General features: G+C 59.2%; 3 protein-coding genes across 4 annotated transcripts in view; 2 read left to right on the forward strand and 1 right to left on the reverse strand.

Annotated features, from left to right (window-relative positions):
* The first annotated feature begins 3,640 nt into the window (after nt 1-3,640).
* ADCK5 (aarF domain containing kinase 5) lies at nt 3,641-57,781 on the forward strand. Its single transcript, XM_085215041.1, is given in 17 exon segments — nt 3,641-3,737; nt 8,576-8,625; nt 15,961-16,083; nt 20,294-20,368; nt 23,615-23,810; nt 27,280-27,328; nt 27,331-27,402; nt 27,405-27,418; nt 30,409-30,522; nt 33,514-33,645; nt 37,645-37,728; nt 42,456-42,537; nt 47,679-47,757; nt 47,857-47,948; nt 50,696-50,948; nt 54,265-54,363; nt 54,474-57,781. Coding segments are annotated over 17 exon segments (1,638 nt in total). The 5' UTR covers nt 3,641-3,719; the 3' UTR covers nt 54,580-57,781.
* LOC146542038 (uncharacterized) lies at nt 31,938-32,836 on the forward strand. The gene is made up of 2 exons (XM_085215055.1): nt 31,938-32,196; nt 32,308-32,836. The coding sequence occupies exons 1-2, from the start codon at nt 32,012-32,014 to the stop codon at nt 32,834-32,836; spliced, it is 714 nt and encodes a 237-aa protein (XP_085071181.1). The 5' UTR covers nt 31,938-32,011.
* Nucleotides 57,782-59,784: 2,003 nt separating the features above from the next.
* Nucleotides 59,785-72,089, reverse strand: part of CPSF1 (cleavage and polyadenylation specific factor 1) — a 58,286-nt gene continuing 45,981 nt past the window's right edge. For both annotated transcript variants that reach the window (XM_085215050.1, XM_085215048.1), the window contains exons 11-12: nt 67,930-68,068; nt 59,785-60,381 (exon numbers count right to left, since the gene is read on the reverse strand). In XM_085215050.1, coding sequence (XP_085071176.1) covers nt 60,334-60,381; nt 67,930-68,068 — 187 coding nt within the window. In that variant the 3' untranslated portion in view covers nt 59,785-60,333. The remainder of the gene's footprint in view (nt 60,382-67,929; nt 68,069-72,089) is intronic.

Genomic DNA, 72,089 nt, shown 5'->3' on the forward strand with positions numbered 1-72,089 from the left:
GGGATCAGTGGGGCCGTATGGGCTCTGGGATCCTTATGGGACCAATGGGATCAATGGGACCAATGGGATCAGTGGGGCCGTATGGGCTCTGGGATCCTTATGGGATCAATGGGATCAATGGGATCAGTGGGGCTGTATGGGCTCTGGGATCCTTATGGGATCAATGGGATCAATGGGATCAGTGGGGCCGTATGGGCTCTGGGATCCTTATGGGATCAATGGGATCAGTGGGGCCGTATGGGCTCTGGGATCCTTATGGGATCAATGGGATCAGTGGGGCCGTATGGGCTCTGGGATCCTTATGGGACCAATGGGATCAATGGGATCAGTGGGGCCGTATGGGCTCTGGGATCCTTATGGGATCAATGGGATCAGTGGGGCCGTATGGGCTCTGGGATCCTTATGGGATCAATGGGATCAGTGGGGCCGTATGGGCTCTGGGATCCTTATGGGATCAATGGGATCAGTGGGGCCGTATGTTCTCTGGGATCCTTATGGGATCAATGGGATCAGTGGGGCCGTATGGGCTCTGGGATCCTTATGGGATCAATGGGATCAGTGGGGCCGTATGGGCTCTGGGATCCTTATGGGATCAATGGGATCAGTGGGGCCGTATGGGCTCTGGGATACTTATGGGACCAATGGGATCAGTGGGGCCGTATGGGCTCTGGGATCCTTATGGGATCAATGGGATCAGTGGGCCGTATGGGCTCTGGGATCCTTATGAGATCAATGGGATCAGTGGGGCCGTATGGGCTCTGGGATCCTTATGGGATCAATGGGATCAGTGGGGCCGTATGGGCTCTGGGATCCTTATGAGATCAATGGGATCAGTGGGGCCGTATGGGCTCTGGGATCCTTATGAGATCAATGGGATCAGTGGGGCCGTATGGGCTCTGGGATCCTTATGGGATCAATGGGATCCTTATGGGATCAATGGGATCAGAGGGCCGTATGGGCTCTGGGATCCTTATGGGATCAATGGGATCCTTATGGGACTAATTGGATCAGTGGGGCCGTATGGGCTCTGGGATCCTTATGGGATCAATGGGATCAGTGGGGCTGTATGGGCTCTGGGATCCTTATGGGATCAATGGGATCAGTGGGGCTGTATGGGCTCTGGGATCCTTATGGGACCATTGGGATCAGTGGGGCTGTATGGGGCTGTATGGGCTCTTGGATCCTTATGGGATCAATGGGATCAATGGGACCAATGGGATCAGTGGGGCCGTATGGGCTCTGGGATCCTTATGGGATCAATGGGATCAGTGGGTTGTATGGGGCTGTATGGGCCGTATGGGCTCTGGGATCCTTATGGGATCAATGGGATCAATGGGATCAATGGGATCAGTGGGGTCGTGTGGGCTCTGGGATCCTTATGGGATCAATGGGATCAGTGGGTTGTATGGGGCTGTATGGGCTCTGGGATCCTTATGGGATCAATGGGATCAGTGGGTTGTATGGGGCTGTATGGGCTCTGGGATCCTTATGGGATCAATGGGATCAGTGGGGCTGTATGGGCTCTGGGATCCTTATGGGACCAATGGGATCAGTGGGGCTGTATGGGGCTGTATGGGCTCTGGGATCCTTATGGGATCAATGGGATCAATGGGACCAATGGGATCAGTGGGGCCGTATGGGCTCTGGGATCCTTATGGGATCAATGGGATCAGTGGGTTATATGGGGCTGTATGGGCCGTATGGGCTCTGGGATCCTTATGGGATCAATGGGATCAATGGGATCAGTGGGGCCGTATGGGCTCTGGGATACTTATGGGATCAATGGGATCAGTGGGGCCGTGTGGGCTCTGGGATCCTTATGGGATCAATGGGATCAGTGGGGCCGTATGGGCTCTGGGATCCTTATGGGATCAATGGGATCAGTGGGGCTGTATGGGGCTGCATGGGCTCTGGGATCCTTATGGGTTCAATGGGATCAATGGGACCAATGGGATCAGTGGGGCCGTATGGGCTCTGGGATCCTTATGGGATCAATGGGATCAGTGGGGCTGTATGGGGCTGCATGGGCTCTGGGATCCTTATGGGATCAATGGGATCAATGGGACCAATGGGATCAGTGGGGCTGTATGGGCTCTGGGATCCTTATGGGACCAATGGGACGAATGGGATCAGTGGGGCTGTATGGGGCCGTATGGGCTCTGGGATCCTTATGGGACCAATGGGATCCTTATGGGACCAATGGGATCAGTGGGGCTGTATGGGGCTGTATGGGCTCTGGGATCCTTATGGGACCAATGGGATCAGTGGGGCCGTATTGGCTCTGGGATCCTTATGGGACCAATGGGATCAGTGGGGCCGTGTGGGCTCTGGGATCCTTATGGGATCAATGGGATCCTTATGGGACCAATGGGATCAGTGGGGCCGTATGGGGCCGTATGGGGCTGTATGGGCTCTGGGATCCTTATGGGATCAATGGGATCAATGGGATCAATGGGATCAGTGGGGCCGTGTGGGCTCTGGGATCCTTATGGGATCAATGGGATCAGTGGGGCTGTATGGGCTCTGGGATCCTTATGGGACCAATGGGATCAGTGGGGCTGTATGGGCTCTATGGGCTCTGGGATCCTTATGGGATCAATGGGATCCTTATGGGATCAATGGGATCCTTATGGTACCAATGGGATCAGTGGGGCCGTATGGGGCCGTATGGGGCTGTATGGGCTCTGGGATCCTTATGGGATCAATGGGATCCTTATGGTACCAATGGGATCAGTGGGGCCGTATGGGGCCGTATGGGGCTGTATGGGCTCTGGGATCCTTATGGGATCAATGGGATCAGTGGGGCCGTATGGGCTCTGGGATCCTTATGGGATCAATGGGATCAGTGGGGCCGTGTGGGCTCTGGGATCCTTATGGGATCAATGGGATCAGTGGGGCCGTATGGGGCTGTATGGGCTCTGGGATCCTTATGGGACCAATGGGATCAGTGGGGCCGTGTGGGCTCTGGGATCCTTATGGGATCAATGGGATCCTTATGGGACCAATGGGATCAGTGGGGCCGTATGGGGCCGTATGGGGCTGTATGGGCTCTGGGATCCTTATGGGATCAATGGGATCAGTGGGGCCGTATGGGCTCTGGGATCCTTATGGGATCAATGGGATCAGTGGGGCCGTGTGGGCTGTATGGGCTCTGGGATCCTTATGGGACCAATGGGATCCTTATGGGACCAATGGGACCAATGGGACCAATGGGATCAGTGGGGCCGTGTGGGCTCTCTGCGCTCTCTGGTCGCAGTGCCCCCATGGGATCCCGCCCCTCTGCGTGCACAGCGCTCCCTTCCCGATGTTCCGCGGCTCCGTTTGTTTTCTCCCGAACTTTCGCCCAATTTTTACAGAACTTTGGGATTCTGATCCCCCCCCTCCCCCCCCCGTCGTCGCTCTATGACCGGAGGTGACCCCGCGGCGACACTGCGGAGTCCCCTGGTCACGTGGTTCCTAATGGAGGCGCGGCCTAGCGCCCCGACCCCGCCCCGTCGGCCCACTCTCTCCCGCAGCCAATCGGAGCGCGCGGCGGGAGCCGAAAGGGGCGGGGTTTGTCGCCACGCCCCCTCCCGTCCGCCCCGTCCAATCCGCTGCGAAAGGGGCGGAACCTCTTCTTCGTCCCTCCGATCCGCGCTCGGCCCGCTCGCGGCTGGGGGGCGGGGCCTCGCGCCGCGCCGACCAATGGGAGGGCGCGGGGGGCGGAGCTACGGGAAGCCATGGGGCAGCGCGCGGCGGTGAGCGCGGAGCGGGGACCCCCGAAACCCCGCGGAAACCCCCCGGAAACCCCCCGAGTCCCACCGGAAATCCCCGACCCCCCCCCGGAAATCCCCGAACCCTTCCGGAAGTCCCCGAACCCCCCCCGTAAAGCCCCAAACTGCCCCCAGGGGTCACCGCGGGGTCGTGATATGGGGCGGCCGTGGGGCAGGTTGCGATGGGGCGGGGCTGTGGGGCTGGTTGTGGGGCAGCCTGTAGGGCTGGCTGTGGGGTTTTGTGGGGTTTGCTATAGGGCAGAGCAGTGCGGGTGGCTATGGGGCTGTTTGCTATGGGGCAGGACTCTAGGGCTGGTTATGGGGCAGCTATGGGGCTGCCTGTAGGGCTGGTTATGGGGCAGCTGTGGGGTTTGCTATGGGGCAGTTATGGGATGGCTATAGGGCTTGGTTTGCTATGGGGCAGGACTCTAGGGCTGGTTATGGGGCAGCTATGGGGCTGCCTATAGGGCTGGCTATGGAGCTGTTGTGGGGTTTGCTGTGGGGCAGAGCTGTGGGGCTGAGTTTGCTATGGGGAGGAACTTTAGGGTAGGTTATGGGGCAGCTATGGGGCTCCCTATAGGGCTGGCTGTGGAACTGTGGGGTTTGCTATGGGGCAGAGCTGTGGGGTTTGCTATGGGGCAGAGCTGGTCGGTTGTTATGGGGTGGCTGTGGGGCAGTTTGCTATGGGGCGAGGTAATAGGGCTGGTTATGGGGCAGCTATGGGGCTGCCTATAGGGCTGGCTATGGGGTAGTTGTAGGGTTTTCTATGGGGCAGAGCTGTGAGGGTTGCTATGGGGCAGTTATGGGATGGCTATAGGGCTTGGTTTGCTATGGGGCAGGACTCTAGGGCAGCTATGGGGCTCCCTATAGGGCTGGCTATGGGGTTGTGGGGTTTGCTATGGGGCAGTTATAGGGGCGGCTATAGGGCTTGGTTTGCTATGGGGTGGGCAATAGGGCTGGCTGGCTATGGGGCAGCTATGGGGCTGCCTATAGGGCAGTTGTAGGGTTTGCTATGGGGCAGGGCAACAGGGCTGACTATGGGGCAGCTGTGGGGGCCGCTATGGGGTAGTGTTGTGGGGCAGCTATAGGGCTTGGTTTGCTATGGGGTGGGGCAATAGGGCTGGTTGTGGGGCAGCTGTGGGGTTTGCTATGGGGCAGTTATAGGGGCGGCTATAGGGCTTGGTTTGCTATGGGGTGGGGCAATAGGGCTGGTTATGGGGCAGCTGTGGGGCTGCCTGTAGGGCTGGCTATGGGGCAGTTGTGGGATTTGCTATGGGGCAGAGCTGGTCGGTTGTTATGGGGTGGCTGTGGGGCAGTTTGCTATGGGGCGAGGTAATAGGGCTGGTTATGGGGCAGCTGTGGGGCTGCCTGTAGGGCTGGCTGTGGGAAAGTTGTGGGGTTTGCTATGGGGCAGTTATGGGATGGCTATAGGGCTTGGTTTGCTATGGGGCAGGACTCTGGGGCTGGTTATGGGGCAGCTGTGGGGCTCCCTATAGGGCTGGCTATGGGGTTGTGGGGTTTGCTATGGGGCAGTAATAGGGGCGGCTATAGGGCTTGGTTTGCTATGGGGTGGGCAATAGGGCTGGTTATGGGGCAGCTGTGGGGCTGCCTATAGGGCTGGCTGTGGGGCAGTTGTAGGGTTTGCTATGGGGCAGTTATGGGGTGGCCATAGGGCAGAGCTGTGGGGTTTGCTATGGGGCAGTAATAGGGGCGGCTATAGGGCTTGGTTTGCTATGGGGTGGGCAATAGGGCTGGTTATGGGGCAGCTGTGGGGCTGCCTGTAGGGCAGTTTGCTATGGGGCAGTTGTGGGATTTGCTATGGGGCAGAGCTGGTCGGTTGTTATGGGGTGGCTGTGGGGCAGTTTGCTATGGGGCGAGGTAATAGGGCTGGTCATGGGGCAGCTGTGGGGCTGCCTATAGGGCTGGCTGTGGGAAAGTTGTGGGGTTTGCTATGGGGCAGAGCTGTGGGGGTTGCTATGGGGCAGTTATGGGATGGCTATAGGGCTTGGTTTGCTATGGGGCAGGACTCTGGGGCTGGTTATGGGGCAGCTATGGGGCTCCCTATAGGGCTGGCTATGGGGTTGTGGGGTTTGCTATGGGGCAGTAATGGGGCGGCTATAGGGCTTGGTTTGCTATGGGGTGGGCAATAGGGCTGGCTGGCTATGGGGCAGCTATGGGGCTGCCTATAGGGCAGTTGTAGGGTTTGCTATGGGGCAGGGCAACAGGGCTGACTATGGGGCAGCTGTGGGGGCCGCTATGGGGTAGTGTTGTGGGGCAGCTATAGGGCTTGGTTTGCTATGGGGTGGGGCAATAGGGCTGGTTGTGGGGCAGCTGTGGGGTTTGCTATGGGGCAGTTATAGGGGCGGCTATAGGGCTTGGTTTGCTATGGGGTGGGGCAATAGGGCTGGTTATGGGGCAGCTGTGGGGCTGCCTGTAGGGCTGGCTATGGGGCAGTTGTGGGATTTGCTATGGGGCAGAGCTGGTCGGTTGTTATGGGGTGGCTGTGGGGCAGTTTGCTATGGGGCGAGGTAATAGGGCTGGTTATGGGGCAGCTGTGGGGCTGCCTGTTGGGCTGGTTGTGGGAAAGTTGTGGGGTTTGCTATGGGGCAGAGCTGTGGGGGTTGCTATGGGGCAGTTATGGGATGGCTATAGGGCTTGGTTTGCTATGGGGCAGGACTCTAGGGCAGCTATGGGGCTGCCTATAGGGCTGGCTATGGGGTTGTGGGGTTTGCTATGGGGCAGTTATAGGGGCGGCTATAGGGCTTGGTTTGCTATGGGGTGGGCAATAGGGCTGGCTGGCTATGGGGCAGCTATGGGGCTGCCTATAGGGCAGTTGTAGGGTTTGCTATGGGGCAGGGCAACAGGGCTGGCTATGGGGCAGCTGTGGGAGCTGCTATGGGGTAGTGTTGTGGGGCAGCTATAGGGCTTGGTTTGCTATGGGGTGGGGCAATAGGGCTGGTTATGGGGCAGCTGTGGGGCTGCCTATAGGGCTGGCTGTGGGAAAGTTGTGGGGTTTGCTATGGGGCAGAGCTGTGGGGGTCGCTATGGGGTGGTTTGGGGCAGCTGTGGGGCAGAGTTTGCTATGGGGCGGGGCAATAGGGCTGGTTATGAGGCAGCTACGGGGTTCCTATAGGGCTGGCTATGGGGCAGCTATGGGGCTGGCTATGGGGCAGCGCTGTGGGGGTCGCTCTGGGGTGGTTGTGGGGCATTTTGCTATGGGGTGAGGCAATAGGGCTGGCTATGGGGCAGCTGTGGGGCTGCTTTTAGGGCTGGCTGTGGGGCAGCTGTGGGTCCCACTGTGAGGCAGCTATGGGGCTGCTATGGGGCAGCTGTGGGGCAGTAAAAGGGCAGCTATGGGGCAGCTGTGGGGCAGTAAAAGGGCAGTTATGGGGCAGCTGTGGGGCAGTTATAGGGCAGCTGTGGGGCAGTTATGGGGCAGTTATGGGGCGGCTTTGGGGCAGTTATGGGGCAGCTGTGGACCACCTATGGGCCTTCTATGGGGCAGCCGTGGGGCAGCTATGGGGCAGCTATAGGGCAGCCGTGGGGCAGCCATGGGGCAGCCATGGGGCAGCCGTGGGGCAGCTATAGGGCAGCCATGGGGCAGCCGTGGGGCAGCTCTACGGCAGCCATGGGGCAGGTGTGGGACAGCCATGGGGCAGCCATGGGGCAGCTATAGGACAGCCATGGGGCAGCCGTGGGGCAGCTATAGGACAGCCATGGGGCAGCCGTGGGGCAGCTATAAGACAGCCATGGGGCAGCTATAGGGCAGCTATAGGGCAGCCATGGGGCAGCCGTGGGGCAGCTATAGGGCAGCCATGGGGCAGCCATGGGGCAGCTATAGGGCAGCCATGGGGCAGCTATAGGGCAGCTATAAGACAGCCATGGGGCAGCTATAGGGCAGCTATAAGACAGCCATGGGGCAGCCATGGGGCAGCCATGGGGCAGCCGTGGGGCAGCTATAAGACAGCCATGGGGCAGCTATAGGGCAGCTATAGGGCAGCCATGGGGCAGCTATAGGGCAGCCGTGGGGCAGCCGTGGGGCAGCCATGGGGCAGCCATGGGGCAGCTATAGGACAGCCATTGGGCAGCCGTGGGGCAGCTATAGGACAGCCATGGGGCCGCCATGGGGCAGCCGTGGGGCAGCCATGGGGCAGCTATAGGGCAGCTATAGGGCAGCCATGGGGCAGCCGTGGGGCAGCTATAAGACAGCCATGGGGCAGCTATAGGGCAGCTATAGGGCAGCCATGGGGCAGCCGTGGGGCAGCTATAAGACAGCCATGGGGCAGCTATAGGGCAGCTATAAGACAGCCATGGGGCAGCTATAGGGCAGCCATGGGGCAGCCATGGGGCAGCCATGGGGCAGCTATAGGGCAGCCATGGGGCAGCCATAGGACAGCTATAGGACAGCTATAGGACAGCTATAGGGCAGCCATGGGGCAGCCATGGGGCAGCCATAGGACAGCCATGGGGCAGCCATGGGGCAGCCGTGGGGCAGCCATGGGGCAGCCATGGGGCAGCTATGGGGCAGCCATAGGACAGCTATAGGGCAGCCATGGGGCAGCCATGGGGCAGCCATAGGACAGCTATAGGGCAGCCATGGGGCAGCTGTGGGGCAGCTATAGGGCAGCCGTGGGGCAGCTATAGGGCAGCCGTGGGGCAGCCATGGGGCAGCCATGGGGCAGCTATAGGGCAGCCATGGGGCAGCCATGGGGCAGCCATGGGGCAGCTATAGGGCAGCTATAGGGCAGCCGTGGGGCAGCTGTGGGGCAGCTCTGGTTCCCATACGGGTCCCGCTGTGCCCCACTGCCGCCCCTCCCCCACAGGTGCTGCGGTTCCGCCCCCAAACGGCCCGGAAGTGCGGGGTGAGCGCCAGGTGAGAGTATGGGGGGGGGCGGGGTCACGTGGGTGTGGGGGGTCACGTGAGGGGGTCACGTGGGGTTGTGGGGTCACGTGGGGTTGTGGGGATATGGGGGCGGTTTTGGGGTCACGTGTAGGGTTATGGGGTCATGTATGGGGTCACATATGGGTCATGGGGTCTCCTATGGGGTTTTGGGGTCACGTGTGGGGTTATGGGGTCATGTATGGGGTCACACGTGGGTCATGGGGTCTCCTATGGGGTTTTGGGGTCACGTGTAGGGTTATGGGGTCGCATATGGGGTTATGGGTCATGTATGGGGTCACACGTGGGTCATGGGGTCTCCTATGGGGTTATGGGGTCACGTGTGGGATTTGGGGTTATGGGGTCACGTGTGGGGTTATGGGGTCGTATATGGGGTTATAGGGTCTTGTATGGGGTCACGTGTGGGGTTATGGGGTCACGTGTGGGGTTATGGGGTCGCATATGGGGTTATGGGGTCATGTATGGGGTCACACGTGGGTCATGGGGTCCCTTATGGGGTTATGGGGTCGCATATGGGGTTATAGGGTCACATATGGGGTCACACGTGGGTCATGGGGTCCCTTATGGGGTCGCATATGGGGTTATGGGGTCATGTATGGGGTCACACGTGGGTCATGGGGTCCCTTATGGGGTTATGGGGTCACGTGTGGGGTTTTGGGGTTATGGGGTCACGTGTGGGGTTATGGGGTCGCATATGGGGTTATAGGGTCTTGTATGGGGTCACGTGTGGGGTTATGGGGTCGCATATGGGGTTATAGGGTCTTGTATGGGGTCACGTGTGGGGTTATGGGGTCGCATATGGGGTTATAGGGTCTTGTATGGGGTCACGTGTGGGGTTATGGGGTCGCATATGGGGTTTTGGGGTCATGTATGGGGTCACACGTGGGTCATGGGGTCCCTTATGGGGTTATGGGGTCGCATATGGGGTTATGGGGTCGCATATGGGGTTATAGGGTCACATATGGGGTCACACGTGGGTCATGGGGTCCCTTATGGGGTTATGGGGTTATGGGGTCATGTATGGGGTCACGTGTGGGGTTATGGGGTCACGTGTGGGGTTATGGGGTCGCATATGGGGTTTTGGGGTCATGTATGGGGTCACACGTGGGTCATGGGGTCCCTTATGGGGTTGCATATGGGGTTATGGGGTCATGTATGGGGTCACACGTGGGTCATGGGGTCTCTTATGGGGTTATGGGTCACGTGTGGGGTTTTGGGGTTATGGGGTCACGTGTGGGGTTTTGGGGTTATGGGGTCACGTGTGGGGTTATGGGGTCGCATATGGGGTTATAGGGTCTTGTATGGGGTCACACGTGGGTTATGGGGTCATGTGTGGGGTTATGGGGTCGCATATGGGGTTATAGGGTCTTGTATGGGGTCACACGTGGGTTATGGGGTCATGTGTGGGGTTATGGGGCCACGTGTGGGGTTGTGGGGTTATGGGGTCATGCATGGGGTTATGGGGTTATGGGGTCACGTGTGGGGTTATGGGGTCGTATATGGGGTTATAGGGTCTTGTATGGGGTCACGTGTGGGGTTATGGGGTCACACGTGGGTCATGGGATCCCTTATGGGGTTATGGGGTCACGTGTGGGGTTTTGGGGTTATGGGGTCGCATATGGGGTTATGGGGTCGCATATGGGGTTATGGGGTCGCATATGGGGTTATTGGGTCATGTATGGGGTCACACGTGGGTCATGGGGTCCCTTATGGGGTTATGGGGTCACGTGTGGGGTTTTCGCGTTATGGGGTCACGTGTGGGGTTATGGGGTCGCATATGGGGTTATAGGGTCATGTATGGGGTCACACGTGGGTCATGGGGTCTCTTATGGGGTTATGGGGTCACGTGTGGGATTTGGGGTTATGGGGTCATGTGTGGGGTTGTGGGGTTATGGGGTCATGCATGGGGTTATGGGGTCGCATATGGGGTTATAGGGTCATGTATGGGGTCACGTGTGGAGTTATGGGGTCATGCATGGGGTTATGGGGTCGCATATGGGGTTATAGGGTCATGTATGGGGTCACGTGTGGAGTTATGGGGTCATGCATGGGGTTATGGGGTCGCATATGGGTTTATAGGGTCATGTATGGGGTCACACGGGGGTCATGGGGTCCCTTATGGGGTTATGGGGTCACGTGTGGGGTTGTGGGGTTATGGGGTCACGTGTGGGGTTATGGGTTCGTATATGGGGTTATAGGGTCTTGTATGGGGTCACGTGTGGGGTTATGGGGTCGTATATGGGGTTTTAGGGTCTTGTATGGGGTCACGTGTGGGGTTATGGGGTCACGTGTGGGGTTATGGGGTCACGTGTGGGGTTTTGGGGTTATGGGGTCGCATATGGGGTTATGGGGTCGCATATGGGGTTATGGGGTCATGTATGGGGTCACACGTGGGTCATGGGGTCCCTTATGGGTTATGGGGTCGCATATGGGGTTATGGGTCATGTATGGGGTCACACGTGGGTCATGGGGTCCCTTATGGGGTTATGGGTCACGTGTGGGGTTTTGAGGTTATGGGGTCACGTGTGGGGTTATGGGGTCGCATATGGGGTTATAGGGTCTTGTATGGGGTCACGTGTGGGGTTATGGGGTCACCTATGGGGTCACGTGTGGGGTTTTGGGGTTATGGGGTCCCTTATGGGGTTATGGGGTCGCATATGGGGTTATCGGGTCCCTTATGGGGTCACACGTGGGTTATGGGGTCATGTGTGGGGTTATAGGGTCATGTATGGGGTTATAGGGTCATGTATGGGGTCACATGTGGGGTCATGGGGTCACGTGTGGGGTTGTGGGGTTATGGGGTCACGTGTGGGGTTATGGGGTTATGGGGTCACGTGTGGGGTTGTGGGGTTATGGGGTCACGTGTGGGGTTATGGGGTCGCATATGGGGTTATAGGGTCTTGTATGGGGTCACGTGTGGGGTTATGGGGTCACGTGTGGGGTTATGGGGTCGCATATGGGGTTATGGGGTCATGTATGGGGTCACACGTGGGTCATGGGGTCCCTTATGGGGTTATGGGGTCGCATATGGGGTTATAGGGTCACATATGGGGTCACACGTGGGTCATGGGGTCCCTTATGGGGTCGCATATGGGGTTATGGGGTCATGTATGGGGTCACACATGGGTCATGGGGTCCCTTATGGGGTTATGGGGTCACGTGTGGGGTTTTGGGGTTATGGGGTCACGTGTGGGGTTTTGGGGTTATGGGGTCACGTGTGGGGTTATGGGGTCGCATATGGGGTTATAGGGTCTTGTATGGGGTCACGTGTGGGGTTATGGGGTCGCATATGGGGTTTTGGGGTCATGTATGGGGTCACACGTGGGTCATGGGGTCCCTTATGGGGTTATGGGGTCGCATATGGGGTTATGGGGTCGCATATGGGGTTATAGGGTCACATATGGGGTCACACGTGGGTCATGGGGTCCCTTATGGGGTTATGGGGTTATGGGGTCATGTATGGGGTCACGTGTGGGGTTATGGGGTCACGTGTGGGGTTATGGGGTCGCATATGGGGTTTTGGGGTCATGTATGGGGTCACACGTGGGTCATGGGGTCCCTTATGGGGTTGCATATGGGGTTATGGGGTCATGTATGGGGTCACACGTGGGTCATGGGGTCTCTTATGGGGTTATGGGTCACGTGTGGGGTTTTGGGGTTATGGGGTCACGTGTGGGGTTTTGGGGTTATGGGGTCACGTGTGGGGTTATGGGGTCGCATATGGGGTTATAGGGTCTTGTATGGGGTCACACGTGGGTTATGGGGTCATGTGTGGGGTTATGGGGTCGCATATGGGGTTATAGGGTCTTGTATGGGGTCACACGTGGGTTATGGGGTCATGTGTGGGGTTATGGGGCCACGTGTGGGGTTGTGGGGTTATGGGGTCATGCATGGGGTTATGGGGTTATGGGGTCACGTGTGGGGTTATGGGGTCGTATATGGGGTTATAGGGTCTTGTATGGGGTCACGTGTGGGGTTATGGGGTCACACGTGGGTCATGGGATCCCTTATGGGGTTATGGGGTCACGTGTGGGGTTTTGGGGTTATGGGGTCGCATATGGGGTTATGGGGTCGCATATGGGGTTATGGGGTCGCATATGGGGTTATTGGGTCATGTATGGGGTCACACGTGGGTCATGGGGTCCCTTATGGGGTTATGGGGTCACGTGTGGGGTTTTCGCGTTATGGGGTCACGTGTGGGGTTATGGGGTCGCATATGGGGTTATAGGGTCATGTATGGGGTCACACGTGGGTCATGGGGTCTCTTATGGGGTTATGGGGTCACGTGTGGGATTTGGGGTTATGGGGTCATGTGTGGGGTTGTGGGGTTATGGGGTCATGCATGGGGTTATGGGGTCGCATATGGGGTTATAGGGTCATGTATGGGGTCACGTGTGGAGTTATGGGGTCATGCATGGGGTTATGGGGTCGCATATGGGGTTATAGGGTCTTGTATGGGGTCACACGTGGGTCATGGGGTCTCTTATGGGGTTATGGGGTCACGTGTGGGGTTATGGGGTCACGTGTAGGGTTATAGGGTCATGTATGGGGTCACACATGGATCATGGGGTCACGTGTGGGGTTATGGGGTCACGTGTGGGATTTGGGGTTATAGGGTCACGTGTGGGGTTTTGGGGTTATGGGGTCACGTGTGGGGTTATGGGGTCGCATATGGGGTTGTAGGGTCATGTATGGGGTCAGACGTGGGTCATGGGGTCCCTTATGGGGTTATGGGGTCACATGTGGGATTTGGGGTTATGGGGTCACGTGTGCGGTTGTGGGGTTATGGGGTCACGTGTGGGGTTATGGAGTCACGTGTGGGGTTTTGGGGTTATGGGGTCATGCATGGGGTTATGGGGTTGCATATGGGGTTATTGGGTCATGTATGGGGTCACACGTGGGTCATGGGGTCCCTTATGGGGTTATGGGGTCACGTGTGGGGTTTTGGGGTTATGGGGTCATGCATGGGATTATGGGGTCGCATATGGGGTTATAGGGTCATGTATGGGGTCACACGTGGGTCATGGGGTCCCTTATGGGGTTATGGGTTCACGTGTGGGGTTTTGGGGTTATAGGGTCACGTGTGGGGTTATGGGGTGCCGTATGGGGTTATGGGGTGCCATATGGGATTATGGGGTCATGTATAGGATTATGGGGTCGCATATGGTGTTATGGGGTCACGTATGGGGTCACGACTGGGGTTATGGGGTCATGGGGTTATGGGGTCATGTATGGGGTCACATGTGGGGTAATGGTGTCACGTGTGGGGTAATGGGGTCACACATGGGGTTATAGGGCTATGGGGTCACACATGCGGTTATAGGGGTCACGTATGGGGTGACTTATGGGGCTATGGAGTCACTTACGGGGTTATGGGTTTGGTTATGGGGTTGTGGGGTCACACGTTGGGTTATAGGGTCATGTGTGGGGTTATGGGGTTGTGGGGTTGTGGGGCCACATGTGGGGTTATGGGGTCATGACTGGGGTTATGGGGTTATGGGGCAGTTACGGGGTTATGGGGTTAAGGGGTCATTTATGGGGTTATGGGGTCACAAATGGGGTTATGGGATCACTTATGGGGCCATTATGGGACGTCCCTGCGGGGTCTCGTTATGGGACGTCCCTGTGGGGTCTCGTTATGGGACGTCCCTGTGGGGCCTCATTATGGGACGTCCCTGTGGGGTCTCGTTATGGGACGTCCTTATGGGGTCTCGTTATGGGACATCCGTGTGGGGTCTCGTTATGGGACGTCCTTATGGGGTCTCGTTATGGGACGTCCCTGTGGGGTCTCGTTATGGGACATCCTTATGGGGTCTCGTTATGGGACGTCCTTATGGGGTCTGATTATGGGACGTCCCTGTGGGGTCTCGTTATGGGACGTCCTTATGGGGTCTCATTATGGGACGTCCTTATGGGGTCTCGTTATGGGACATCCTTATGGGGTCTCATTATGGGACATCCTTATGGGGTCTCGTTATGGAACATCCTTATGGGGTCTCGTTATGGGACGTCCTTATGGGGTCTCGTTATGGGACGTCCTTATGGGGTCTCATTATGGGACGTCCTTATGGGGTCTCGTTATGGGACGTCCTTATGGGGTCTCATTATGGAACGTCCTTATGGGGTCTCGTTATGGGACGTCCTTATGGGGTCTCGTTATGGGACGTCCTTATGGGGTCTCATTATGGGACGTCCTTATGGGGTCTCGTTATGGGACGTCCCTGTGGGGTCTCGTTATGGGACATCCTTATGGGGTCTCGTTATGGGACGTCCTTATGGGGTCTCGTTATGGGACGTCCCTGTGGGGTCTCGTTATGGGACATCCTTATGGGGTCTCGTTATGGAACATCCTTATGGGGTCTCGTTATGGGATGTCCTTATGGGGTCTCCTTATGGGATGTCCTTATGGGGTCTCATTATGGGATGTCCCTGTGGGGTCTCATTATGGGATGTCCTTAATGGGTCATTATGGGACGTCCCTGTGGGGTCTCATTATGGAACATCCTTATGGGGTCTCATTATGGGACGTCCTTATGGGGTCTCATTATGGAACATCCTTATGGGGTCATTATGGGACATCCCTGTGGGGTCTCATTTATGGGATGTCCTTATGGGGTCTCATTATGGGACGTCCTTATGGGGTCTTGTTATGGGATGTCCTTAATGGGTCATTATGGGACGTCCTTATGGGGTCTCCTTATGGGACGTCCTTATGGGGTCTCATTATGGGACGTCCTTATGGGGTCTTGTTATGGGATGTCCTTAATGGGTCATTATGGGACGTCCTTATGGGGTCTCCTTATGGGACGTCCTTATGGGGTCTCATTATGGGACGTCCTTATGGGGTCTTGTTATGGGATGTCCTTAATGGGTCATTATGGGACGTCCTTATGGGGTCTCGTTATGGGACGTCCTTATGGGGTCTCATTATGGAACATCCTTATGGGGTCTCATTATGGAACATCCTTATGGGGTCTCGTTATGGGACGTCCTTATGGGGTCTCGTTATGGGACGTCCTTATGGGGTCTCATTATGGGACGTCCTTATGGGGTCTCGTTATGGGACGTCCTTATGGGGTCTCGTTATGGGACGTCCTTATGGGGTCTCGTTATGGGACGTCCCTGTGGGGTCTCGTTATGGGACGTCCTTATGGGGTCTCGTTATGGGACGTCCTTATGGGGTCTCATTATGGGACATCCTTATGGGGTCTCCTTATGGGACGTCCTTATGGGGTCTCATTATGGGACGTCCTTATGGGGTGTCATTATGGGATGTGGACCTGAGCGCCTATTATGGGATGTCGGCAGGCTCCCGGTGCTGCTCCCTGTTGCCGTCTTTGTCTCCGTTCCCTTCTGCTGTTACTTCGGTGCGCCCCCCCCCCAGCGGCGGCGGCTGCGGCTTCTGCTGGGGGGGGTGGGGCGATTCGCCAGGTGGGGGTCAAAGGTCACCGGGGGGCGGGGGTGGGAGCGTGGGGGGGTCAGAGGTCATCGGGGGGGGTGGGGAGGACGGGGGGGGTCATGGGGGGTTATTGGGGTCATGGGGGGGTTAGGGAGTCGGGGGGGTTATGGGGTTTATGGGGGGATATGGGGGGGTCGGAGGTCACGGGGTTTGTAGGGTCAGAGGTCATGGGGTGGGGGTCATGGGGGGTTTTGGGGGTCAGAGGTCATGGGGGGTTATTGGGGTCATGGGGGGGGTAGGGTGTCGGGGGTTATGGGGAGTTATGGGGTTTATGGGGGCTTATGGGGGGGTCGGAGGTCAGAGGGGGGTTGTAGGGTCAGAGGTCATGGGGTGGGGGTCATGGGGGGTTATTGGGGTCAGAGGTCATGGGGGGGGTAGGGAGTCGGGGGGGTTATGGGGAGTTATGGGGTTTATGGGAGGATATGGGGGGTTGGAAGTCACGGGGTTTGTAGGGTCAGAGGTCATGGGGTGGGGGTCATGGGGGGTTATTTGGGGTTATTGGGGTCAGAGGTCATGGGGGGGTGGGTGGTCGGGGGGGTCATGGGGAGTTATTGGGGTCATGGGGGGGGTAGGGAGTCGGGGGGTTATGGGGAGTTATGGGGATTATGGGGGGGTCGGAGGTCAGAGGGGGGTTGTAGGGTCAGAGGTCATGGGGTGGGGGTCATGGGGGGTTTTGGGGGTCAGAGGTCATGGGAGGTTATTGGGGTCATGGGGGGTAGGGAGTCGGGGGGGTTATGGGGAGTTATGGGGTTTTTGGGGGGCTATGGGGGGGTCGGAGGTCAGAGGGGATTTGTAGGGTCAGAGGACATGGGGTGGGGGTCATGGGGGGTTATTGGGGTCATGGGGGGGTAGGGAGTCGGGGGGTTATGGGGTGTTATGGGGTTTATGGGGGGATATGGGGAGGTCGGAGGTCAGAGGGGGGATGTAGGGTCAGAGGTCATGGGGTGGGGGTCATGGGGGGTTATTGGGGTCATGGGGGGGGTAGGGAGTCGGGGGGTTATGGGGAGTTATGGGGTTTATGGGGGGATATGGGGAGGTCGGAGGTCAGAGGGGGGATGTAGGGTCAGAGGTCATGGGGTGGGGGTCATGGGGGGTTATTGGGGTCATGGGGGGGGTAGGGAGTCGGGGGGTTATGGGGAGTTATGGGGTTTATGGGGGGGTTATGGGGGGGTCGGAGGTCAGAGGGGGGTTGTAGGGTCAGAGGTCATGGGGTGGGGGTCATGGGGGGTTATGGGGGGTTATTGGAGTTAGAGGTCATGGGGGGGTGGGTGGTCGGGGGGGTTATGGGGAGTTATTGGGGTCATGGGGGGGTAGGGAGTCGGGGGGTTATGGGGAGTTATGGGGTTTATGGGGGGCGGAGGTCAGAGGGGGGTTGTAGGGTCAGAGGTCATGGGGTGGGGTTATGGGGTTATGGGGGATTATTGGGGTCAGAGGTCATGGGGGGTGGGTGGTTGGGGGGGTCATGGGGAGTTATTGGGGTCATGGGGGGGTAGGGAGTCGGGGGGTTATGGGGAGTTATGGGGTTTATGGGGGGCGGAGGTCAGAGGGGGGTTGTAGGGTCAGAGGTCATGGGGTGGGGGTCATGGGGTTATGGGGGTTATTGGGGTCAGAGGTCATGGGGGGTGGGTGGTCGGGGGGTCATGGGGAGTTATTGGGGTCATGGGGGGTAGGGAGTCGGGGGGTTATGGGGTTATGGGGTTTATGGGGGGGTCGGAGGTCAGAGGGGGGTTGTAGGGTCAGAGGTCATGGGGGGGGGTCATGGGGGTTATTGGGGTCAGAGGTCATGGGGGGTGTTGGGGTCATGGGGAGTATGGGTCGGGGGGTAGGGAGTGGGTTATGGGGTTTATGGGGGGTTATGGGGGGTCGGAGGTCAGAGGGGGGTTGTAGGGTCAGAGGTCATGGGGTGGGTCATGGGGGTCATGGGGGTTATTGGGGTCAGAGGTCATGGGGGGGGGTGGTCGGGGGTCATGGGGAGTTATTGGGGTCATGGGGGGTAGGGAGTCGGGGGTTATGGGGTTATGGGGTTTATGGGGGTATGGGGGGTCGGAGTCAAGGGGTTTGTAGGGTCAGAGGTCATGGGTGGGGGTCATGGGGGTAATGGGGGTTATTGGGGTCAGAGGTCATGGGGGGTGGGTGGTCGGGGTCATGGGGAGTTATTGGGTCATGGGGGGGGTAGGGAGTCGGGGTTATGGGGAGTTTTGGGGTTATGGGGGGGTATGGGGGGTCGAGGTCACAGGGGATTTGTAGGGTCAGAGGTCATGGGGTGGGGTCATGGGGGGTTATGGGGGTTATTGGGGTCAGAGGTCATGGGGGGTGGTGGTCGGGGGTCATGGGGAGTTATGGGGTTTATGGGAGTATGGGGTAATGGGGTATGGGGTTATGGGGTATGGGGGTATTGGGTATGGAGTTGTAGGATATGGGGTATGGGGTTATAGGGAATGGGGTTATGGGTTATGGGGGTATGGAATATGGGGTATGGGGTTATAGGGAATGGGGTCATGGGGTATGGGGTCATGGGGTATGGGGTTATGGGGTATGGGGTTATGGGGTATGGGGTTATGGGGTATGGGGTTATGGGGTATGGGGTTATGGGGTATGGGGTTATGGGGTATGGGTAGGTATGGGGTTATGGGGTATGGGGTTATAGGGTATGGGTATGGGGTATGGGTATGGGTATGGGATGGTTATGGGGTATGGGGTATGGGTATGGGGTATGGGGTACGGGTTATGGGGTATGGGGTTATGGGTACGGGGTTATGGGTACGGGTTATGGGGTATGGGGTTATGGGGTATGGGTAGGGTTATGGGGTATGGGGTTAGGGGTATGGGGTAGGTAGGGGTTAGGTAGGGTACTGGGTATGGGTAGGGTTATGGGTATGGGGTTATGGGTATGGGGTTATGGGGTATGGTATGGGTGTAGGGTTATGGGGTAGGGGTTATGGGGTTATGGGGTTATAGGTTGGGTTATGGGGTATGGGGTAGGGTATGGGGTAGGGTTATGGGGTATGGGTTATACGGGTTATGGTAGGGGTTATGGGTATGGGGTATGGGTAGGGGTATGGGGTATGGGTTAGGGGTTATGGGGTTATGGGGTATGGGTGTATGGGTATGGGTATGGGGTTAGGGGTTAGGTAGGGTATGGGGTATGGGGTTATGGGGTATGGGGTTGGGTATGGGGTTATGGGTATGGGGTTAGGTAGGGGTTATGGGTATGGGGTTATGGGTATGGGGTTATGGTGGGTTATGGGTAGGGTTATGGGGTACGGGTTATGGGTATGGGTATGGGTAGGGGTATGGGTTAGGTAGGGTAGGCGGTTATGGGGTATGGGGTTATAGGGTATGGGGTATGGGTTATGGGGTATGGGGTTATGGGGTACGGGGTTATGGGGTACGGGGTTATGGGTACGGGTTATGGGGTATGGGTTATAGGGTATGGGTATGGGGTTATGGGGTATGGGTATGGGGTATGGGGTTATGGGTATGGGGTTATGGGGTACGGGTTATGGGGTATGGGTGTTATGGGGTATGGGGTATGGGGTACGGGGGATGGGGTTATGGGTATGGGGTACGGGTTATGGGTATGGGGTTATGGGTATGGGGTATGGGGTTATGGGGTATGGGGTTATGGGGTATGGGGTTATAGGGTATGGGGTAGGGGTTATGGGGTATGGGTGGTATGGGGTATGGGGTTATAGGTATGGGTATGGGGTATGGGTATGGGTATGGGGTACGGGGTTATGGGGTATGGGGTTATGGGTATGGGTAGGGGGTTATGGGGTAGCGGGTTATGGGTACGGAAGGATTGGGTTGGGTGGGATCGGGGTTATGGTGGACGGGTTAGGGTAGGGTATGGGTGGGTGTTAGGGTGGGGTATGGGGTTATGGGTTGGGGGGTTGGGGGTTGGGTATGGGGTATGGGGTTAGTGGGTATTGGGTATGGGTTATGGGTATGGGGGTGGGGTTATGGGGTATGGGGTTGGGTATGGGGTTATGGGATGGGTTATGGGGTTGGGTATGGGGTTGGGTAGGGTTTGGGTTAGGTGGGTATGGGGTATGGGGTTGGTTATGGGGTATGGGGTTATGGGGTATGGTGGGTTGGTTGGGTGGGTATGGGGTTGGGTTATGGGGTTGAGGTGGGTGGGGTTATGGGGCAGCAGCCCCCAATTCTCCCTGCCCCACACAGATCCCTGGCTGTTGGAGGTGGGATCTCCGTGGATTACTGGTGGACCGAGGATGTGGAGCTGTGGGGTGTGGAGAGGTGGGGTTGGATTGGGATTGGGATTGGGGTGGGATTGGGATTGGGGTGGGATTGGGGTTGGAGTGGGATTGGGTTGAGTGGATTGGGGTGGGGTGGGATTGGGGTTGGAGTGGGATTGGGGTTGGATTGGATTGGGTTGGGGTGGATTGGGTTGGAGTGGATTGTGGTTAGAGTGGGATTGGGGTGGGATTGGGGTTGGATGGGATTGGGGGGGGTTGGGATTGGGGTTGGGTTGGGTGGATTGGGGTTGGGATTAAGATTGGGTTGGGTGGGATTGGGTGGGGATAGGATTGGGGTTAGAGTGGGATTGGGTGGGATTGGGATTGGGGTTTGGATGGGATTGGGGTGGGGTTGGGATTGGGGTTGGATGATTGGGTGGGGTTGGATTGGGGTTGGGGTGGATTGGGGGGTTGGATTGGGTTTGGTGGATGGGTGGGGGTTGGGTTGGAGGTGGTGGGATGGGTTGGAGGTGGGTTGGTGGGTGAGTGGATGGGGGTTGGGATGGTGGGTTGTGGGTTGGGGTTGGGGTGTTGGGATGGGGTTGGGGGGGTGGGGTTGGATGGGTTGGGGTGGATTGGGATGGGGTTGGGTGTGGGATTGGGTGGGATTGGGTGGGATTGGGTGTGGATTGGGTGGGTGGGGTTGGAGTTGGGGGGGATTGGATTTTGATTGGGGGGGTAGGGTTGGGGGATTGGGTTGGGATTGGGTTGGTGGGTTGGGATTGGTGGGGTGGAGTGGGATTGGGTGAATTGGGTGGGATTGGGATTGGGTTGGATGGATTGGGTGGGATGGGTTGGGTGGATTGGGTTGGGTGGGTTGGGATTGGGTTGGGTGGGATGGTGGATTGGATTGGGTTGGAGTGGGGGGTTGGATTTGATTGGGGTGGGTTGGGATTGGGTTGGATGGGATTGGGTGGATTAGGGAGGGTTGGGATGGGTTGGGATTGGGTGGGTTGGGATTGGGTTTGGATGGTTGGTGAATTGGTGGAGTGGGTTGGATTGGGGGGTTGGGTTAGGATTGGGTGGTGGTTGGGATTGGGTGTTGGGTGGGATTGGGTTGGGTTGGCATTGGGGGGATTGGATTGGGGTTGAAATTGGGGTGGATTGGGTTGGATGGGATTGGGTTTGGGGTTGGGTATGGATTGGGGTTGGATGGATTGGGTGGGTTGGGATTGGGGTTGGTGGATTAGGGTGGGATTGGATGGGTTTGGATGGATTGGGGTGGATTGGGGTTGAATGGGATTGGTGTGGGATTGGGGTGTGGGACTCTATGGGGTTTCCATATGGGATCAATGGACTCTATGGGGTTCCCATAGGGGATCAGTGGGGCTGTATGGGACTCTATGGGGTTTCCATTTGGGATCAATGGGATCAATGGACTCTGTGGGGTTCCCATAGGGGATCAGTGGGACTCTATGGGGTTTCCATATGGGATCAATGGACTCTATGGGGTTTCCATAGGGAGTCAGTGGGGCTGTATGGGAATCTATGGGGTTCCCGTAGGGGATCAATGGACTCTGTGGGGTTTCCATATGGGATCAATGGGATCAATGGACTCTATGGGGTTCCCGTAGGGGATCAATGGACTCTGTGGGGTTCCCATAGGGGATCAGTGGGGCTGTATGGGACTCTATGGGGTTTCCATTTGGGATCAATGGGATCAATGGACTCTGTGGGGTTTCCATATGGGATCAATGGGATCAACGGACTCTATGGGGTTTCCATAGGGGATCAGTGGGGCTGTATGGAGCTCTATGGGGTTTCCATTTGGGATCAATGGACTCTGTGGGGTTCCCATAGGGGATCAGTGGGGCTGTATGGGACTCTATGGGGTTTCCATTTGGGATCAATGGGCTCTGTGGGGTTCCCATAGGGGGTCAGTGGGGCTGTATGGGACTCTATGGGGTTTCCATTTGGGATCAATGGACTCTATGGGGTTTCCATATGGGATCAATGGGGCTGTATGGAGCTCTATGGGGTTTCCATATGGGATCAATGGGATCAATGGACTCAGTGGGGTTCCCATATGGGATCAGTGGGGCTGTATGGGACTCTATGGGGTTTCCATTTGGGATCAATGGACTGTATGGGGTTCCATAAGGGATCAGTGGACTCTATGGGGTTTCCATATGGGATCAATGGGATCAATGGACTCTGTGGGGTTTCCATATGGGATCAATGGGATCAATGAACTCTATGGGGTTCCCGTAGGGGATCAATGGACTCTGTGGGGTTCCCATAGGGGGTCAGTGGGGCTGTATGGGACTCTATGGGGTTTCCATTTGGGATCAATGGGATCAATGGGCTCTGTGGGGTTCCCATAGGGGATCAGTGGGGCTATATGGGACTCTATGGGGTTTCCATTTGGGATCAATGGACTCTATGGGGTTCCATAGGGGATCAGTGGACTCTATGGGGTTTCCATATGGGATCAATGGACTCTATGGGGTTTCCATAGGGAGTCAGTGGGGCTGTATGGGACTCTATGGGGTTCCCGTAGGGGATCAATGGACTCTATGGGGTTTCCATATGGGATCAATGGGATCAATGGACTCTATGAGGTTCCCGTAGGGGATCAATGGACTCTGTGGGGTTCCCATAGGGGATCAGTGGGGCTGTATGGGACTTTATGGTGTTTCCATTTGGGATCAATGGACTCTATGGGGTTTCCATATGGGATCAATGGGATCAACCGACTCTATGGGGTTTCCATAGGGGATCAGTGGGGCTGTATGGAGCTCTATGGGGTTTCCATATGGGATCAATGGGATCAATGGACTCTGTGGGGTTCCCATAGGGGATCAGTGGGGCTGTATGGGACTCTATGGGGTTTCCATTTGGGATCAATGGGCTCTGTGGGGTTCCCATAGGGGGTCAGTGGGGCTGTATGGGACTCTATGGGGTTTCCATTTGGGATCAATGGGCTCTGTGGGGTTCCCATAGGGGATCAGTGGGGCTGTATGGGACTCTATGGGGTTTCCATTTGGGATCAATGGGCTCTGTGGGGTTCCCATAGGGGGTCAGTGGGGCTGTATGGGACTCTATGGGGTTTCCATTTGGGATCAATGGGATCAATGGACTCTATGGGGTTTCCATATGGGATCAATGGGATCAATGAACTCTATGGGGTTCCCGTAGGGGATCAATGGACTCTGTGGGGTTCCCATAGGGGATCAGTGGGGCTGTATGGGACTCTATGGGGTTTCCATTTGGGATCAATGGACTCTATGGGGTTCCCATAGGGCAGCCCGCCCTTCGAGGCGGCCATGGCGCGGTGCCACGAGCGCGGCGCCGAGCGTCTCCTGCAGGGGGCGCTGCGGAACGGCGGTCTGTACGTGAAGCTGGGCCAGGGGCTGTGCGCCATGGGCCACATCCTGCCCCCCCAGTACCCCAACGTGCTGCGCAGGCTGGAGGACTGCGCCCTGCCCCAGAGGCTGCAGCAGGTGGGGGCGGGGGGGGGATATGGGGGGGGATGGGGGGGGATATGGAGGGGGATGGGGGGGGATATGGAGGGGTATGGGGGGAAAGGGGGAGGGTGGGGGGGATATGGGGGGATATGGAGGGGATATGAGGGGAGGGGGGGTTGTGGGGGAGGTATTGGGGGCTGTAGGGGGATATGGAGGGGTGTGGGGGGATGATGGGGGGATATGGGGGGGTATGGGGGGGTATGGAAGGGTGTAGGGGGATATGGAGGGGTATGGGGGGGAATGGGGGAGGGTGGGGGGGGATATGGGGGGATATGAGGGAAGGGGTGGTTGTGGGGGGAGTATGGGGGGGTAATGGGATGTGGGGGGGGTATGGGGGGTATGGGGGAAGGTGGGGGGGATATGGGGGGATATGAGGGGAGGGGTGGTTGTGGGGTGGGTATGGGGGGGTAATGGGATGTGGGGGGGGTATGGGGGGGAATGGGGGAGGGTGGGGGGGATATGGGGGGATATGGGGGTGGGGGGAGATATGAGGGGAGGAACGGTTGTGGGGGAGGTATGGAGGGGTATAGGGGGGGATATGGAGGAGTATGGGGGGGGGTATGGGGGGGTAATGGGATGTGGGGGGGGTATGGGGGGGAATGGGGGAAGGTGGGGGGGATATGGGGGGATATGAGGGGAGGGGTGGTTGTGGGGCGCGTATGGGGGGGTAATGGGATGTGGGGGGGGGAATGGGGGAGGGTGGGGGGGATATGGGGGGTATGGGGGGTTGTGGGGGGATATGGAGGGGTATTGGGGGGTGATGGGGGGATATTGGGGGGTGTGGGGGGGAACGGGGGAAGGTGGGGGGGCTCTGGGGGGCCCTGGGGGGTGGGGGATTTGGGGGGCAGCCATTGGGGTCGATATGGGGCTGGGGGGGCAGTGGGGGGACAGGAGATGGGGACACGTGGGGACATGGGGACAGCGGGGCTGCAGTGTCCCCATGATGTCCCCAATGTCCTCCATGTCCCCATATCCCAGTGTCCCCACATCCCCATGCTGTCACTGATGTCCCCACGCTGTCCCCGATGTCCCCACGTCCCCATGTCCCCATGTCCCCAGTGTCCCCATGTCCCCACGCTGTCCCCGATGTCCCCACGTCCCCAGTGTCCCCATGTCCCACGTCCCCACGCTGTCCCCGATGTCCCCATGTCCCCAGTGTCCCCATGTCCCCACGCTGTCCCCAATGTCCCCAGTGTCCCCTGTGTCCCCAATGTCCCCATGCTGTCCCCAATGTCCCCCCGTCCCCACGCTGTCCCCGATGTCCCCATGTCCCCATTGTCCCATGTCCCCACGCTGTCCCCGATGTCCCCATGTTCTCAGTGTCCCCATGTCCCCACGCTGTCCCCAATGTCCCCATTGTCCCCATGTCCCCATGCTGTCCCCGATGTCCCCATGTCCCCACACTGTCCCCGATGTCCCCATGTCCCCAGTGTCCCCATGTCCCCATGCTGTCCCCATACTGTCCCCGATGTCCCCATGTCCCCAGTGTCCCCATGTCCCCACGCTGTCCCCGATGTCCCCAATGTCCCCATTGTCTCCATGTCCCCACGCTGTCCCCACGCTGTCCCCATGTCCCCAGTGTCCCCATGTCCCCACGCTGTCCCCGATGTCCCCAATGTCCCCATGTCCCCATGTCCCCACGCTGTCCCCAATGTCCCCAATGTCCCCACGCTGTCCCCATGTCCCCATGTCCCCACGCTGTCCCCAATGTCCCCATGTCCCCAGTGTCCCCATGTCCCCATGCTGTCCCCATGTCCCCGATGTCCCCAATGTCCCCATGCTGTCCCCACGCTGTCCCCAGTGTCCCCAGTGTCCCCATGTCCCCACGCTGTCCCCAATGTCCCCAATGTCCCCATGTCCCCATGTCCCCATGTCCCCACGCTGTCCCCAATGTCCCCATGTCCCCATGTCCCCACGCTGTCCCCAATGTTCCCATGTCCCCATGTCCCCATGTCCCCACGCTGTTCCCAATGTCCCCATGTCCCCATGTCCCCATGTCCCCACGCTGTCCCCAATGTCCCCATGTCCCCAATGTCCCCAATGTCCCCATGTCCCCATGTCCCCACGCTGTCCCCATGTCCCCATGTCCCCATGTCCCCACGTCCCCACGCTGTCCCCAATGTCCCCATGTCCCCACGTCCCCATGTCCCCACGCTGTCCCCATGTCCCCAGTGTCCCCATGTCCCCACGCTGTCCCCAATGTCCCCATGTCCCCATTGTCCCCATGTCCCCACGCTGTCCCCGATGTCCCCAATGTCCCCACTGTCCCCATGTCTCCACGCTGTCCCCATGTCCCCATTGTCCCCATGTCCCCACGCTGTCCCCATGTCCCCAGTGTCCCCATGTCCCCACGCTGTCCCCATGTCCCCATTGTCCCCATGTCCCCACGCTGTCCCCAATGTCCCCACTGTCCCCATGTCCCCACGCTGTCCCCAATGTCCCCATGTCCCCAATGTCCCCATGTCCCCACGCTGTCCCCACTGTCCCCATGTCCCCACGCTGTCCCCAATATCCCCAGTGTCCCCATGTCCTCATGTCCCCACGCTGTCCCCAATGTCCCCACTGTCCCCATGTCTCCACGCTGTCCCCATGTCCCCATTGTCCCCATGTCCCCATGCTGTCCCCAATGTCCCCATGTCCCCATGTCCCCAGTGTCCCCATGTCCCCACGCTGTCCCCAATGTCCCCACTGTCCCCATGTCCCCACGCTGTCCCCAATGTCCCCATATCCCCAATGTCCCCATGTCCCCACGCTGTCCCCAATGTCCCCATGTCCCCAATGTCCCCATGTCCCCACGCTGTCCCCACTGTCCCCATGTCCCCACGCTGTCCCCATGTCCCCATGTCCCCACGCTGTCCCCAATGTCGCCATGTCCCCAATGTCCCATGTCCCACGCTGTCCCCAATGTCCCCAATGTCCCCAATGTCCCCATGTCCCCATGTCCCCATGTCCCCACGCTGTCCCCAATGTCCCCATGTCCCCATGTCCCATGTCCCCATGTCCCCATGTCCCCACGCTGTCCCCAATGTCCCCAATGTCCCCATGTCCCCACGTCCCCATGTCCCCACGCTGTCCCCAATATCCCCAGTGTCCCCATGTCCCCATGTCCCCACGCTGTCCCCATGTCCCCATGTCCCCATGTCCCTATGTCCCCACGCTGTCCCCAATGTCCCCATGTCCCCATGTCCCCACGCTGTCCCCAATGTCCCCAATGTCCCCATGTCCCCATGTCCCCATGTCCCCACGCTGTCCCCAATGTTGTCCCCATGTCCCCATGTCCCCATGTCCCCACGCTGTCCCCAATGTCCCCATGTCCCCAGTGTCCCCATGTCCCCACGCTGTCCCCAATGTCCCCATGTCCCCATGTCCCCACGCTGTCCCCAATGTCCCCATGTCCCCATGTCCCCATGTCCCCACGCTGTCCCCAATGTCCCCATGTCCCCAGGTGGACGAGCTGTTCCTGGAGGATTTCCACCGCCCCACGTCGGCGCTGTTCCGGACTTTGAGTACGAACCCATGGCGGCCGCCAGCCTGGCGCAGGTGCACAGAGCCACGCTCAGGGATGGGACCCCGTGGCCGTCAAGGTGGGGACGGGTGGGGACAAGGTGGGGACAGTGGGGGAGACAAGGGGGGACAGTGGGGAGACAAGGGGAGACAATGGGGAGACAAGGTGGGGACAATAGGGGGACAAGGGGGGGACAGTGGGAGAGACAGGGGGGGACCATGGGGAGACAAGGGCGGACAAGGTGGGGACAATGGGGAGACAATTGGGGGGCATGAGGGGGACAGTGGGGGGACAGAATGGGGGACAGTGGGGGGACAAGGGGGGGACAATGGGGAGACAATGGAGGGACAATGGGGAGACAAGGGGGGGACAAAGGGGAGACAATTTGGGGGCATGAGGGGGACAGCAGGGGGACAGAATGGGGGGACAGTGGGGGGACAAGGGGGGACAATGGGGAGACAATTTGGGGGCATGAGGGGGACAGTGGGGGGACAGAATGGGGGGACAGTGGGGGGACAAGGGGGGGACAATGGGGAGACAATTTGGGGGCATGGGGGGGACAGTGGGGGGACAGAATGGGGGGACAATGGGGGGACAGTGGGGGGACAATGGGGAGACAATTTGGGGGCATGAGGGGGACAGTGGGGGGACAGAATGGGGGGACAGTGGGGGGACAAGGGGGGACAATGGGGAGACAATGGAGGGACAATGGGGAGACAAGGGGGGGACAATGGGGAGACAATTTGGGGGCATGAGGGGGACAGCGGGGGGACAGAATGGGGGGACAGTGGGGGGACAAGGTGGGGACAATGGGGAGACAATTTGGGGGCATGAGGGGGACAGCAGGGGGACAGAAATGGGGGGACAAGGGGGGGACAAGGGGGGGACAATGGGGAGACAATTTGGGGGCATGAGGGGGACAGTGGGGGGACAGCAGGGGGACAGAATGGGGACAACGTTGGGAAAAGTGGGGACATGGGGGGACAATGGGGGGCAGTGGGGGACAAGGGGGAGACAATGGGGGGACAAGAGGGGGACAATTTGGGGACAGCAAGGGGGGACATGGGGGGGACAGCAGGGGGACAATGGAGGGACAGCAGGGGGACAGAATGGGGACAATGTTGGGAAAAGGGGGGACATGGGGGGACAAGGGGGGGACAGTGGGGGGACAAGGGGAGGATAAGAGGGAACAAGGGGGGGGACAGTGGGGGGACAATGGGACAAGGGAGGGACAAGGAGGGGACAAGGGGGGAGACAAGGGGGGGACGAGGGAGGGACAATGGGGGGACTTTGGGGGGACATTGAGGGGACATTGAGGGGACATTGGGGGGACATTGGGGACATTGGGGGACATTGAGGGGACATTGGGGAGACATTGGGAGGGGAATGGGGGGACATTGGGGGAACAGCATGGGGACATTGAGGGGACATTGGGGGACATTGAAGGGACAGTGGGGAGACAGCATGGGGACAAAGCGGGGACAGTGGGGGGACAGTGAGGGGACATTGAGGGGACAGTGGGGGACATTGGGGGAGTGGGGGGGACAATGAGGGGACAGCGTGGGGACAACGGGGGGACATTGAGGGGACAATGGGGGGACAGCGAGGGACATTGGGGGGACAATGGAGGCATTGGGGGGACATTGAGGGGACATTGGGGACATTGGGGGAGGAGATTGGGGGACAGCATGGGGACAGCAGGGGGGGACATTGAGGGGACATTGAGGGGACAGCGAAGGGACATTGGGGGACATTGGGGGACAACGTGGGGACGTGGAGGGGACACTGGGGACACTGGGAGGAGGTGACACGGGTTGGGTGACACAGAGGAGAGGTGACACAGAGAGGAGGTGACACCATGGGGCTTGGGTGACATTGGGCTTGGGTGACATTGGGGTTGGGTGACACTGGGGTTGGGTGACACTGTAGGTGAAGGTGACACTGCGGCGGAGGTGACACCATGGGGTTGGGTGACACAGAGGGGAGGTGACACAGAGAGGAGGTGACACCATGGGGCTTGGGTGACATTGGGGTTGGGTGACACTGGGGTTGGGTGACACTGTAGGTGAAGGTGACACTGCGGCGGAGGTGACACCATGGGGTTGGGTGACACAGAGGGGAGGTGACAGGGAGGTGACAGCGGTGTCCCCAGGTGCAGCACATTGACCTGAAGATCCGCTTTGATGGGGACATGGGGACAGCGGGGGGAGGTGACACCGTGGGGGTGGGTGACATTGGGGTACAGGTGACACTGGGGGGGAGGTGACATTGAGGTTGGGTGACACAGAGGGGGGTGACAGCGTGGGTGGGTGACAGTGGGGGGGAGGTGACACCTGGGGAGTGACACAGAGGGGAGGTGACACCATGGGTAGGTGACATTGGGGGGGAGGTGACACCATGGGGGGAGGCGACACAGAGGGGAGGTGACACCATGGAGGTTGGGTGACAGTGGGATTAGGTGACATCGAGATTGGGTGACATCTGGTTTGGGTGACACTGTAGGTGGAAGTGACACCGTGGAGGGAGGTGACACCACCATGGGGGTGGGTGACATTGGGGTACAGGTGACCCAGAGGGGAGGTGACACCATAGAGGTGACAGGGAGGTGACAGCGGTGTCCCCAGGTGCAGCACATCGACATGAGGATCCACTTTGATGGGGACGTGGGGACATCAGGGGGGAGGTGACACCGTGGGGGTGGTGACATTGGAGTACAGGTGATCCAGAGGGGAGGTGACACCATGGGGAGGTGACACCATGGAGGTTGGGTGACAATGGGGTTGGGTGACACTGTAGGTGGAGGTGACACAGAAGGGAGGTGACACCGTGGGGGGGAGGTGACATTGGGGGTGGGTGACACAATGGGGAGGGGACGCCATGGGGAGAGGTGACAGGGAGGTGACAGCGGTGTCCCCAGGTGCAGCACATCGACATGAGGATCCACTTTGATGGGGACGTGGCGACAGCCGGGGGGGAGGTGACACCGTCGGGGTGGGTGACCCAGAGGGGCGGTGACCTTACGGGGGGAGGGGGGGGGAGGTGACAGGGAGGTGACAGCCGTGTCCCCAGGTGCAGCACATCGACCTGCGCGATCGCTTTGCGGGCGACATGCGGACGCTGGAGCTGCTGCTGCGCATCGTGGAGTTCATGCACCCCAACTTCGGCTTCAGCTGGGTGCTGCAGGTGGGCGCCCAAAATGCCACCTCGCTGTCACCTCGCTGTCACCTCACGGTCACCTCGGGGTCACCTCAGTGTCGTCTCAGTGTCGTTCTCAATGTCACCTCACCGTCACCTCACCGTCACCCCAGTGTCCATCCAATGTCCCCGCCATGTCCTCATGGTGTCTCCTCGGTGTCTCCTCAATGTCCCCACGTTGTCCCCCCAGTGTCCCCTCGATGTCACCTCAGTGTCCCCTCAATGTCCTCTCTCTGTTCCCTCATGTCCCCTCAATGTCCCCCCCACGTCCCCCCAGTGTCTCCTCAGTGTCCCTCTATGTCCCCCCGTCCCCTCAATGTCCCCACGTTGTCCCCCCTGTGTCCCCTCGATGTCACCTCAGTGTCCCCTCTATGTTCCCTCAATGTCCCCTCAATGTCCCCCTCAACGTCTCCCCAGTGTCTCCTCAGTGTCCCCTCAATGTCCCTCTATGTCCCCCCGTCCCCTCAGTGTCCCCTCAATGTCCTCACGTTGTCCCCCCAGTGTCCCCTCGATGTCACCTCAGTGTCCCCTCAATGTCCCCTCTGTGTTCCCTCATGTCCCCTCAATGTCCCCCCCAACCGCCCCCCCAGTGTCTCCTCAATGTCCCCTCAGTGTCCCTCTATGTCCCCCCGTCCCCTCAGTGTCCCTTCGATGTCCCCACGTTGTCCCCCCAGTGTCCCCTCGATGTCACCTCAGTGTCCCCTCAATGTCCCCTCTGTGTTCCCTCATGTCCCCTCAATGTCCCCCCCACGTCCCCCCAGTGTCTCCTCAATGTCCCTCTATGTCCCCCCGTCCCCTCAGTGTCCCCTCAATGTCCCCACGTTGTCCCCCCAGTGTCCCCTCGATGTCACCTCAGTGTCCCCTCAGTGTCCCCTCTGTGTTCCCTCATGTCCCCTCAATGTCCCCCCCAACCGCCCCCCCAGTGTCTCCTCAATGTCCCCTCAGTGTCCCTCTATGTCCCCCCGTCCCCTCAGTGTCCCCTCGATGTCCCCACGTTGTCCCCTCGATGTCACCTCAGTGTCCCCTCAATGTCCCCTCTGTGTTCCCTCACTGTCACCTCAATGTCCCCCCCAACGTCCCCCCAGTGTCTCCTCAATGTCCCTCTATGTCCCCCCGTCCCCTCAGTGTCCCCACGTTGTCCCCCCAGTGTCCCCTCGATGTCACCTCAGTGTCCCCTCAATGTCCTCTCTCTGTTCCCTCATGTCCCCTCAATGTCCCCCCCACGTCCCCCAGTGTCTCCTCAATGTCCCTCTATGTCCCCCCGTCCCTCAGTGTCCCCTCAATGTCCCCACATTGTCCCCCCAATGTCCCCTCGATGTCACCTCAGTGTCCCCTCAATGTCCCCTCTGTGTTCCCTCATGTCCCCTCAATGTCCCCCCCAACCGCCCCCCCAGTGTCTCCTCAATGTCCCCTCAGTGTCCCTCTATGTCCCCCCGTCCCCTCAGTGTCCCCTCAATGTCCCCATGCTGTCCCCTCAATGTCCCCCCGACGTCCCCTCAATGTCCCCTCAGTGTCCCCTCGATTTCCTCCCAATGTCCCCTCTATGTCCACCTCTATGTCCCCCCTCTGTCCCCTCACTGTCCCCCAGTGTCCCCATGCTGTCCCCATGCTGTCTCCATCTTGTCCCCTCACTGTCCCCACGCTGTCCCCTCACTGTCCCCATACTGTGCTTCAATGTCCCCATGGTGTCCCTTCAGTGTCCTCCCAGTGTCCCCTCTATGTCCCCATTTTGTCCCCACACTGTCCCCCAATGTCCCCTTGCTGTCCCCTCACTGTCCCCATTTTGTCCCCCCAGTGTCCCCACACTGTCCCCTCATTGTTCCCTCACTGTTCCCCCAATATCCCCATGCTGTCACCTCACTGTCCCCTCACTGTCCCCTTGCTGTCCCCACAATGTCCCCACACTGTCCCCTCATTGTCTCCTCACCGTCCCCCTGCTGTCCCCTCACTGTCCCCTCATTGTCCACTCACTGTCCACACACTGTCCCCCTGCTGTCCCCTCACCGTCCCCATTTTGTCCCCTCTCTGTCCCCTGCTGTCCCCTCACTGTCCCCATTTTGTCCCCTCTCTGTCCCCCTGCTGTCCCCTCACTGTCCCCATTTTGTCCCCCTGCTGTCCCCTCACTGTCCCCATTTTGTTCCCTCTCTGTCCCCCTGCTGTCCCCTCACTGTCCCCATTTTATCCCCCTGCTGACCCTCACTGTCCCCTCACTGTCCCCATTTTGTCCCCCTGCTGTCCCCTCACCATCCCCATTTTGTCCCCCTGCTGTCCCCTCACTGTCCCCATTTTATCCCCCTGCTGACCCTCACTGTCCCCTCACTGTCCCCATTTTGTCCCCCTGCTGTCCCCTCACCATCCCCATTTTGTCCCCCTGCTGTCCCCTCACTGTCCCCATTTTATCCCCCTGCTGTCCCCTCACTGTCCCCTCACTGTCCCCATTTTGTCCCCCTGCTGTCCCCTCACTGTCCCCATTTTATCCCCCTGCTGTCCCCTCACTGTCCCCATTTTATCCCCCTGCCGTCCCCTCACCGTCCCCATTTTGTCCCCTCACTGTCCCCATTTTGTCCCCTCACTGTCCCTATTTTGTCCCCCTGCTGTCCCCTCACTGTCCCCATTTTATCCCCCTGCTGTCCCCTCACTGTCCCCATTTTATCCCCCTGCCGTCCCCTCACCGTCCCCATTTTGTCCCCTCACTGTCCCCATTTTATCCCCCTGCTGTCCCCTCACTGTCCCCTCTCTGTCCCCATTTTGTCCCCCTGCTGTCCCCTCACTGTCCCCTCCCTGTCCCCATTTTGTCCCCCTGCTGTCCCCTCACCGTCCCCATTTTATCCCCCTGCTGTCCCCTCACTGTCCCCTCACCGTCCCCATTTTGTCCCCCTGCTGTCCCCTCACTGTCCCCTCACCGTCCCCATTTTGTCCCCTCTCTGTCCCCTCACTGTCCCCTCACCGTCCCCATTTTGTCCCCCCCCGCCGCCCCAGGACCTCCGCGGGACGCTGGCTCAGGAGCTGGACTTTGAGCAGGAGGGGAGGAACGCGGAGCGCTGCGCGCGGGACCTCCAGCACTTCGGCTTCGTCGTGGTGCCGCGCGTGCACTGGGAGCTCTGCAGCAAGGTGACTGGGAGCACTGGGAGCACTGGGAGCACCGGCGGGGTGGGGGGGGCGGTGCGGGGACTGGGGGGACTGGGGACGGGGGGAGAGTGGGGATACTGGGGGGACTGGGGACTGCGGGGGGCTGGGGGGATGCTGGGGGGCTGGGAGGAATGGGGATACTGGGAGGACTGGGGATACTGGGAGGACTGGGGATACTGGGGGGACTGGGGATACTGGGGGGACTGGGGACTGCGGGGGGCTGGGGGGATGCTGGGGGGCTGGGAGGACTGGGGATACTGGGAGGACTGGGGATACTGGGGGGACTGGGGATACTGGGGGGATGGGGGGATGCTGGGGGGCTGGGAGGAATGGGGATACTGGGAGGACTGGGGATACTGGGAGGACTGGGGATACTGGGGGACTGGGGATACTGGGGGGACTGGGGACTGCGGGGGGCTGGGGGGATGCTGGGGGGCTGGGAGGACTGGGGATACTGGGAGGACTGGGGATACTGGGGGGACTGGGGATACTGGGGGGACTGGGGACTGCGGGGGGCTGGGGGGATGCTGGGGGGCTGGGAGGACTGGGGATACTGGGAGGACTGGGGATACTGGGAGGACTGGGGACTGCGGGGGGCTGGGGGGATGCTGGGGGGCTGGGAGGACTGGGGATACTGGGGGGACTGGGGATACTGGGAGGAATGGGGATACTGGGGGGACTGGGGATACTGGGAGGACTGGGGACTGCGGGGGGCTGGAGGGATGCTGGGGGGCTGGGAGGACTGGGGATACTGGGAGGACTGGGGATACTGGGGGGACTGGGGACTGCGGGGGGCTGGGGGGATACTGGGGGGCTGGGAGGAATGGGGATACTGGGGGGACTGGGGATACTGGGGGGACGGGAGGACTGGGGATACTGGAGGGACTGGGGATACTGGGAGGATTGGGGATACTGGGGAGACTGGGGATACTGGGAGGACTGGGGACTGCGGGGGGCTGGGGGATGCTGGGGGGCTGGGAGGACTGGGGATACTGGGAGGACTGGGGATACTGGGGGGACGGGAGGACTGGGGATCCTGGGAGGACTGGGGATACTGGGGGGACTGGAGGACTGCGGGGAGCTGGGCGGATACTGGGGGGACTGGGGGTCTGGGAGGACTGGAGATACTGGGGGGCTGGGAGGACTGGGGATACTGGGGGGACTGGGGATACTGGGAGGACTGGGGAGACTGGGGATACTGGGAGGACTGGGGATACTGGGGCGACTGGGGATACTGGGGGACGGGAGGACTGGGGATACTGGGGAGACTGGGGATACTGGGAGGACTGGGGATACTGGGGGGACAGGAGGACTGGGGATACTGGAGGGCTGGGAGGACTGGGGATACTGGGGGGACTGGGGATACTGGAGGGCTGGGAGGACTGGCGGTACTGGGGGGACTGGGGATACTGGGGGGACGGGTGGATTGGGGATACTGGGAGGACTGGGGTCTGGGGATACTGGGAAGACTGGGGATGGTGGGACAATGGGGATACTGGGAGGACTGGAGATACTGGGAGGACTGGGGATACTGGGAGGACTGGGGATGGTGGGACAATGGGGATACTGGGAGGACTGGGGATACTGGGAGGACTGGGGATACTGGGGGGACCGGGAGGACTGGGGATGGTGGGACAATGGGGATATTGGGAGGATGGGGATACTGGGGGGACTGGGAGCACTGGGGGGATACTGGTGGGGAGATGGAGGGAATACTGGGGATACTGGGAGGACTGCAGTTGAGGGGGGACAATGGATACTGGGGGGACTGGGGATACTGGTAGGACTGGGTGGACTGGGGAGGCTGGGAGGGCTGGGGATGGTGGGGACAGTGGGGATACTGGGAGGACTGGGTGGATACTGGGGGGACTGGGGGGATACTGGGAACTGTGGGGGGACCCAGTGACCCCAATGCCCCCCTTGTCCCCATTGCCCCCAGTGTCCCCAGTGTCCCCAATATCCCCATTGCCCCCAGTGTCCCCAGTGTCCCCAGTGTCCCCATTGCCCCCATTGTCCCCAGTGTCCCCAGTGTCCCCATTGCCCCCAATGTCCCCAGTGTCCCCAATGTCCCCATTGCCCCCAGTGTCCCCAGTGTCCCCAGTGTCCCCAATGTCCCCATTGCCCCCAGTGTCCCCAGTGTCCCCAGTGTCCCCAATGTCCCCATTGTCCCCTGTGTCCCCAATGTCTCCAATGCCCCCAATGCCCCCAATTCCCCCCATGTCCCCATTGCCCCCAATGTCCCCATTGCTCCCATTGTCCCCAGTGTCCCCAATGCCCCCAATGCCCCCAATGTCCCCATTGCCCCCATTGTCCCCATTGCCCCCATTGCCCCCATTGTCCCCATTGTCCCCAATGTCCCCATTGTCCCCAGTGTCCCCAATGTCCCCATTGTCCCCAATGCCCCCAATGCTCCCATTGCCCCTAATGTCCCCATTGCCCCCATTGCCCCCAGTGTCCCCAATGCCCCCAATGCTCCCATTGCCCCTGATGTCCCCAGTGTCCCCAGTGTCCCCAGCATCCCCATCATTCCCAGCATCCCCACTGTCCCCACTGTCCCCAATGCCTCCAATGTCCCCATTTCCCCCCATGTCCCCAATGCCCCCAATGCTCCCATTGTCCCCAATGTCCCCATTGCCCCCAGTGTCCCAATGCCCCCAATGCTCCCATTGCCCCTGATGTCCCCAGTGTCCCCAGTGTCCCCAGCATCCCCATCATTCCCACTGTCCCCACTGTCCCCAATGTCCCCAATGTCTCCACTGTCCCCACTGTCCCCAATGCCTCCAATGTCCCCATTTCCCCCCATGTCCCCAATGCCCCCATTGCCCCCATTGTCCCCATTGTCCCCATTGCCCCCAGTGTCCCCAATGTCTCCAATGTCCCCAATGCCCCCAGTGCTCCCATTGCCCCTAATGTCCCCATTGTCCCCAATGTCCCCAATGTCCCCATTGCCCCCAGTGTCCCCAATGCCCCCATTGCTTCCATTGCCCCCAATGCCCCCAATGTCCCCATTGCCCCCAATGTCCCCATTGTCCCCAATGTCCCCATTGTCCCCAGTGTCCCCAACGCCTCCAATGTCCTCAATGTCCCCATTGCCCCCATTGTCCCCAATGTCCCCACTGTCCCCAGTGTCCCCAATGTCCCCATTGCCCCCAGTGTCCCCAATGCCCCCAATGCTCCCATTGCCCCTGATGTCCCCAGTGTCCCCAGTGTCCCCAGTATCCCCATCATTCCCACTGTCCCCACTGTCCCCAATGTCCCCACTGTCCCCACTGTCCCCAATGCCTCCAATGTCCCCATTTCCCCCCATGTCCCCAATGTCCCCATTGCCCCAGTGTCCCCAATGTCCCCAATGCTCCCATTGCCCCTGATGTCCCCAATGTCCCCAGTGTCCCCAGCATCCCCATCATTCCCACTGTCCCCAATGTCCCCACTGTCCCCACTGTCCCCAATGTCTCCAATGTCCCCATTTCCCCCCGTGTCCTCAATGCCCCCAATGCTCCCATTGCCCCTAATGTCCCCATTGCTCCCAGTGTCCCCATTGTCCCCAATGTCCCCAATGCCCCCATTGCCCCCATTGCCCCCAGTGTCCCCAATGCCCCCAATGCTCCCATTGCCCCTGATGTCCCCAGTGTCCCCAGCATCCCCATCATTCCCACTGTCCCCACTGTCCCCAATGTCCCCAATGTCCCCACTGTCCCCACTGTCCCCAATGCCTCCAATGTCCCCATTTCCCCCCATGTCCCCAATGCCCCCAATGTCCCCATTGCCCCTAATGTCCCCATTGTCCCCAGTGTCCCCAGTGTCCCCATTGTCCCCTGATGTCCCCATTGCCCCCATTGCCCCCAGTGTCCCCAATGCCCCCAGTGCTCCCATTGCCCCTGATGTCCCCAGTGTCCCCAGTGTCCCCAGCATCCCCATCATTCCCAGCATCCCCACTGTCCCCAATGTCCCCAATGTCCCCACTGTCCCCACTGTCCCCAGCGTGTGCTCACGGCTGACTTCTGTGATGGCTGCAAAATCACCAACGTGGAGGGGATCCGGCAGCAGGGGCTGCACCCACGGGATGTGAGTGGGGACAGCGGGGGGGTGGGGGGACAGCATGGGGACATCGTGGGGTATTGCGGGGACAGCATGGGGACAGCATGGGGACAGCATGGGGACATTGAGGGGACACTGTGTGAACATTGTGGGGACAGCATGGGGACATTATGGGGACATTTGAGGGGACATCATGGGGACATTGAGGGGACATCACGGGGGCACTATGGGGACAAAATGGGGAAATTGAGGGGACACCATGGGGACATTAAGGGGACATTGTGGGGACAGTGAGGGGACACCGTGGGGACGTTATGAGGAGATTGAGGGGATGCCTTGGGGACATTGTGGGGACATTATGGGGACACCATGGGGACAACACTGGGGACACCATGCGGACATTATGGGGACATCGTGGGGACATTATGGGGACACTGAGGGGACACAATGGGGACACAATGGGGACACTGTGGGGACTTGATGGGAATATCATGGGGACACCTTGGGGACATTGTGGGGACACTGAGGGCACTCAATGGGGACACTGTGGGGACATGGTGGGGACACCTTGGGGACATTATGGGGACACCATGGGGACACTGTGGGGACATTATGGGAACAACATGGGGACATCGTGGGAAAACAATGGGGACACTGAGGGGATGCCTTGGGGACATTAGGGGGACAGCATGGGGACATGATGGGGACACACTGGGGACATGATGGGGACACGATTTGGACACGTTGGGGACACGATGGGGAGACATCGGGGACATGATGGGGACACGTTGGGGACTTGTTGGGGACACGATGGGGACACGATGGGGACACGTTGGGGACTTGTTGGGGACACGATGGGGACACGTTGGGGACACGATGGGGACATGTTGGGACACGATGGGGACACGATGGGGACATGATGGGGACATGATGGGGACATGTTGGGGACACTATGGGGACACGTTGGGACACGATGGGGACACGATGGGGACACATTGGGGACACAATGGGGACATGATGGGGACACGTTGGGAACACGTTGGGGACACGATGTGGACTCGTTGGGGACACGATTTGGACACATTGGGGACATGATGGGGACACGTTGGGGACACGATGGGGACATGTTGGGACACGATTTGGACACATTGGGGACATGATGGGGACATGTTGGGGGCATGTTGGGGACACGATGGGGACATGACGGGGATACGTTGGGGACATGTTGGGGATACATTGGGGACACGTTGGGGACACGACGGGGATACGTTGGGGACATGTTGGGGACACATTGGGGACACGATGGGGACACGTTGGGGACACGATGGGGATACGTTGGGGACTGGATGGGTACATAATGGGGACATAATGGGGACACATTGGGGACACGATGGGGATGTGTTGGGGACACGTTGGGGGCACGATGGGGACATGATGGGGACACGATGGGGACACATTGAGGACACATTGGGGACATGTTGGGGACACGATGGGGACACATTGGGGACATGATGGGGAGACGTTGGGACACATTGGGGACACGATGGGGACATGTTGGGGACACGTTGGGGACACGACGGGGATACGTTGGGACACGATGGGGACATGATGGGGACACAATGGGGACACATTGGGGACATGATGGGGACATGTTGGGGACACGATGGGGACATGTTGGGACACGATGGGGACACATTGGGGACATGATGGGGACACAATGGGGACATGTTGGGGACACGATTTGGACACGATAGGGACACGATGGGGAGATGTTGGGGACACATTGGGGACACGTTGGGGACATGATGGGGACACATTTGGACATGATGGGGAGATGTCGGGGGCATGATGGGGACACGATGGGGACACGATGGGGACATGTTGGGGACACGTTGGGACACGATGGGGACACGATGGGGACATGTTGGGGACACGATGGGGACATGTTGGGGACACGATTTGGACACGATAGGGACACGATGGGGAGATGTTGGAGACACATTGGGGACACGTTGGGGACATGATGGGGACACATTTGGACATGATGGGCACATGATGGGGACACGATGGGGACATGTTGGGGACACGTTGGTGACACGATGGGGACATGTTGGGGACACATTGGGGACATGTTGGGGACACGATGGGGACACGATGGGGACATGATGGGGACACGATTTGGACATGATGGGGAGATGTTGGGGACATGATGGGGACACATTGGGACACGATGGGGACACGATGGGGACATGTTGGGGACACAATGGGGACACGTTGGGACACGATTTGGACACATTGGGGACATGATGGGGACACATTGGGGACATGTTGGGGACACAATGGGGACACGTTGGGACACGATTTGGACACATTGGGGGCATGATGGGGACACATTGGGGACACGATGGGGACACGATGGGGACATGTTGGGGACACGATGGTGACACGATTTGGACATGATGGGGAGATGTTGGGGGCATGTGGGGACACGATTTGGACACGATAGGGACAGATGGGGACATGTTGGGGACACGATGGGGACACGTTGGGACACGATGGGGACACGTTGGGACACGATGGGGAAACGATGGGGACATGTTGGGGGCATGATGGTGACACGATTTGGACATGATGGGGAGATGTTGGGGGCATGATGGGGACACGATGGGGACATGTTGGGACATGATTTGGACACATTGGGGACACGATGGGGACACGATGGGGACACATTGGGGACACGTTGGGACATGATGGGGACATGATGGGGAGATGTTGGGGAGATGTTGGGGACACGATGGTGACACGATTTGGACATGATGGGGAGATGTTGGGGGCATGATGGGGACACGATGGGACACGATGGGGACACGTTGAGGACACAATGGGGACACGTTGGGACACGATTTGGACACATTGGGGACATGATGGGGACACGATGGGGACATGTTGAGGACACGATTTGGACACGATAGGGACATGATGGGGACATGTTGGGGACATGATGGGGACATGATGGGGACACATTGGGGACATGTTGGGGACACGATGGGGACATGTTGGGGACACGATTTGGACACGTTGGGGACACAATGGGGAGATGTTGGGGACACATTGGGGACATGTTGGGGACACGATGGTGACACGATTTGGACATGATGGGGAGATGTTGGGGACACGTTGGGGACACACTGGGGACATGATGGGGAGACATTGGGGACACAATGGGGACACGTTGGGACACGATTTGGACACATTAGGGACATGTTGGGGACATGTTGGGGACATGATGGGGACACATTGGGGACATGTTGGGGACATGATGGGGACATGTTGGGGACACGATTTGGACACGATAGGGACACGATGGGGAGATGTTGGGGACACATTGGGGACATGTTGGGGACACGATGGTGACACGATTTGGACATGATGGGGAGATGTTGGGGACACGATGGTGACACGATTTGGACTGTGGGACGATGATGGGGGACATGATGGGGACACGATGGGACACGATGGGGACACGTATGGACACAATGGGGACACGTTGGGGACACGATTGGGACACATTGGGGACATGATGGGGACACGATGGGGACATGTTGAGGACACGATTGGACACGATTTGGGACAGATGGGGACATGTTGGGGACATGATGGGGACATGATGGGGACACATTGGGGACATGTTGGGGACACGATGGGGACATGTTGGGGACACGATTTGGACACGTGGGGACACAATGGGGACATGTTGGGGACACATTGGGGACATGTTGGGACACGATGGTGACACGATTTGGACATGATGGGGAATGTTGGGGACACGTTGGGGACACACTGGGGACGATGGGGAGACATGGGGACACAATGGGGACACGTTGGGACACGATTTGGACACGTTAGGGACATGTTGGGGACTTGGGGACATGATGGGGACACATTGGGGACATGTTGGGGACATGATGGGGACATGTTGGGGACACGATTGGGACACGATGGGGACACGTATGGGGACGAGTTGGGGACACATTGGGGACATGTTGGGGACACGATGGGACACGATTTGGACATGATGGATGTTGGGACACGATGGGGACACGTTGGGACACGATGGGGACACGTTGGGACACGTTGGGAACTTGTTGGGACACGATGGGGACATGTTGGGGACACGATGGGGACACGTTGGGGACACGTTGGGAACTTGTTGGGGACACGATGGGGACATGTTGGGGACACGTTGGGAACTTGTTGGGGACACGATGGACATGTTGGGGACACGATGGGGACACGTTGGGGACACGATGGGGACACGTTGGGACACGATGGGGACACGTTGGGACACGATGGGGACACGATGGGGACACGTTGGGGACACGTTGGGGACACGTTGAGGACACGATGGGACACGTTGGGGACACGATGGGGACACGTTGGGGACACGTTGGGAACTTGTTGGGGACACGATTTGGACATGTTGGGGACACGATGGGGACACGTTGGGGACACGATGGGGACACGTTGGGACACGATTGGACACATTAGGGACATGTTGGGGACATGTGGGACATGATGGGGACACATTGGGGACACGTTGAGGACACGATGGGACACGTTGGGGACACGATGGGGACACGTTGGGGACTTGTTGGGGCCATGATGGGGACACGTTGGGGACACGTTGGGGACACGATGGGGACATGTTGGGGACACGTTGGGACACGATGGCACTCGGCTTCCCGCCCCCTCAGGCCGCTGCCAAACTGATCCGGGTTTTCGCGGAGCAAATCTTCTACACCGGGTTCATCCATGCTGACCCACATCCAGGGAACGGTGAGTGGGGGGGGGGCTGTGGGGTGGGGGTGGGGGGCTGTGGGGTGGGGGGTTGTGGGGTGGGGGGATGGAGGTTGTGGGTGGGGGGGGTTGTGGGGTGGGGGGTTGGGGGATGGGGGGTTGTGGGGTGGGGGATTTTGGGGTGGGGGGTTGTGGGGTGGGGGGGTGGGATTGGGGGTTTTGGGATGGGGGGTTGTGGGGGGGGGTTGGGGGATGGGGGTTTTGGGATGGAGGGCTGTGGGGTGAGGGGTTTGTGGGTGGGAGGTTGGGGGGTGGGAGGTTGTGGGATGGGGGGTTGTGGGGTGGGAGGTTGTGCGGTGGGGAGTTGGGGGATGGGGGGTTGTGGGGTGGGGGGTTGTGGGATGGGGAGTTGTGGGGTGGGAGGTTGGGGATGGGGGGTTTTGGGATGGGGAGTTGTGTCGGGGGGTTGTGGGGTGTGGGGTTTTGTGGGATGGGGGGTTTTGGGGTGGGGGTTGTGGGATGGGGGGTTGTGAGGTGGGGGGTTGTGGGATGGGGGGTTTTGGGATGGGGAGTTGTGTCGGGGGGTTGTGGGGTGGGGGTTTTGTGGGATGGGGGGTTTTGGGGTGGGGGGTTGTGGGTGGGGGGTTGTGGGATGGGGGGTTGTGGGGTGGGGGGTTGTGGGGTGGGAGGTTGGGGGGTGGGAGGTTGGGGGGTGGGGGGTTGTGGGGTGGGGAGTTGGGGGATGGGGGGTTTTGGGATGGAGGGCTGTGGGTGTGGGTTGTGGGGTGGGGGGTTGTGGGGTGGAGGGTTGTGGGGTGGGGGGTTGTGGGGTGGAGGGTTTTGGGGTGGGGGGTTGTGGGGTGGGGGGTTGGGGGCTGTGGGGTTGTGGGGGGGGGGTTTTGGGGTGGGGTTTTGTGGGATGGGGGGTTTTGGGGTGGGGGTTTGTGGGGTGGGGTTTTGTGGGGTGGGGGTTTTGGATGGGAGGTTGTGGGGTGGGGGGTTGGGTTACAGGATATGGGGTTATAGGATGTGGGTTATGGGTGGGGGATTGTGGGATGTGGGGTTGTGGGGTGGGGGGTTTTGGGATGGGGGGTTGTTGGGGGGGGGTTGGGTTACAGGATATGGGGTGGGGGGTTATGGGGTGGGGGTTGTTGGGGTTATAGGATATGGGGTTATAGGATGTGGGGTTATGGGGTGGGGGGTTATGGGGTTACAGGATATGGGGTTATAGGATATGGGGTTTTGGGTTGGGGGGTTATGGAGTTACAGGATATGGGGTTACAGGATATGGGGTTATAGGATGTGGGGTTATGGGTGGGGGGTTATGGGGTTATAGGATGTGGGGTTATGGGTGGGGGGTTATGGGGTTACAGGATATGGGGTTACAGGATATGGGGTTATAGGATGTGGGGTTATGGGCTGGGGGGTTATGGGGTTATAGGATATGGGGTTATGGGGTGGGGGGTTATGGGGTTACAGGATATGGGGTTATAGGATATGGGGTTATGGGGTGGGGGGTTATGGGGTTATAGGATATGGGGACATTGTGGGACATTGAGATGTGGGGCTGTGGGATTATGGGGACCCCACATGGACTGGGGACATGGGGACAATGGGATATGGGGACATGGGGACACTGTGGTGGGACATGGGTGTGGATTATGGGTCCTGATTGGGACTGGGGACTTTGGGATATGGGGACAATGGGGACATTTGGGATATGGGGACATGGGGAGTGGATTATGGGTCCCACATGGATTGGGGACATCAGGATATGGGGATATGGGACACGGGGACACTGGGTTGTAGGGCAGTGGGATTATGGGGTCTCCACATGGATTGGGGACATGGGGACATTGGGGAATGGGGACATGGGGACGTTGGGGACATTGGGATGGGGGAGTGGGATTATGGGGTCACAACATGGACATGGGGACATCGGGATGTGGACATTGTGGGACTTTGGGACTTGGGGACATTGTGGGACTTTGGGTTGTGGGGGTGTGGGATTATGGGGTCACCACATGGATTGGGGACATTGGGATTTGGGACTGGGATGTGGGACTTATGGGGTACACATGTTGGGATATGGGGTCACACATGGATTGGGGACATGGTGGGACATGGGATGTGGGATTATGGGGTCCCACATGGATTGGGGACATGGGACATCAGGTATGGGGACATGGGGACATTGTGAGATGTGGGATTATGGGATCCCCACATGGATTGGGGACATCATGGATATGGGGACATTGTGGACATGTGGGATTATGGGAACATGGGGGACATGTGGACTTGGGATTGTGGGATGTGGGATTATGGGTACACATGGACATTGGGGACTTTGGGATGTGGAGGGTGTGGGATTATGGGGTCACAAACATGGACATGGGGACATTGTGGGATGTGGGGACGTGGGATGTGGGATTATGGGGTCACAACATGGATTGGGACTTGGGGACATCAGGTATGGGGACATGGGGACATTGTGGGACATGGGGACATTGTGAGATGTGGGATTATGGATCCCCACATGGATTGGGGACATCAGGATATGGGGACATTGTGGGACATTGGACATGGGGACGTTGGGGACTTTGGGATGTGGGGGTGTGGGATTATGGGGTCACAACATGGACATGGGGACATTGTGGGACATGGGACATGGGATGTGGGATTATGGGGTCACAACATTGGGACGATGGGGACTTGTGGGATGTGGGGACGTGGGATGTGGGATTATGGGGTCCCAACATGGATTGGGGACTTGGGGACATAGGGTATGGGGACATGGGGACATGTGGGACATGGGGACATTGGGGTGTGGGATTATGGGTCCCCACATGGATTGGGGCATCAGGAATGGGGACATTGTGGGACATCAGGACATGGGGACGTTGTGGGACTTTGGGATGTGGGGGTGTGGGATATGGGGTCACAACTGGACATGGGGACATTGTGGGATGGGGACTGGGATGTGGGATTATGGGGTCCACATGGATTGGGGACATGGATATGGGGACTTGTGGGACTTGTGGGACGTGGATTATGGGGTCCCACATGGATTGGGGACATGGGGACATGAGGATATGGGGACATGGGGACACTGTGGGACATGGGGACATGTGGTGTGGGATTATGGGGTCCCCACATGGATTGGGGACATGGGGACATTGTGGGACATGGACATGGGGACGTTGTGGGACTTTGGATGTGGGGGTGTGGGATTATGGGGTCACAACTGGACATGGGGACATTGTGGGATGTGGGGACGTGGGATGTGGGATTATGGGGTCCCCACATGGATTGGGGACATGGGGATATGGGGACATGGGGACACTGTGGGACGTGGGATTATGGGGTCCCCACATGGATTGGGGACATGGGGACATCAGGATATGGGGACATGGGGACATTGTGGGACATGGGGACATTGTGAGATGTGGGATTATGGGATCCCCACATGGATTGGGGACATCAGGATATGGGGACATTGTGGGACATTGGGACATGGGGACGTTGGGGGACTTTGGGATGTGGGGGGTGTGGGATTAAGGGGTCACAACATGGACATGGGGACATTGTGGGACATGGGGACATGGGATGTGGGATTATGGGGTCCCCACATGGATTGGGGACATCAGGATATGGGGACGTTGTGGGACTTTGGGATGTGGGGACGTGGGATGTGGGATTATGGGGTCCCCACATGGATTGGGGACATGGGGACATGAGGATATGGGGACATGGGGACACTGTGGGACATGGGGACATGGGGGTGTGGGATTATGGGGTCCCCACATGGATTGGGGACATGGGGACATTGTGGGACATCAGGACATGGGGACGTTGTGGGACTTTGGGATGTGGGGGTGTGGGATTATGGGGTCACAACGTGGACATGGGGACATTGTGGGATGTGGGGACGTGGGATGTGGGATTATGGGGTCCCCACATGGATTGGGGACATGGGGATATGGGGACATGGGGACACTGTGGGACGTGGGATTATGGGGTCTCCACATGGATTGGGGACATGGGGACATCAGGATATGGGGACATGGGGACACTGTGGGACATGGGGACATGGGGGTGTGGGATTATGGGGTCCCCACATGGATTTGGGACTTGGGGACATCAGGATATGGGGACATGGGGGCATTGTGGGATTATGGGATCCCCACATGGATTGGGGACATCAGGATATGGGGACATTGTGGGACATTGGGACATGGGGACGTTGTGGGACTTTGGGATGTGGGGGTGTGGGATTATGGGGTCACAACATGGACATGGGGACATTGTGGGATGTGGGGACGTGGGATGTGGGATTATGGGGTCCCCACATGGATTGGGGACTTGGGGATATGGGGACATGGGGACACTGTGGGACATGGGGACATGGGGGTGTGGGATTATGGGGTCCCCACATGGATTGGGGACATCAGGATATGGGGACATTGTGGGACATTGGGACATGGGGACATTGTGGGACTTTGGGATGTGGAGGGTGTGGGATTATGGGGTCACAACATGGACATGGGGACATTGTGGGATGTGGGGACGTGGGATGTGGGATTATGGGGTCACAACATGGATTGGGGACTTGGGGACATCAGGATATGGGGACATGGGGACATTGTGGGACATGGGGACATTGTGAGATGTGGGATTATGGGGTCCCCACATGGATTGGGGACATCAGGATATGGGGACATTGTGGGACATTGGGACATGGGGACATTGTGGGACTTTGGGATGTGGGGGGTGTGGGATTAAGGGGTCACAACATGGACATGGGGACATTGTGGGATGTGGGGACGTGGGACATGGGATTATGGGGTCACAACATGGATTGGGGACATGGGGGCATTGTGGGACATGGGGGACATGGGGACGTGGGATGTGGGATTATGGGGTCACAACATGGATTGGGGACATGGGGGCATTGTGGGACATGGGGGACATGGGGACGTGGGATGTGGGATTATGGGGTCACCACATGGATTGGGGACATGGGGACGTTGTGGGATTTTAGGACGTGGGGGGGTGTGGGATTATGGGGTCCTGACATGGGGATTAGGAACATGGGGGGGGGGGGGGACGCGGGGGGTGGTAGGGGTGACACAGGTGTGACGCTGACTGTCCGTCCGTCCGTCCGTCCGTCCGTCCCCCAGTGCTGGTGCGCCGCGGCCCCGATGGCAGCGCGCAGTTGGTGCTGTTGGACCACGGCCTCTACGAGACCCTGAGCGAGAGGTGGGGACCTCGGGGGGGGGGGGGGGGGGGGGGGTGGGGACACCGGGGGTGACACGTGGTTACAAAACCCCCCCCCCCATGACCCTTGACCCCCGCCAGGGATCGGCGCGCGCTGTGCCAGTTGTGGCGCGCCGTGGTGCTGCGGGATGACAACGCCATGAGGAGCCATTCGGCCGCGCTGGGTGTCAAAGGTGAGCCATAATCCCACTTCCGGGGGTTCTAATCTCACTTCCGGGGGTCCTAGTCCTACCTTGTGAGCTGTAATCCCGCCTCTAGGGTTCATAATCCCACTCTGGGGGTCCTAATCTCACTTTCGAGGGTCCTAATCCTACATTGTAGACTGTAATACCACTAATGGGGTTCATAATCCCTCTTCCGGGGCTCCTAATCCTACCTTGCGGACTGTTATCCCGCCACTGGGTTCTTAATCCCACGTCTGGGGGTTCTAATCTGACTTCCGAGGGTCCTAATCCTACATTGTAGACTGTAATACCGCTAATGGGGCTCATAATCCCTCTTCCGGGGCTCCTAATCCTACCTTGCGGGCTGTTATCCCGCCACTGGGGTTCATAATCCCACTCCTGGGGGTCGTAATCTCACTTCCGGGGGTCCTAATCCCACCTTGAGGGATGTAATCCCGCTACCAGAGTTCATAATCGCCCTTCCGAGGGTCCTAATCTCACTTCCAAGGGTCCTAATCGTACTTTGCAGGCTGTAATCCCGCTACTGAGTTCATCATCCCACTTCCAGGGGTCCTAATCTCACTTCCAGGGGTCCTAATCCTACTTTGCAGGCTGTAATCCTGCTACTGCCATTCATAATCCCACTTCCAGGGGTCCTAATCCACCTTGCGGGTTGTAATCCCACTACTGGGATCCTAATCTCACTTCTGAGGGTCCTAATCCTACATTGCAGGCTGTAATCCCATCTAATGGGGTTCATAATCCCTCTTTCAGGGGTCCTAATCCTACTTCGCGGGATGTAATCCTGCTACTGCGGTTCATAATCCCACTTCCACGGGTCCAAATCTCACTTCCAGGGGTCCTAATCCTATCATGCGAGCTGTAATCCCACTACTAGGGTTCATAATCCCTATTCCGGGGGTCCTAATCCCGCTTTGCGGGCTGTAGTCCTGCTACTGCGTTTCATAATCCCACTTCCAGGGGTCCTAATCCCACCATGAGAGCTGTAATCCCGCCACTGGGGTTCATAATCCCACTTCTGGGGGTCCTAATCCCACTTCTGGGGGTCCTAATCCTGCTTTGCGGGCAGTAATTCTGCTACTGTGCCTCATAATCCCACTTCTAGAACTATAAATTGATATTTTACTCATAATCTCATGTTTTTGCCCCGTAATCCCACTTCTGAAACCCATAATCCCATTTTCCCCCATAATCTCAAATTTCTGCCCCATCACCTCAATCCAGTGACCCATGACCTCACTGTGGTGACCCATAATCCCACTATTTCCATCATAGTTCCACTCTAGTGACCAATAATCTCACTCCTTTAAGTCATAATCCCACTTTCCCCCATAATCTCGTAATCTCACTCCACTGTCCCATAATCTCACACTAGCGACCCATAATCCCACATGTGACCCATAATCCCACTTTTGGCACCCATAGTCCCACAGTTTCCTTCATAATCCCGCTCTTGTGAGCTATTAACTCACTCTACTGCCCCATAATCTCACACCAGTGACCCATAATCCCTCACTAGTGACCTATAATCCCACTTTTGGCACCCATAGTCCCACATTTTCCTTCATAATCCCTCTCTTGTGACCTGTTATCTCTCTCTACTGCCCCATAATCTCACTCCAGTGCCCCATAATCCCACACAAGTGCCCCATAATCCCTCACTAGTGACCCATAATCCCACTTTTGACACCCATAATCCCACATTTTCCTTCATAATCCCGCTCTTGTGACCTGTTATCTTTCTCTACTGCCCCATAATCTCACTCCAGTGCCCCATAATCCCACACAAGTGACCCATAATCCCACACAAGTGACCCATAGTCCCACTTCTGGCACCCATAATCCCACATTTTCCTTCATAATCCCGCTCTTGTGACCTGTTATCTCCCTCTAGTGCCCCATAATCTCACTCCAGTGCCCCATAATCCCACACAAGTGACCCATAATCCCACTTCTGGCACCGATAATCCCACACTTTTCCTTCATAATCCTGCTCTTGTGACCTGTTAACTCTCTATTGACCATAATCCCACACAAGTAACCCATAATCCCACTTCTGGCACCCATAATCCCACAGTTTTCCTTCATAATCCCGCTCTTGTGACCTGTTATCTCTCTCTACTGCCCCATAATCTCACTCCAGTGCCCCATAATCCCACACAAGTGCCCCATAATCCCTCACTAGTGACCCGTAATCCCACTTTTGACACCCATAATCCCTCATTTTCCTTCATAATCCCGCTCTTGTGACCAGTTATCTCTCTCTACTGCCCCATAATCTCACTCCAGTGTCCCATAATCCCACACAAGTGACCCATAATCCCACACAGGTGACCCATAGTCCCACTTCTGGCACCCATAATCCCACATTTTCCTTCATAATCCCGCTCTTGTGACCTGTTATCTTTCTCTACTGCCCCATAATCTCACTCCAGTGCCCCATAATCCCACACAAGTGACCCATAATCCCACTTTTGGCACCCATTATCCCACATTTTTCCTTCATAATCCTGCTCTTGTGACCTGTTAACTCTCTATTGACCCATAATCTCACTCCAGTGACCCATAATCCCACACAATTGACCCATAATCCCACTTCTGGCACCCATAATCCCACATTTTTCCTTCATAATCCCGCTCTTGTGACCTGTTTTCTCTCTCTTCTGCCCCATAGTTTCACTGCAGTGCCCCATAATCCCTCCTTTCCCCCCACCCTCCCGCTCTTCTCCCCCCAGATTACTTCCTGTTCTGCGAGATCCTGATGCAGCGCCCCCTACGGGGGGGTCAGCTGTCCCTGGGCAACGTCCTGACGCGGGAAGAGACGGCGTACATGCGCGAGATGGCGGCTCAGCGCTTCGGGGAGGTGATGGAGGTGCTGAGGGCGCTGCCGAGGCCGATGCTCCTCGTCTTCCGGAACATCAACACCGTCAGGAGCATCAACGCCGCCCTCGGGGCCCCCGTCGATCGATACTCCATCATGGCCAAGAGGTCGGGGGACCCACAACTGGATGGGGGACCCCAAATCTGGGGGGTGGGGGGGGGATGAGAGGAGCCCCAAATCTGGGGGGGGGGGGGGGGGGATGAGAGGAGCCCCAAAGACTGGAAGGGGGGCCCTAAATCTGTGGGGATGGGTTCAGGGGACCCCAAATCTGGGGGGTGGGATGAGAGGAGCCCCAAAGACTGGAAGGGGGGCCCTAAATCTGTGGGGATGGGTTCAGGGGACCCCAAATCTGGGGGGTGGGATGAGAGGAGCCCCAAAGACTGGAAGGGGGACCCCAAATCTGTGGGGATGGGTTCAGGGGATCCCAAATCCTGGAAGGAGGACCCCAAATCTGTGGGGATGGGTTCAGGGGACCCCAAATCTGGGGGGGGTGGGATGAGAAGAGCCCCAAAGACTGGAAGGGGGACCCCAAATCTGTGGGGATGGGTTCAGGGGATCCCAAATCTGTGGGGATGGGATGAGAGGAGCCCCAAAGACTGGAAGGGGGACCCTAAATCTGGGGGGATGGGTTCAGGGGATCCCAAATCCTGGAAGGGGGACCCCAAATCCTGACCGGGGACCCCAAATCTGGCTGGGGGACCCCAAATCTGGGGGGGTGGGTTTAGGGGATCCCAAATCCTGGAAGGGGGGCCCCAAATCTTTGGGATGGGTTTAAGGGACCCCAAATCCTTACTGGGGACCCCAAATCTGTGGGGATGGGTTCAGGGGACCCCAAAGACTGGAATGGGGACCCCAAATCTGTGGGGATGGGTTCAGGGGACCCCAAATCTGGGGGGGGGTGGGATGAGAAGAGCCCCAAAGACTGGAAGGGGGACCCCAAATCTGTGGGGATGGGTTTAGGGGATCCCAAATCTGTGGGGATGGGATGAGAGGAGCCCCAAAGACTGGAAGGGGGACCCCAAATCTGTGGGGATGGGTTCAGGGGACCCCAAATCTGGGGGGTGGGATGAGAGGAGCCCCAAAGACTGGAAGGGGGACCCCAAATCTGTGGGGATGGGTTCAGGGGATCCCAAATCCTGGAAGGAGGACCCCAAATCTGTGGGGATGGGTTCAGGGGACCCCAAATCTGGGGGGGGGTGGGATGAGAAGAGCCCCAAAGACTGGAAGGGGGACCCCAAATCTGTGGGGATGGGTTTAGGGGATCCCAAATCTGTGGGGATGGGATGAGAGGAGCCCCAAAGACTGGAAGGGGGACCCCAAATCTGTGGGGATGGGTTCAGGGGACCCCAAATCTGGGGGGTGGGATGAGAGGAGCCCAAAGACTGGAAGGGGGACCCCAAATCTGTGGGGATGGGTTCAGGGGATCCCAAATCCTGGAAGGAGGACCCCAAATCTGTGGGGATGGGTTCAGGGGACCCCAAATCTGGGGGGGGGTGGGATGAGAAGAGCCCCAAAGACTGGAAGGGGGACCCCAAATCTGTGGGGATGGGTTCAGGGGATCCCAAATCTGTGGGGATGGGATGAGAGGAGCCCCAAAGACTGGAAGGGGGACCCTAAATCTGGGGGGATGGGTTCAGGGGATCCCAAATCCTGGAAGGGGGACCCCAAATCCTGACCGGGGACCCCAAATCTGGCTGGGGGACCCCAAATCTGGGGGGGTGGGTTTAGGGGATCCCAAATCCTGGAAGGGGGGCCCCAAATCTTTGGGATGGGTTTAAGGGACCCCAAATCCTTACTGGGGACCCCAAATCTGTGGGGATGGGTTCAGGGGACCCCAAATCTGTGGGGATGGGTTTAGGGGACCCCAAATCCTGGAAGGGGGACCCCAAATCTGTGGGGATGGGTTCAGGGGACCCCAAATCCTGCGGGTGCGGGTTGGGGGGGTGGGGATGGAAATGGGATCCCAAATCCTCGGGGGGTGGGGAAGAGGACCCCCATTTTTGTGTCCCCCCCAATCTTTGTGTCTCCCCCCCAATTTTTGTGTCCCCCCCATTTTTGTGTCCCCCCCCGTTCTTGTCCCCCCCCCCAAATTTCTGTGTCTCCCCCCCATTTTTGTGTCCCCCCCCAATTTTTGTCTCCCTCCCCCCCATTTTTGTGTCCCCCCCATTTTTTTGTCCCCCCCCAATTTTTGTGTCCCCCCCATTTTTGTCCCCCCCCATTTTTGTGTCCCCCCCTATTTTTGTGTCCCCCCCCATTTTTGCATCTCCCCCCAATTTTTGTGTCCCCCCCCATTTTTGTGTGTCCCCCCATTTTTTGTGCCGCCCCCGATTTTTGTGTCCCCCCCTATTTTTGTCTCCCCCCATTTTTTGTGTCCCCCCCAATTTTTGTGTCTCCCCCCCATTTTTGCATCTCCCCCCAATCTTTGTGTCCCCCCCCAATTTTTGTGTCCCCCCCATTTTTGTGTCCCCCCCGTTCTTGTCCCCCCCAAATTTCTGTGTCTCCCCCCCATTTTTGTGTCCCCCCCCAATTTTTGTGTTGTCCCCCCAATTTCTGTGTCTCCCCCCCATTTTTGCATCTCCCCCCCCCGATTTTTGTGTCCCCCCCAATCTTTGTGTCCCCCCCCCCAAATTTTTGTGTCCCCCCCCATTTTTGTGTCTCCCCCCCAATTTTTGTGTCCCCCCCCAATTTTTGTGCCCCCCCCGATTTTTGTGTCCCCCCCTATTTTTGTGTCTCCCCCCAATTTTTGTCTCCCCCCCAATTTTTGTGTCCCCCCCCAATTTTTGTGTCCCCACCTCAATTTTTTGTCCCCCCCCAAATTTTTGTGTCCCCCCCCATTTTTGCATCTCCCCCCAATTTTTGTGTCCCCCCCCATTTTTGTGTCCCCCCCGTTCTTGTCCCCCCCCCAAATTTCCGTGTGTCCCCCCCATTTTTGTGTCCCCCCCCAAATTTTTGTGTCTCCCCCCCATTTTTGTCCCCCTCCCCAATTTTTGTGTTGCCCCCCCAATTTTTGTGTCTCCCCCCAAATTTTTGTGTCCCCCCCCATTTTTGTGTCCCCCCCCATTTTTGTGTCCCCCCCCGTTCTTGTCCCCCCCCCAAATTTCTGTGTCTCCCCCCCATTTTTGTGTTGCCCCCCCAATTTTTGTCCCCCCCCATTTTTGTGTCCCCCCCCAAATTTTTGTCTCCCCCCCATTTTTGTGTCCCCCCCCCAATTTTTGTGTCCACCCCCATTTTTGTGTCCCCCCCCAATTTTTGTGTCCCCCCCAATCTTTGTCCCCCCCCCATTTTTGCACCTCCCCATTTTTATGTCCCCCCTCCCAGTTTCTCTGTGTGCCCCCCTCAATTTTTGTATCTCCTCCCCCCCCCCCAAATTTTTGCGTCCCCCCCCCTCAACTTTTTCTGCCCCCCCCCCCCCCCCCCCAACAGCGCAGTGCGGAGTTGGGGTCGCCTCCGTGGGGCTCAGACCCCCGGTTTGGGGGGGCTGCGAGCTGCGTGGGAGAGCCTCAAATTCGAGGTGGCCCTCAGGTAATTATGGGGGGGGGGGGGGGGGGGGAATCTATGGGGCGATGTGGGGCCGCCCCCCATCTGTGCCCCACGGCGCCCCACATTTTTGCCTCCCTTTCCTCCCCCCCCAGGTTGGAGGCTCTGAGTGCGAAGCTGCTGGCGGCGGCGCTGCGGCTCCTGGCGCGATGGGGGCGGCTGCCCCATAGCGAGCGCATCCAGGCCTACCTCACGGCGTAGCCCCACAGCGCAGCCCCACAGCGCCCCATAGCGCCACATACAGCCCCATACAGCCCCACAGCGTAGCCCCACAGCGCCCCATAGCGCCACATACAGCCCCATACAGCCCCACAGCGTAGCCCCACAGCGCCCCATAGCGCCACATACAGCCCCATACAGCCCCACAGCACAGCCCCACAGCGCCCCACAGCGCCACATACAGCCACATACAGCCCCACAGCACAGCCCCACAGCGCCCCATAGCACCACATACAGCCCCATACAGCCCCACAGCATAGCCCCACACCATAGCCCCACAGCATAGCCCCATATCGCCCCATACAGCCCCACAGCGTAGCCCCATAGCGCCCCATACAGCTCCACACCATAGCCCCATAGCGCCCCATAGAGCCCCACAGCGCCACATACAGCCCCATACAGCCCCACAGCATAGCCCCACAGCGCCCCATAGCGCCCCATACAGCCCCACAGCACAGCCCCACAGCATAGTCCCACAACATAGCCCCACAGCGCCCCATACAGCCCCACAGCATAGCCCCATAGCGCCCCATAGCGCCCCATACAGTCCCACAAACCCTAGCCCCACAGCATAGCCCCATATCGCCCCATACAGCCCCACAGCGTAGCCCCATAGCGCCCCATAGCGCCCCATACAGCCCCACAGCATAGCCCCACAGCATAGCCCCATAGCGCCCCATGCAGCCCCACAGCGTAGCCCCATAGCGCCCCATAGCGCCCCATAGCATAGCCCCATACAGTCCCACACCATAGCCCCACAGTGTAGCCCCACAGCGCCCCATAGCGCCCCATAGAGCCCCATAGAGCCCCACACCATAGCCCCCCATCTGTGCCCCACGGCGCCCCACATTTTTGCCTCCCCTCCTCCCCCCCCCCCCCCCCAGGTTGGAGGCTCTGAGTGCGAAGCTGCTGGCGGCGGCGCTGCGGCTCCTGGCGCGATGGGGGCGGCTGCCCCATAGCGAGCGCATCCAGGCCTACCTCACAGCGTAGCCCCACAGCGCAGCCCCACAGCGCAGCCCCACAGTGCCCCATAGCATAGCCCCATAGTGCCACATACAGCCCCACAGCGCAGCCCCACAGCGCAGCCCCACAGCGCCCCATAGCGCCACATACAGCCCCACAGCGTATCCCCATAGCGCGCCATAGCGCCCCACAGCGCCCTATACAGCCCCACAGCGCCCCACAGCATAGCCCCACAGCGTAGCCCCATAGCGCCCCATAGCGCCCCATAGAGCCCCATACAGCCCCACAGCATAGCTCCACAGCATAGCCCCATAGCGCCCCATAGCGCCCCATACATCCCCACAGCGCCCCACAGCACCCCATAGTGCCACATACAGCCCCACAGCACAGCCCCACAGCACAGCCCCACAGCGCCCCATAGCGCCCCATACAGCTCCACACCATAGCCCCATAGCGCCCCATAGCGCCCCACAGCGCCACATACAGCCCCATACATCCCCACAGCATAGCCCCACGCGCAGCCCCACAGCATAGCCCCATAGCGCCACATACAGCCCCACACCATAGCCCCACAGCGCAGCCCCACAGCGCCCCATAACATAGCCCCATACAGCCCCACAGCATAGCCCCACAGCATAGCCCCATACAGCCCCATACAGCCCCACAGCATAGCCCCACAGCGCCCCATAGCGCCCCACAGCGCCCCATAGCGCCCCATACAGCCCCATACAGCCCCACAGCATAGCCCCACAGCATAGCCCCACAGCATAGCCCCATAGCGCCCCATAGTGCCACATACAGCCCCACAGCGCAGCCCCACAGCGCCCCATAGCGCCCCATAGCCCCATACAGCCCCACACCATAGCCCCACAGCATAGCCCCATATCGCCCCATACAGCCCCACAGCGTAGCCCCACAGCGCAGCCCCACAGCGCCCCATAGCGCCCCATACAGCCCCACAGCATAGCCCCATAGCATAGCCCCATAGCGCCCCATACAGCTCCACACCATAGCCCCATAGCGCCCCATAGAGCCCCACAGCGCCACATACAGCCCCATACAGCCCCACAGCATAGCCCCACAGTGCAGCCCCACAGCGCAGCCCCACAGCGCCCCATAGCATAGCCCCATACAGCCCAACAGCACAGCCCCACAGCGTAGCCCCACAGCGTAGCCCCACAGCTCCCCATAGTGCCCCATACAGCTCCACACCATAGCCCCATAGAGCCCCACAGCGCCACATACAGCCCCATACAGCCCCACAGCATAGCCCCACAGCATAGCCCCACAGCATAGCCCCACAGCGCCCCATAGCGCCCCATACAGCCCCACAGCGCAGCCCCACAACGCCCCATAGCGCCACATACAGCCCCACAGCGTATCCCCATAGCGCGCCATAGCGCCCCACAGCGCCCTATACAGCCCCACAGCGCCCCACAGCATAGCCCCACAGCGTAGCCCCATAGCGCCCCATAGTGCCCCATACAGCCCCACAGCATAGCCCCACAGCGCCCCATAGCACCCCACAGCGCCCCATAGAGCCCCATACAACCCAACAGCATAGCCCCACAGCATAGCCCCACAGCATAGCCTCATAGCGCCCCATACAGCCCCACAGTACAGCCCCACAGCATAGCCCCAGAGCATAGCCCCATAGCGCCCCATAGCACCCCATAGCACCCCATACAGCCCCACAGTATAGCCCCACAGCGCACCATAGCACCCCATAGCGTCCCATAGCGCCCCACAGCACCCCATAGTGCCCTATACAGCCCCACAGCGCCCCACAGTGTCCTATAGCACCCCATACAGCCCCACAGCATAGCCCCACAGCATAGCCCCATAGTGCCCCATACAGCCCCACAGCGCCCCATAGCACCCCATAGCACCCCATAGCACCCCATAGTGCCCCATAGCATAGCCCCATACAGCCCCACAGCATAGCCCCACAGCGCCCCATAGCGCCCCATACAACCCCACAGCACCCCATAGCACCCCATAGCACCCCATAGCACCCCACAGCGCCCCATAGCGCCCCATACAGCCCCACAGCATTGGCCCATAGCGCCCCATAGCGCTTCATACAGCCCCACAGCGCCCCATACAGCCCCACAGCATAGCCCCACAGCGCCCCATAGCGCTTCATACAGCCCCACAGCATAGGCCCACAGAGCCCCATAGCGCCCCGTAGCGCCCCGTAGCGCCCCATAGTGCCCCACAGCGCCAAGATGGCCGCACACCTGAGTGCCTGACCCCACAGCGAGCGCCCCATAGCGCCCCACTGTGCCCCATAGCGCCCCACTGTGCCCCACAACAACCCATGGTGCTCCACGGTGCCCCATAGCGAGCGCCCCACTGTGCCCTGAGACATCCTGTAGCGCCCCATAGCGCCCCATAGCACCCCATAGCACCCCATAGCGCCCCATGGTGCCCCATAGGGTCTCATAGGGCCCCATAGTGCCCCATAGCACCCCATAAGACCTCAGGCCACCCCATAGCACCCCATAGCACCCCATAGTGCCCCATAGCACCCCATAGCGCCCCATAAGCCCTCAGGCCACCCCATAGCACCCCATAGCGCCCCATAAGACCTCAGGCCACCCCATAGCACCCCATAGCGCCCCATAAGACCTCAGGCCACCCCATAGCACCCCATAGCACCCCATAGCACCCCATAGCGCCCCATAAGACCTCAGGCCACCCTATAGCACCCCATAGCGCCCCATAAGACCTCAGGCCACCCCATAGCACCCCATAGCGCCCCATAAGACCTCAGGCCACCCCATAGCACCCCATAGCACCCCATAGCACCCCATAGCGCCCCATAAGACCTCAGGCCACCCTATAGCACCCCATAGCGCCCCATAAGACCTCAGGCCACCCCAAAGCCCCCCACAGCACCCCATAGCGCCCCATAAGCCCTCAGGCCACCCCAAAGCCTCCCACAGCACCCCATAGCGCCCCATAGCTCCCCATAAGCCCTCAGGCTACCCCATAGCCCCCCCATAGCACCCCATAGCGCCCCATAAGACCTCAGGCCACCCCATAGCCCCCCATAGCGCCCCATAGCGCCCCATAAGCCCTCAGGCCACCCCATAGCACCCCATAGCGCCCCATAAGACCTCAGGCCACCCCATAGCACCCCATAGCGCCCCATAAGACCTCAGGCCACCCCAAAGCCCCCCACAGCACCCCATAGCACCCCATAGTGCCCCATAAGCCCTCAGGCCACCCCATAGCACCCCATAGCGCCCCATAAGCCCTCAGGCCACCCCATAGCCCCCCACATCACCCCATAGTGCCCCATAAGCCCTCAGGCCACCCCATAGCCCCCCACAGCACCCCATAGTGCCCCATAAGCAGCCCTCAGCCACCCCATAGCCCCCACAGCACCCCATAGCGCCCCATAAGCCCTCAGGCCACCCCATAGCACCCCATAGCGCCCCATAAGACCTCAGGCCACCCCATAGCACCCCATAGCGCCCCATAAGACCTCAGGCCACCCATAGCACCCCATAGCACCCATAGCACCCCATAGCCCCATAAGACCTCAGCCACCCATAGCACCCCATAGCCCCATAAGCCCTCAGGCCACCCCATAGCACCCCATAGCGCCCCATAAGACCTCAGGCCACCCATAGCACCCCATAGCGCCCCATAAGACCTCAGGCCACCCCAAAGCCCCCCACAGCACCCCATAGCGCCCCATAAGCCCTCAGGCCACCCCAAAGCCTCCACAGCACCCCATAGCGCCCCATAGCTCCCCATAAGCCCTCAGGCACCCCATAGCCCCCACAGCACCCCATAGCGCCCCATAAGACCCAAGCCCACCCATAGCCCCCCATAGCAGCCCCATAGCGCCCCATAAGCCCTCAGGCCACCCCATAGCCCCATAGCCCCCATAGCGCCCCATAAGCCTCAGGCCACCCCATAGCACCCCATAGCGCCCCATAAGACCTCAGGCCCCCATAGCCCCCACAGCACCCCATAGCACCCCATAGCCCCCCATAAGCCCCCAGCCACCCCATAGCACCCCATAGCGCCCCATAAGCCCTCAGGCCACCCCATAGCCCCCCATCACCCCATAGGCCCCATAAGCCCTCAGGCCACCCCATAGCCCCCCACAGCACCCCATAGTGCCCCATAAGCCCTCAGGCCACCCCATAGCCCCCCACAGCACCCCATAGCGCCCCATAAGCCCTCAGGCCACCCCATCCGATCCCACAGCAGCCCATAGCGCCCCATAAGACCTCAGGCCACCCCATAGCACCCCATAGCCCCCCATAGCGCCCCATAGCGCCCCATAAGCCCTCAGGCCACCCCATAGCGCCCCATAAGCCCTCAGGCCACCCCATCCGATCCCACAGCAGCCCATAGCGCCCCATAAGACCTCAGGCCACCCCATAGCACCCATAGCCCCCCATAGTGCCCCATAGCGCCCCATAAGACCTCAGGCCACCCCATAGCACCCCATAGCGCCCCATAGCGCCCCATAAGCCCTCAGGCCACCCCATCCGATCCCACAGCAGCCCGAGGTGCCCAGCGGATCCCCCGAAGACTCAGTGAAACATTCGGAGCCGTTTTTTTTTGGGGTTTTTTTTTTTTGTTGTTTTTTTTTTTGGGGTGGATTTTGGGGTTTTTTGGTTTCTTTTGTTATTTAAATTTCCTCGGAAAAAGGAGCCAACAAACAAAGGAGCCAACAAACAAAGGAGCCAACAAACAAAGGAGCCAACAAACAAAGGAGCCAACAAACAAAGGGTCCGTGGGGCGGCCTCAGAAATGCGCCGTGACGCGGTCGATCTCCAGGAGGTCCTCCAGGATCTGTGGGGCAGAGTGTGGGGCAGAGTGTGGGGCGGGGGGGGAGGGGGGGAGGGGATGCTTACGGGCACCATAAAGCACCCCATAACCGCCCCACAACAGCCCCACAGCCGCCCCATAACCCCCATAACCCATAACCGCCCCACAACAGCCCCACAGCCGCCCCATAACCCCCATAACCCATAACCGCCCCACAGCCACCCCATAACAGCCCCATAACCCATAACAGCCCTACGGCCATAGAACCCCAGATGACCCCATATGACCCCATAGAACCCATAGAACCCCATAGGACCCCTACGATATTGGGGGTGGCCCCGATCTTCTTGGCCAGCCCTATAACCCCATATGACCCCATAGAACCCCATAGGACCCACAGAACCCCATAGAACCCCACATGACCCCAAAGAACCCCATATGACCCCACAGAACCCCACAGAACCCCATAGAACCCCATATGACCCCACAGAACCCCGTAGAACCCCACAGAACCCCTACGATATCGGGGGTGGTCCCAATCTTCTTGGCCAGCCCTATAACCCCATATGACCCCACAGAACCCCATATGATCCCATAGAACCCCATATGACCCCATCTGACCCCATAGAACCTCATATGACCCCATCTGACCCCACGTGACCCCTACGATATCGTGGGTGGTCCCGATCTTCTTGGCCAGCCCTATGACCCCATATGACCCCATAGAACCCCATATGACCCCATAGAACCCCATATGACCCCACGTGACCCCACGTGACCCCTACGATATCAGGGATGGTCCCGATCTTCTTGGCCAGCCCTATAACCCCATATGACCCCATATGACCCCACAGAACCCCATAGGACCCCATCTGACCCCATAGATCCCCTACGATATCAGGGTGGTCCCGATCTTCTTGGCCAGCCCTATAACCCCATATGACCCCATATGACCCCACAGAACCCCATAGGACCCCATCTGACCCCATAGATCCCCTACGATATCAGGGGTGGTCCCGATCTTCTTGGCCAGCCCTATAACCCCATATGACCCCATATGACCCCATAGAACCCCATATGACCCCACGTGACCCCACGTGACCCCTACGATATCAGGGATGGTCCCGATCTTCTTGGCCAGCCCTATAACCCCATATGACCCCATATGACCCCATATGACCCCACAGAACCCCATAGGACCCCATCTGACCCCATAGATCCCCTACGATATCAGGGATGGTCCCGATCTTCTTGGCCAGCCCTATAACCCCATATGACCCCATAGGACCCCATATGACCCCATAGAACCCCATATGACCCCACAGAACCCCATCTGACCCCATGTGACCCCACGTGACCCCATGTGACCCCTACGATATCGGGGGTGGTCCCGATCTTCTTGGCCAGCCCTATAACCCCATATGACCCCATAGAACCCCATATGACCCCACGTGACCCCACAGAACCCCATAGGACCCCATATGACCCCATGTGACCCCTACGATATCGGGGGTGGTCCCGATCTTCTTGGCCAGCCCTATAACCCCATATGACCCCACATGACCCCACAGAACCCCACGTGACCCCAGGTGACCCCACGTGACCCCTATAATATCGGGGGTGGTCCTGATCTTCTTGGCCAGCCCTATAACCCCATATGACCCCATATGACCCCACAGAACCCTATAGAACCCCATCTGACCCCAGGTGACCCCACGTGACCCCTACGATATCGGGGGTGGTCCCGATCTTCTTGGCCAGCCCTATAAACCAATCTCACCCCATAGAACCCCATATAACCCCATCTGACCCCATGTGACCCCATAGAACCCCACAGAACCCCATATGACCCCACAGAACCCCATAGGACCCCATATGACCCCACAGAACCCCATATGATCCCATATGACCTGATAGAAACCCATAGGACCCCATAGGACCCCTACGATAGCGGGGGTGGTCCCGATCTTCTTGGCCAGCCCTATAACCCCATATGACCCCACAGAACCCCATATGACCCCATATGACCCCATATGACCCCACGTGACCCCACGTGACCCCACGTGACCCCTACGATATCGGGGGTGGTCCCGATCTTCTTGGCCAGCCCTATAACCCCATCTCACCCCATAGAACCCCATAGGACCCCATAGGACCCCAAAGAACCCCACAGAAGCCCACAGAAGCCCACAGAACCCCATAGAAACCCAAAGAACCCCATAGAACCCCATAGAATCCATACAATATCGGGAGTGGTCCCGATCTTCTTGGCCAGCCCTATAACCCCATATGACCCCATAGAACCCCATAGGACCCCATATGACCCCAAAGAACCCCATATGACCCCATATGACCCCACGTGACCCCAGGTGACCCCACGTGACCCCTACGATATCGGGGGTGGTCCCGATCTTCTTGGCCAGCCCTATAACCCAATCTCACCCCATAGAACCCCATAGGACCCCATCTGACCCCATAGATCCCCTATGATATCGGGGGTGGTCCCGATCTTCTTGGCCAGCCCTATAACCCCATAGAACCCCCTCTGACCCCACGTGACCCCACAGAACCCCACGTGACCCCACTGGACCCCTACGATATCGGGGTGGTCCCGATCTTCTTGGCCTGCCCTATAACCCCATATGACCCCATATGACCCCACAGAACCCCATCTGACCCCACGTGACCCCACAGAACCCCACGTGACCCCAGGTGACCCCACGTGACCCCTACGATATCAGGGGTGGTCCCGATCTTCTTGGCCAGCCCTATAACCCCATATGACCCCATAGAACCCCATATGACCCAATAGAACCCCACAGAACCCATACACTATCAGGTGTGGTCCTGATCTTCTTGTCCAGCCCTATAACCCCATCTGACCCCATAGAACCCCATATGACCCCACAGAACCCCATATGACCCCACGTGACCCCACAGAACCCCACGTGACCCCACGTGACCCCACGTGACCCCTACGATATCGGGGGTGGTCCCGATCTTCTTGGCCAGCCCTATAACCCCACATGACCCCATATGACCCCATATGACCCCACGTGACCCCACGTGACCCCTATGATATCGGGGGTGGTCCCGATCTTCTTGGCCAGCCCTATAACCCCACATGACCCCATATGACCCCATATGACCCCACGTGACCCCACGTGACCCCTATGATATCGGGGGTGGTCCCGATCTTCTTGGCCAGCCCTATAACCCCATCTGACCCCATATGACCCCATCTGACCCCATGTGACCCCACAGAACCCCACAGAACCCCATAGAGTCCCTACGATATCGGGGGTGGTCCCGATCTTCTTGGCCAGCCCTATAACCCCACATGACCCCATAGAACCCCATGTGATCCCATATAACCCCACAGATCCCCACAGAAACCCACAGAACCCCATATGACCCCACAGAACCCCATCTGACCCCACGTGACCCCACAGAACCCCACGTGACCCCAGGTGACCCCAGGTGACCCCTACGATATCGGGGGTGGTCCCGATCTTCTTGGCCTGCCCTATAACCCCATATGACCCCATAGAACCCCAAATGACCCCATCTGACCCCACAGAACCCCACGTGACCCCATCTGACCCCACGTGACCCCTACGATATCGGGGGTGGTCCCGATCTTCTTGGCCTGCCCTATAACCCCATATGACCCCATAGAACCCCAAATGACCCCATCTGACCCCACAGAACCCCACGTGACCCCATCTGACCCCACGTGACCCCTACGATATCGGGGGTGGTCCCGATCTTCTTGGCCTGCCCTATAACCCCATATGACCCCATAGAACCCCATATGACCCCACATGACCCCACAGAACCCCACGTGACCCCAGGTGACCCCACGTGACCCCTATAATATCGGGGGTGGTCCTGATCTTCTTGGCCAGCCCTATAACCCCATATGACCCCATATGACCCCACAGAACCCTATAGAACCCCATCTGACCCCAGGTGACCCCAGGTGACCCCAGGTGACCCCTACGATATCGGGGGTGGTCCCGATCTTCTTGGCCAGCCCTATAAACCAATCTCACCCCATAGAACCCCATATAACCCCATCTGACCCCATGTGACCCCATAGAACCCCACAGAACCCCATATGACCCCACAGAACCCCATAGGACCCCATATGACCCCACAGAACCCCATATGATCCCATATGACCTGATAGAAACCCATAGGACCCCATAGGACCCCTACGATAGCGGGGGTGGTCCCGATCTTCTTGGCCAGCCCTATAACCCCATATGACCCCATAGGACCCCATAGAACCCCATATGACCCCATATGACCCCACGTGACCCCACGTGACCCCACGTGACCCCACGTGACCCCTACGATATCGGGGGTGGTCCCGATCTTCTTGGCCAGCCCTATAACCCCATCTCACCCCATAGAACCCCATAGGACCCCATAGGACCCCAAAGAACCCCACAGAAGCCCACAGAAGCCCACAGAACCCCATAGAAACCCAAAGAACCCCATAGAACCCCATAGAATCCATACAATATCGGGAGTGGTCCCGATCTTCTTGGCCAGCCCTATAACCCCATATGACCCATAGAACCCCATAGGACCCCATATGACCCCAAAGAACCCCATATGACCCCATATGACCCCACGTGACCCCAGGTGACCCCACGTGACCCCTACGATATCGGGGGTGGTCCCGATCTTCTTGGCCAGCCCTATAACCCAATCTCACCCCATAGAACCCCATAGGACCCCATCTGACCCCATAGATCCCCTATGATATCGGGGGTGGTCCCGATCTTCTTGGCCAGCCCTATAACCCCATAGAACCCCATCTGACCCCACGTGACCCCACAGAACCCCACGTGACCCCACGTGACCCCTACGATATCGGGGTGGTCCCGATCTTCTTGGCCTGCCCTATAACCCCATATGACCCCATATGACCCCACAGAACCCCATCTGACCCCACGTGACCCCACAGAACCCCACGTGACCCCAGGTGACCCCACGTGACCCCTACGATATCAGGGGTGGTCCCGATCTTCTTGGCCAGCCCTATAACCCCATATGACCCCATAGAACCCCATATGACCCAATAGAACCCCACAGAACCCATACACTATCAGGTGTGGTCCTGATCTTCTTGTCCAGCCCTATAACCCCATCTGACCCCATAGAACCCCATATGACCCCATATGACCCCACAGAACCCCATAGAACCCCATAGAACCCCATCTGACCCCATCTGACCCCATGTGACCCCACGTGACCCCTACGATATCAGGGGTGGTCCCGATCTTCTTGGCCAGCCCTATAACCCCACAGAACCCCATATGACCCCACGTGACCCCACAGAACCCCACGTGACCCCACGTGACCCCACGTGACCCCTACGATATCGGGGGTGGTCCCGATCTTCTTGGCCAGCCCTATAACCCCACATGACCCCATAGAACCCCATGTGATCCCATGTAACCCCACAGATCCCCACAGAAACCCACAGAACCCCATCTGACCCCACGTGACCCCACAGAACCCCACGTGACCCCAGGTGACCCCACGTGACCCCTACGATATCGGGGGTGGTCCCGATCTTCTTGGCCAGCCCTATAACCCCATATGACCCACACAGAACCCCATCTGACCCCATATGACCCCACAGAACCCCACGTGACCCCACGTGACCCCACGTGACCCCTACGATATCGGGGGTGGTCCCGATCTTCTTGGCCTGCCCTATAACCCCATAGGACCCCATAGAACCCCAAATGACCCCATCTGACCCCACAGAACCCCACGTGACCCCAGGTGACCCCACGTGACCCCTATAATATCGGGGGTGGTCCTGATCTTCTTGGCCAGCCCTATAACCCCATATGACCCCATATGACCCCACAGAACCCTATAGAACCCCATCTGACCCCAGGTGACCCCAGGTGACCCCACGTGACCCCTACGATATCGGGGGTGGTCCCGATCTTCTTGGCCAGCCCTATAAACCAATCTCACCCCATAGAACCCCATATAACCCCATCTGACCCCATGTGACCCCATAGAACCCCACAGAACCCCATATGACCCCACAGAACCCCATAGGACCCCATATGACCCCACAGAACCCCATATGATCCCATATGACCTGATAGAAACCCATAGGACCCCATAGGACCCCTACGATAGCGGGGGTGGTCCCGATCTTCTTGGCCAGCCCTATAACCCCATATGACCCCATAGGACCCCATAGAACCCCATATGACCCCATATGACCCCACGTGACCCCACGTGACCCCACGTGACCCCACGTGACCCCTACGATATCGGGGGTGGTCCCGATCTTCTTGGCCAGCCCTATAACCCCATCTCACCCCATAGAACCCCATAGGACCCCATAGGACCCCAAAGAACCCCACAGAAGCCCACAGAAGCCCACAGAACCCCATAGAAACCCAAAGAACCCCATAGAACCCCATAGAATCCATACAATATCGGGAGTGGTCCCGATCTTCTTGGCCAGCCCTATAACCCCATATGACCCCATAGAACCCCATAGGACCCCATATGACCCCAAAGAACCCCATATGACCCCATATGACCCCACGTGACCCCAGGTGACCCCACGTGACCCCTACGATATCGGGGGTGGTCCCGATCTTCTTGGCCAGCCCTATAACCCCATATGACCCCACAGAACCCCATATGACCCCATATGACCCCACAGAACCCCACGTGACCCCACGTGACCCCACGTGACCCCTACGATATCGGGGGTGGTCCCGATCTTCTTGGCCTGCCCTATAACCCCATAGGACCCCATAGAACCCCAAATGACCCCATCTGACCCCACAGAACCCCACGTGACCCCAGGTGACCCCACGTGACCCCTATAATATCGGGGGTGGTCCTGATCTTCTTGGCCAGCCCTATAACCCCATATGACCCCATATGACCCCACAGAACCCTATAGAACCCCATCTGACCCCAGGTGACCCCAGGTGACCCCACGTGACCCCTACGATATCGGGGGTGGTCCCGATCTTCTTGGCCAGCCCTATAACCCCATATGACCCCATATGACCCCATATGACCCCACGTGACCCCACAGAACCCCACGTGACCCCACGTGACCCCACGTGACCCCTACGATATCGGGGGTGGTCCCGATCTTCTTGGCCAGCCCTATAACCCCATATGACCCCATATGACCCCATATGACCCCATATGACCCCATAGAACCCCATAGGACCCCATCTGACCCCATAGATCCCCTATGATATCGGGGGTGGTCCCGATCTTCTTGGCCAGCCCTATAACCCCATATGACCCCATAGGACCCCATCTGACCCCACGTGACCCCACAGAACCCCACGTGACCCCAGGTGACCCCACGTGACCCCTACGATATCGGGGGTGGTCCCGATCTTCTTGGCCAGCCCTATAACCCCATATGACCCCATAGGACCCCATAGAACCCCACAGAACCCCATAGAACCCCATATGATCCCATAGAACCCCATCTGACCCCACGTGACCCCACAGAACCCCACGTGACCCCAGGTGACCCCACGTGACCCCTACGATATCGGGGGTGGTCCCGATCTTCTTGGCCAGCTCGCCCCTCTCCATGGTGCTGAGGTAGAGGAAGCGCTGCAGCAGCTCCCCGTCCAGCACGTTGCGAACCGCGTTCTGCAGCAGCCGCCGCTCCGCGTGCAGCAGCCTGGGGGGAGGGGAGGAGAGGGGGGGGGGAGGGGCGTCACATCAGGGGACATTGGGGACATCGGGGGGATGTGGGGACATCGGGGGGACATCGGGGGGACATCAGAGGACATCGGGGACATCGGGGGGGCATCGGGGGGACATCAGAGGACATTGGGGACATTGGGGGGACATTGGGGGGATGTGGGGACATGGGGACATCGGGGGGACATCAGAGGACATCAGGGACATCGGGGGGGCATCGGGGGGACATCAGAGGACATCGGGGACATTGGGGGGACATCGGGGGGATGTGGGGACATCGGGGGGACATCAGAGGACATCGGGGACATCGGGGGGACATCGGGGGGATGTGGGGACATCGAGGGGATGTGGGGACATCGAGGGGACATCAGAGGACATTGGGGACATCGGGGGACATCAGAGGACATCGGGGACATCGGGGGGACATCGGGGACATCGGGGGACATCGAGGGGATGTGGGGACATCGAGGGGACATCAGAGGACATTGGGGACATCAGGGGGACATCGGGGGGACATCAGAGGACATCGGGGACATCGGGGGGACATCGGGGGGATGTGGGGACATCGAGGGGATGTGGGGACATCGAGGGACATCAGAGGACATTGGGGACATCAGGGGGACATCGGGGGGACATCAGAGGACATCGGGGACATCGGGGGGACATCGGGGGGATGTGGGGACATCGAGGGGATGTGGGGACATCGGGGGGACATCAGAGGACATTGGGGACATCGGGGGGACATCGAGGGGACATCGGGGGGACATCGGGGACATCGGGGGGACATCAGAGGACATCGGGGACATCGGGGGGACATCGGGGGGATGTGGGGACATCGGGGGGACATCAGGGAGACATCGGGGGACATCAGAGGGACACTGGAGGACATCAGAGGACATTGGGGACATCGGGGGGACATCAGAGGACATTGGGGACATCGGGGGGACATTGGGAGGATGTGGGGACATCGGGAGGGACATCAGAAGACATTGGGGACATCAGGGGGACATCGGGGGGATGTGGGGACATCGGGAGGGACATCAGAAGACATTGGGGACATCGGGGGGACATCGGGGGGATGTGGGGACATCGGGGGGACATCGAGGGGACATTGGGGGGACATCGGGGGGATGTGGGGACATGGGGACATCAGAGGACATTGGGGACATCGGGGGGACATCGAGGGGATGTGGGGACATTGGGGACATCGAGGGGATGGGGGGACATCGGGGGGATGTGGGGACATGGGGACATCGGGGGGACATCGGGGGGATGTGGGGACATCGGGGGGACATCAGGGAGACATCGGGGGACATCAGAGGGACACTGGAGGACATGAGAGGACATTGGGGACATCGGGGGGACATCGGGGGGATATGGGGACATGGGGACATCGAGGGGATGTGGGGACATCGGGGGGACATTGGGGACATCGGGGGGATGTGGGGACATCAGGGGCACATCGGGGTGACATCAGGGAGACATCGGGGGACATCAGAGGGACACTGGGGGACGTTGGGGGACATCAGGGGACATAGAGGGACATAGGGGGAACATTGGGGGATGTGGGGACATTGGGGGGATGAGGGGACATCGGGGGGATGAGGGGACATCGGGGGACATCGGGGGATGTGGGGACATGGGGACATCGGGGACATTGGGGGGACATGGGGGGACATCTGGGGGATGAGGGGACATCAGGGGGACATTTGGGGGGCATCAGGAGACATCGGGGGGACACTGGGGGGACATTGGGGGACATCGGGAGGACATCAGGGATGTGGGGACATGAGGGGACACTGGGGGACGTCAGGGAGACATTGGGGGGTGGGGGGGGACATGGGGACATTTTGGGGATGTGAGCACATCGGGGGGACATGAGGGGACATTGGGGTGACATCGGGGGGACACTGGGGGACATTCGAGGGGCATCAGGAGACATCAGGGGGACACTTGGGGGACATTGGGGGACATCGGGGGACATGGGGGGGATGTGGGGACATGAGGGGGATGTGGGGACACTGGGAATGTTTTGGGGATGCTTTGGGGACACTTTGGTGACATGGCGGGGACACTTTTTGTCCACGTTGGGGACACACTGGGGACACTTTGGTGACATGTTAGGGACCGCTTTGGGCACACATTGGGGACACATTGGGGACACGCTGGGGATGCTTTGGGGACATGCTGGGGTCATGTTGGGGACACTCTGGGGACACTTTGGGCACACGTTGGGGACACGTTTAGGCCGCATTGGAGACACACTGGGGATACTTTGGGGACACACTGGGGACACTTTGGGGACACTTTGGGGTCACATTGGGGACACACTGGGGACACTTTGGGGACACTTTGGGGTCACATTGGGGACACACTGGGGACACTTTGGGATGACACTGGGGACACATTTAGGCCACATTGGGGACACACTGGGGACACACTGGGGACACACTGGGGCCACATTGGGGACACTTTGGGGCCACTCTGGGGCCACTTTGGGGACACAATGGGGACACATTGGGGACACACTGGGGACACTTTGGGCAGATGTTGGGGACACTCCAGGGACACACTGGGGTCACATTGGGGACACTCTGGGGACACATTTAGGCCACACTGGGGACACAGTGGGGACACTTTGGGGTCACATTTAGGCCACATTGGGGACACAGTGAGGACACAGTGGGGACACAGTGGTGACACTTTGGGGCCACTCTGGGGCCACTCTGGGGACACACTGGGGACACAGTGGTGACACTTTGGGGTCACTCTGGGGCCACTCTGGGGACACACTGGGGATACGTTGCGGACACATTGGGGTCACATTGGGGACACTCTGGGGCCACTTTGGGGACACAGCGGGGACACAGTGGGGACACAGTGGTGACACTTTGGGGACACTTTGGGGACACAGCGGGGACACAGTAGGGTCACTCTGGGGACACTTTGGGGACACAGTGGGTACACAGTGGTGACACTTTGGGGCCACTCTGGGGCCACTTTGGGGACACAGCGGTGACACTTTGGGGACACAATGGGGCCACTCTCGGGACACTTTGGGGCCACTCTGGGGCCACTTTGGGGACACAGTGGTGACACTTTGGAGTCACTCTGGGGACACAGTGGGGACACAGTGGGGCCACTCTGGGGCCACTTTGGGGACACAGTGGTGACACTTTGGAGTCACTCTGGGGACACTCTGGGGACACAGTGGGGACACAGTGGTGACACAGTGGGGCCACTCTGGGGCCACTTTGGGGACACAGTGGTGACACTTTGGGCCACTCTGGGGCCACTTTGGGGACACAATGGGGCCACTCTCGGGACACTTTGGGGCCACTCTGGGGCCACTTTGGGGACACAGTGGTGACACTTTGGAGTCACTCTGGGGACACAGTGGGGACACAGTGGGGCCACTCTGGGGACACAGTGGTGACACTTTGGGGCCACTCTGGGGCCACTTTGGGGACACAGTGGTGACACTTTGGGGCCACTCCGGGGCCCCTTTGGGGACACAGTGGTGACGCTTTGGGGCCACTCTGGGGCCACTTTGGGGACACAGCGGTGACACCACTTTGGGCACAGTGGGGCCCTCCGGGGCCACTTTAGGGACACAGTGGTGACGCTTTGGGGCCACTCTGGGGCCACTTTGGGGACACAGTGGTGACACTTTGGGGCCACTTTGGTGACACAGTGGGGCCACTCCGGGGCCACTTTGGGGACACAGTGGTGACGCTTTGGGGCCACTCTGGGGCCACTTTGGGGACACAGTGGTGACACAGCGGTGACACTTTGGGGTCACTCCGGGGCCACTCTGGGGCCACTTTGGGGACACTTTGGGGACACAGTGGGGCCACTCGGGGGCCACTTTGGGGACACAGCGGTGACAGTTTGGGGACACTCTGGGGACACAATGGGGACACAGTGGGGCCACTCCGGGGCCCCTTTGGGGACACAGCGGTGACACTTTGGGGACACTCTGGGGACACAAGGGGACA

This window comes from Meleagris gallopavo, unplaced genomic scaffold (genome assembly GCF_905368555.1).
Source record: "Meleagris gallopavo unplaced genomic scaffold, MGAL_WU_HG_1.1 scaffold_1, whole genome shotgun sequence".
Taxonomy (NCBI): Eukaryota; Metazoa; Chordata; class Aves; order Galliformes; family Phasianidae; genus Meleagris; species Meleagris gallopavo.

Excerpts from the sequence above, each read along its gene's own strand:
- LOC146542038 (XM_085215055.1), top strand. The coding sequence starts at position 32,012 with ATGTCCCCCCGACGTCCCCTCAATGTCCCCTCAGTGTCCCCTCGATTT. Across the intron at positions 32,197-32,307 it reads CTGTCCCCTCACTGTCCCCA|TGTCCCCATTTTGTCCCCCC; the intron begins TACTGTGCTTCA and ends CTGTCCCCTCAC.